At 47.3% G+C, this 72,089-nt stretch overlaps 1 protein-coding gene across 1 annotated transcript; it reads right to left on the bottom strand.

Annotated features, from left to right (window-relative positions):
* Window positions 1-39,768: 39,768 nt before the first annotated feature.
* On the bottom strand, window positions 39,769-53,533 carry COX5B (cytochrome c oxidase subunit 5B). Its single transcript, XM_073653699.1, has 4 exons — window positions 53,339-53,533; window positions 43,224-43,294; window positions 40,934-41,033; window positions 39,769-40,003 (listed from the first exon to the last, which is right to left on the bottom strand). The coding sequence occupies exons 1-4, from the start codon at window positions 53,436-53,438 to the stop codon at window positions 39,891-39,893; spliced, it is 384 nt and encodes a 127-aa protein (XP_073509800.1). The 5' UTR covers window positions 53,439-53,533; the 3' UTR covers window positions 39,769-39,890.
* Window positions 53,534-72,089: the final 18,556 nt, after the last annotated feature.

The raw sequence follows: 72,089 nt of genomic DNA, 5'->3' as shown, positions 1-72,089 counted from the left end.
CAGCCGGGTTAGTATCCCTGCGACAGTCTTCCTCCCAGGTGGCCAGGATTTTACTTCCCTTTTGGCTGCCCCGGTTAGTTGGGCCACCAGGATGCTCACTTTTTGCTCTTCTGTGAGGGGGTACACCTGGAAGAGGCTATCCAGCTTTTCTCTAAAGTCATGCAGGGTATGTGACTCCCCTGAGTACTGGGGTAGCCAAGCTGCTCCCGGGATATAGGGCATGGTGAAGGGCATAACTGCAGCAGCGGTAGCGCTGGCGGGGGTTGAGGCAGTGAAGCTCTCCTCCGTATCCGACATCTTCCTCCCCCCTAGTGGACCGTGGCCTACCTTGCAATGATCCTCTTCCGTAGGCCGCGGCTCCGCAGTGGATCGTCAGGGTTGAGGACCTTCCGTCGCGCTCCTGTGACGTCGGCGTCTGCTGGGCTCCTTCCAGGACCTTACGCAATGTCCGGACGTGAGGCGGGGCTTCAGTTCTCGCGCGCTTTCGGAGTCCACGCCCCTCTTCTTCCCGCGCGGCGTCCTCAAGCTGGCGTCCAATGGCGGGAAAACTCCACGGATGGCGGGAAGAAGGCAGAAGATGGCGCCGGATGGCGGGAAACTTCACCGATGGCGGGAAGAAGGCTGAAGATGGCGCCGGATGGCGGGAATCTTCACCACAGGTAAGTTTGAAAAGTCTCTTTTTCAGGCACGCAGTACCCGGTGGTTGCGGGCACGAAATCCTGCCGACTACGCCAAAGTTGACGCGCCCCTGGGCCTGTGTCGCGCTGCGTTGCGCATGCGGGAGCTTACCCGGAGCCGGATCTCTTGAGGGTTGTAGTCTCGTGGCGGTGATCCGGTCCGTGCCCAGGGAGTCAGACTAAGTGGCGCTGTATTAGCGGTAGATGTTAGACGACTACGCCACCCGTTGAGTACAGCTAAGGAGCTGCTGCTGCAGGGCAGACCGCTGAGGCCGGTGGTAGGATTGTGCAGCGTGATAGTATAACCCCCAACGGGAGGGGTATGGCCTCAGGGCAGCCGACGTGGATGATGGGGGTAGCAGGAACCACTCAGAGACGGTACGGTGTAGTTCAGGGTCTTTACTGGTGACAACGATAGACCCTCCCGGAGTACTGGCTAGCGATTGGGGCCTGGTCAGTCCTTGAGCAGATGGGATCTCCCCTGGCCAGGCGGAGTTGTAGGCCTCCCAAAACTAACGATACTCTTCTGGCTACCTTGCTAGAAGCGGATATAAGTAGCCCACGTCCCTGAGTGTACCGTGTGGTGCTCACCCGTATGGCTGGTGACTCGGGGCCTTCTAATGGCTTCCGCTCCACGATGGCGGTGCTGGTCCCACGCGTGTGACCGTGCCTTCAGGTTTCTGGGCCTGAGGACCTGAAATCCCCTGCCGGTCGGCTTCTGCTGCTGGGTAAGAGTTAGTCCCCACAGCCTCGGACGCCGGGTCCGGTAAGAAAGCTTCTCAGTCAGGGCGAGCTCTGCAGCTGCCATCCCCTGACTTGTAGTAGTATTGCTCCCATTGAGCTTCTGCTGTTTCTTCCTGTGACTGTTTCTTGTCTCTACTCTCCTTGACTACTAACCCTGCTTCAGCCCCGGGTTTATATAGGGGAAGTTCTTCCCCTCCCAAGACTGGGCAGGAGGTGTGGCATGCACAGGATCCCTGACCAAAGGACCTCCCACCTGCTCTCAGACATAATATCTCTATCACTGTGGCAACCAGACCCCTGGGGTGTCACAGGTTTCCATTTGTGTTTGCCTATGCAGTGAATGAAATGTTTGCCAAAAATTGGGAGGCACTCCAATGCCCCTTGGAAGAGACGTAGAGGGCCTCATGAAAAAATGTTCCCATTATTAGGAAGTGGGTCTCCCATAGTGTTGGCCTATGCAGTGAATGCAAGGGCTGCCAAAAATTGGGAGGGACTCCAATGCCCCTTAGAAGAGACGTGGAGGAGGGCCTCATAAAAAAATGTCCCCATTAGAAAGGAGCGGGTCTCCTATACTTGTAATGCCCATGCACTAAGTGTATCGGCTGACAAACATTTACCCCTGGGGAGTATACTTGAACATACTGTATAATTTTTTTTTTCATGGGCATCATAAACACCCTTTAAAAAATTATGTGGGTGTTGCATCACGGACCACGGTCACCCTGGTGATGTGGTGGAGGATGAGGAGAAGGAGGAGGATAAGAGCAAATAGCCAAAATCAGGAAGCGTATACCCATGTGTGGGTGTGAAAAGGTGCATGGGAATACACCTCCCCAAAAAAAACACTGTATTTGAGTTTATGTTACGCTGCTATCATTCGGTGGTGTTGAGAAGTCTGGTCCAATCCAGCCCTTGTTCATTTTTAGAAAAGTCAGCCTGTCAGCATTTTCAGTTGACAGGCGGATACCCTATCTGTTATAATTCCACCAGCGGCACTAAAAGCGGCAAGGTACTGTTATGATAGGCTACAAGCACTAAGGAAAGACAGGAGATCTGTCTCTACAATAGAACTAAGCTAGATCCCTACGATGTAACGGGGAACCTGATCCTGCGATCAGACCCGCTAAAGTCCTCAGCTAGTCTGAACGAAGACCTATAGATGTGAGGGAGGGATCCCTACAAGAACTAGGGACTGGGAGAAAGATGGACACCTCCTAGCAGAAATTGTAGCAGAAAAAGACAAACACACAACATAGAACATAAAGGTCAAAAAGACCTAGCTAAACTAACTGAGAAAGGTTACAAAGCACCTGGCTAGCTTGAGAGTAGAAATTACAATGAAGTCCAGCATGGCCAGAAGGGCGGAGCAGGTTTAAATAGGCAAAAAGGTCATGTGACCAGCAAAATAGAAAAAACCTAACAGGAGAGTTCTAACAGTACCCCCTCTTCTAAGAGGATCCTCCGGATCCCCTAGGACCAGGCTTATCAGGAAACCTCTTGTGAAACGCTCTGACAAGTCTGGAAGCAGAAACATCATCCGCCCTCACCCATGAGTTATCCTCGGGACCGAAACTCTTCCAAGCGAAGAGATACTGCAAACTCCCCCTATACCGTCTAGAATTAAGGATGCAGGAAATTTCATATTCCCCATCCTCCACCACCGGAGGAACAGTGGCAGTGGCGTCTCCATCAGATACATCAGCTTTTTTCAATAGAGAAACATGAAACACCGGATTAATCTTCCAGGAGGTAGGAACCTCCAACCTAACAGCAGATTTGTTAACTATCTGAAGCACCTTAAAGGGCCCTACAAACTTGGGACCCAATTTTTTAGAAGGAATCCTCAACCGTAGATTCTTAGAGGACAACCAAACCATGTCACCAACCGTAAACAAAACCTCTTGACGTTTCCTGTCAAAGTACCTCTTAGATTTTTTGTTAGCCTCCTGAAGATTACCACGCACATCCGTCCAAACTCTCTCCAAATCACCGGAAAAACTTTCCTCCTCAGGCACAGCCGATACCAATTTGGAGAATGATCCAAAAGACGGATGTCTCCCAGAACAACAAAAAAAAGGCGAACACCCAGCAGAAGAGGATGTATGGTTGTTAAGAGCAAATTCAGCAAGCGGCAGAAACTCAGACCACCCCTCTTGATTGTCTGCCACAAAACAACGCAAGAACTGCTCAACATCCTGATTCTTCCTTTCTGTCTGGCCATTAGACTCAGGATGATATCCAGATGAAAACGACAAATGAACTCTCAACCTGTCACAAAAGGCACGCCAAAAACGAGCCACGAACTGAGGTCCCCTATCAGAAACTATGTCAGTAGGAACACCATGGAGTCTGACAATTTCCTTGACAAAGGCCTTAGCGAGTGTCTTAGCGCAGGGCAGTTTGATGAAGGGAACCAAGTGACACATCTTGCTAAAACGGTCCACGACCACTCAGATGACCGTGAAACCCTCAGAGGAGGGAAGGTCAGTAATAAAGTCCATAGCCAGATGTGTCCAAGGTGCACTAGGAACCTCCAGAGGGCAAAGCAACCCCGCAGCAGGAGTATGAGAAGACTTAGATCTAGCACACACAGTACATTGACGCACCCACTTAATGACTTCCTTCTGCCATCCAGGCCACCAAAAACTGCGACCCACAAGTCTCTTGGTCTCAGAAATTCCTGGATGACCTGCCAACCGAGACTCATGACACTCAACAAACAAATCTCTCCTAAAGGTCCTAGGCACAAACAACCTCCCATGGGGAGTGTTAGATGGGGCATTCTCTTGTGCTTTAAGAATCTCATCTTCCAAAACGGAGTCCAATGCAGCAATCACAACACCTTCATGTAAAATGCTCTCCTCCTCCTCAGCACCGACCATGGGAGAAAAGCTGCGAGACAACGCATCAGCTTTAACATTCTTGGTACCCGGGATGTAAGTAACGGAAAAATTAAACCGCGAAAAAAAAAGTGCCCACCTAGCCTGACGGGCATTCAAGCGCTTGGCAGCACCGAGATAGATCAGATTTTTATGATCAGTGAAAACCTGAATGGGAAATTCAGCACCTTCCAAGAGATGACGCTAGTGTTCAAATGCGAGTTTAATAGCCAGCAATTCCCGATTACCAATATCGTAATTAAGTTCAGTCTCAGAATTTTTTTTTTAAAAAAAGGCACGGGGATGTACTCCATCCTTGTTTTCCTGAGACAACACCGCACCGACCCCCACAGAAGAAGCATCAACCTCAACCAAAAACGGCTTAGTCACATCAGGCTGCATAAGGATGGGGGCAGAGCTGAACCTCTACTTAAGAAACACAAACGCCTCAATGGCCTCAGAAGTCCACTGAACCGCATTAGCACCTTTCCTGGTGAGATCGGTCAGTGGTTTAACAATAATAGAAACATTTTTAATGAATTTTCTGTAATAATTGGCGAAACCCAAAAACCTCTGTATCGATTTCAAACCAATAGGCCTAGGCCATTCCTGCACAGCCTGAACCTTAACCGGATCCATCTCAAAACCTTTGCTGGAGATAATGTAGCCCAAAAAACTAATTCTCTGTACAGCGAACTCACATTTCTCTAGCTTAGCAAAAAGCGAATTGTCAATTAATAACTGTAATACCTCACGTACGCTCCGCCAATGAGACTCCAGATCAGGCGAATAAATCAAAATGTCATCCAAATACACAACCACATTTTTGCCGATCAAAGGTCTAAGGATGTCATTAATAAAGTTGTGAAAAAATGCTGGTGCATTGGTAAGACCAAAGGGCATAACCAGGTTCTCAAAATGACCCACAGGAGTGTTAAAAGCAGTCTTCCATTCATCACCCTCCTTCATGCGCAACAAATTGTATGCCCCCCGGAGATCAGTTTTAGAGAACCACTTGGCCCCCATTAACTGGTTAAACAAATCAGGAATCAATGGCAGTGGGTAGGGATTACGTACAGTAATTTTATTAATCTCGCGAAAGTCCAGACAAGGACGTAAACCGCCATCCTTTTTTTTAACAAAAAAAAATCCAACCGCCACAGGTGACTTAGAGGGTCTGATATGACCGGCGGCCAAGCTCGTCTGTATGTATTCCTCCAAAGCCTTTCTCTCAGGAATAGTAAGATTAAATAAACGACTTTTAGGAAGAGTCGCTCCAGGGACAAATTCAATGGTACAATCATAGTCTCTATGGGGAGGCAAAATTTGCGACTCCTCCTCAGAAAAAACTTTCCAAAAATCCTGAATAGGTACAGGTAATTCCCCTTTTCCACAGCAGCAATGCGCCCGTTACAACACTTGTCATAACACTTAGGGCTCCAGGACTTAATTTAATTAGTAGACCAATCTAGTACAGGATTGTGCAATTTTAACCAGGGTAACCCCAAAATTACTGGAGAAGGCAAATTATTTAATACTACCAAATCTACATTTTCTTGGTGAATACCATTAATAGTGAGGGGAAATTCATAAACCTTGTGAGTAACACATTTCAAGGGAGAGCCATCGACAGAAACCACGGCAATAGGGGATGACAAAGGTTTGGGTTTTAATTTAAGTTTTTCCAAGAATCCCCCATCAATCACATTCAGAGTAGAACCATAATCCACAAATACCCGAAATTCAATTAATTCATCCTGAGCAGCAGTAGTAGCAGAAATAAATACCCCCTTAGTGTTTAACCCCTTTACAGCCCATGCCGTATTAGTGCGCACATTTGGGTACCCCCCGTTCAGTGAGGGCTGCTGCGCTGAGCCCTCACTGAACCGAGCACATGTCAGCTGATTCTTACAGCTGACATGTGCCCGCAACAGCCGCGGGTGGAATCGCGATCCACCCGCGGCTGTTAACATGTTAAATGCCGCTGTCAATCTCCGACAGCGGTATTTAACTCGTGCTTCCGGGTTGCGCGTCATAAGCCCCGCCCATCGGCGACCCCGTCACGTGATCGCGGGTCACCGATGGGTGGGCATGACAACCCAGGGTCAGCAGCAGACGCCTGTGGTTGTCATGATCTGGTTGCTATGAGCGCCACCTAGTGGTCGGCGCTCATAGCACATGACCATTTCTGCTGCATGCAGGGGATCTGCTGGTCCCCTGTATGTAGCAGAGCCGATCAGACAACTGCTGCTTCTAGTCTCCTATGGAGACTATTGAAGCATGCAGTAAGTGAAAAAAAAAAGTTTTTAAAAATATAAAAAAAAATAAAAAAATATAAAAGTTTAAATCACCCCCCTTTCGCCCCATTCAAAATAAAATATATAAAAAAAACCCTTACATAGACATATTTGGTATCGCCGCGTTCAGAATCGCCCAATCTATCAAAATAAAAAAAGAATTAATCCAATCGGTAAACGGTGTAACGAGAAAAAAATTCTAAACGCCAGGATTACGTTTTTTGGTCGCTGCAAAATTGCAATAAAATGCAATAACGGGCGATCAAAACATCGGATCTACCCCAATATGTCATCAATAAAAATGTCAGCCCGGCGCGCAAAAAATAAGCCCTCACCCAGCCCCAGATCACGAAAAATGGAGACGCTAAAGGTCTCGGAAAATGGCGCTATTGTTTTTTATTTTTTTTTACCAAATTTTAAAAAAATTTTCACCACTTAAATATAAAATAACCTATACATGTTTGGTGTCTACGAACTCGTAATGACCTGGAGAATAAGAATGGCAGGTCAGTTTTAGCATTCAGTGAACATGGTAAAAAAAATGAATAAAAAACAACTGTGGTATTGCACTTTTTTTGCAATTTTACCGCACTTGGAATTTTTTTCCCGTTTTCCCGTACACGATATGGTAAAACTAGTAACGGCGTTGAAAAGTACAACTTGTCCCGCAAAAAATAAGCCCTCACACGGCCATATTGTCCAAAAAATAAAAACGCTATGACTCTGGGAACAAGGGGAGCAAAAAACGAAAAAGTAAAAACGACAAAACCCAAGGTTGCGAAAGGGTTAAACAGGCTATAAGGGCGTAACTGACCTTTTTTTTTTTTTCTTTGTTCATACGAAGTACACAGTTCTTAATGAAATGGTCAGATTTTCCGCAATAAAAGCACAAACCTTCAGAAAACCTGCGGTCTTTTTCCTGAGAGCGGGGTGACATCGCCCCAATCTCCATCGGCTCTCCAATGTCAGTACAGACCCTCTCAAGACTAGGAGCTGACATGGCAAAGGATTTACTCTCATTAACCCTTGCACGCAGTCTCCTGTCCACCCGTATAGCTAATTGCATTGCCTCCTGCAAATTTCCAGGTGTAGGATAAGCAATAAGCAGATCCTTAACCCTTTCACCTAGCCCAGCAAGAAACAAACTTTTCAGAGCTGAATCGTTCCACCCCACCTGAGCAGACCACCGACGGAAGTGAGTACAATAATTTTCCACATTACCTGATCCCTGTCTCAAAAGTCTCAATTCCGTCTCAGCTGATGAGACACGATCAGGATCATCATACAACAACCCCAAAGCAGAAAAAAAACTATCCACTGATCTAAAGCACGGATCACTAGGTTGGAGAGAAAAGGCCCATCCCTGAGGTTCTTTGCGCAAAAGTGACATTATGAACCCTATGCGCTGTGATTCATCACCAGAGGATCTGGGTCTCAAACGAAAATACAATAAACAAGCATTTTTAAAGGAAAAAAAATCTTGTTGTTCACCAAAAAATAAATCAGGCAATCATACCTTTAGCTCCACAAAATGCGCTCCAGAACAGCTACTCACGTGTTGTTGGAGCTCGGCCACCTCCAGAGAGAGTCCCTGCAGGCGTTGAGCCAAATCCTGAACCGACACCATGATGGAAACTGGAGGTCTTTCCTTAGAGATATTTTCGGGCTGGACTTACTGTTATGATAGGCTACAAGCATTAAGGAAAGACAGGAGATCTGTCCCTTCAATAGAACTAACCTAGATCCCTACGATGTAACGGGGAACCTGATCCTGCGATCAGACCCGCTAAAGTCCTCAGCTAGTCTGAACGAAGACCTATAGATGTGAGGGAGGGATCCCTACAAGAACTAGGGATTGGGAGAAAGATGGACACCTCCTAGCAGGAATTGTAGCAGAAAAAGACAAACACACAACATAGAACATAAAGGTCAAAAAGACCTAGCTAAACTGACTGAGAAAGGTTACAAAGCACCTGGCTAGCTTAAGAGTAGAAATTACAATGAAGTCCAGCATGGCCAGAAGGGCGGAGCAGGATTAAATAGGCAAAAAGGTCATGTGACCAGCAAAATAGAAAAAACCTAACAGGAGAGTTCTAACAGGTACTCCATCAGCATCTTTCCAAACTTTGCACTCCTTTTGAGAGTACCCCGTGCCTCAGGGCCTGTGCGATGGGAGGAGCTGAGAAAATTCTCCGAGAACTTTGACAGTGTTCCCCTGCCTCTGCTGGATTGGAGTTGTGTCTCTCTCGCCTGTAGTCCTTGGTTGTCCAACTAACTGTGACCTCTGCCGCCAGCGTTTTCAGATGGGAATTTTTTTAATATGTCCGCAACAAGGGCCTTCTGGTACTGCCCCATTTTTTGTAGACCTGTCCGCCTCAGGAATAAAAGATATAAAGTTCTCCTTGTAGCGTGGGTCTAGAAGTGTCACCAACTAGTAATGACTGTCACCCAAAATTTTGAGAACGCAAGGGTCATGGGAAAGGCAGCGTAACATAAACTCAGCCATGCGTGCCAGATTGCTAACAGGCAAGACTTCCGTGTCCTCACCAAGAGGACGAGTGACCATGCTCTCCTCCTCTCTGTCCTCAGGCCATCCACGCTGAACAGACGGTATGACAGTTGTGCAGGTAGTACCGTCTATAGCGCATTAAACTAGCTCCTGTTCTTCCTCCTCCTCCTCTTCCTCATTGTCACCCGATCCACGTTGGGATGAGATGAGGCTGGGCTGTATGGTTCCTTGCTCCATCTCATCGTGCTCCGTCTGCAATGCATCCTCTTTGATAGTGAGCAGAGAGCGTTTCAGAAGACAGAGAAGCGGGATGGTGACGCTAATTATGGCGTCATCGCCGCTCACCATCTTGGTGGAGTTCTCAAAGTTTTGGAGGATGATACATATGTCTGATATCCATGTCTACTCCTGAGGTCTTATGTGTGGAGTCTGAACTGAATAACGACAGCCTTGTTGATGCTGGTACTCAACAACTGCCCTCTTCTGCTCACAAATCCTTCCCAACATCTGCAGTGTACAGTTCCAATGCATGGGGACATCACACACCAGTCTGTGAGCCGGAAGATGCAAACGCTGCTGAAACACGGCAAGGGCGGCGGAAGCTGTACCTGACTTTCTAAAAAGCAGATCCGGCAGCTCCGGGTAGGATTTGAGAAACCGCTGAACCATGAGGTTAAGCACATGGGCCAGGCATGGTACGTGTGTGAGCTCGCCTTGCCTCAGAGCCGCCACCCGGTTCCGGCCATTGTCACACTCGATCATGCCTGGCTGTAGGTTCAGTGGTGTGAGCCACAGATCTGCCTGCTCTTTCAGAGCTATCCACGACTCTTCAGCATTGTGCGGTTTGTCACCTAAGCATATCAGCTTCAGCACAGCTTGTTGCCGCTTGGCCGAGTCAGTGCAGCAGTGCTTCCAGCTTGTGACTGATGTGGTCATTTCGGAGATGGAGGCTGAAGAGGAGGAGGAGGCTGAGGAGGATGAGGTGCAGGAGATGTAGACTGTGGTTGCAACCCTGATTGACATTGGGCCCACAATCCTTGGCGTCGGGAGGACGTGCTCCGCCCCAAGGTCTGACTGGGTCCCGGCTTCCACTATGTTAACCCAGTGTGCCGTCAGCGAGATGTACCGTCCCTGCTCACAAGCACTTGTCCACGTGTCCGTGGTTAAGTGGACTTTCCCGGTAACTGCACTGTGGAGGGCACGTCTAATGTTTTGGGACACGTGCTTGTGTAATGCGGGGACGGCACACCGGGAGAAATAGTGGAGTCTGGGGACCGAGTACTGAGAGATGGCCACCGCCATCAGGTTGCGGAATGCTTTCATCTCCACGAGCCTAAAAGGCAACATTTCAAGCGCAAGCAGTCGCAAAATGCGGGAATTTAGTAGTGTGGCCTGGGGCGTTGGCTGCATATTTGCGCTTGCGTTCCAAGGACTGGAGTATGGACAAATGAATGCTGCGCTGGGACAAGGACGTTGACATGCTTCCTGATGCTGATAGTGTGCAACAATAGGTGCAGGGCAGGAGGCATCTTCGCATGCACCATGGACAGGGAATTGGCTTGCATGCACAAAAGTGGAAGAAGCAGTGGTGCCACACGCAGACACTGTTCCTGGACCCTGGGGTTCGGCCCACAAAGTTGGGTGCTTTGCTGCCATGTTCCTGATCATGCTGGTGGTGGTCAGGCTGGTCGTTTTGCCACCCCTGCTGATGCTGGCCTGGCAGGTGGTGCAAATGGCCTTTTTGGGGTTATCGGCAGAGTCTTTAAAAAACAACTAGACTTGGGAAGACCTGACAGTTGTACTGGCAACTTCCTTCGTGTTGGTGTTACGGGGAACGGTTGCCTGCCTTCTGTCTGCGGCCACCACACTGCTTCTTCCTGCCTGTTGGGGTGCTCTGCCTCCCTCCCCCTGTGTGCTGCTGTCCTCGCTCTGCATATCCTCCTGCCAGGTTGGGTCAGTTACTATATCATCCACCACCTCATCTTCCACTTCCGCACCCTGGTCCTCCTCCTGACTTTCTGGCAATTGTGTCTCATCGTCATCCACCTCTTGTGACACTTTCCCACCGTCGCCTTCGTGTGACCGTGGCTGCTCAAATATTTGGGCATCACTATATGCGATCTCCTCTTGCCCTGCTTCAAATGGACCGGGCGAGAGGCCCGAATCTATAAATGGAAAAGTGAACAGCTCTTCGGAGAGTCCAAGTGTGGGATCAGTTTTCTCTGGGCACTCGGCATGGTGGGAGGAAGGAGGTTCAGGGTAAGGAATATGCGGTCCAGACTAACGGCTACTGAGACTTTACCGTTTGGAAGACAGGGTGGTGGTGGCTAAGTGACTGGAAGCATTATCTGCTATCCAACCAATAACCTTTTGACACTGCTCTGTGTTCAATAGTGGTGTTCTGCGGTCCTCTATTAATAGGGACAGGAAAGTCGAGAGAGAAGACGGCCTCGGCCTCTGCATGCACCATAACCATCATGTCCAGTTCCCCGTCCCTTGCCACATGCCTTGCCCATTTTAAATGGAGGACAATATCTTCCATGCTCACTACAAATGGCTGAATTTGGAGCGAACTTATATGTGATCCGTGTGACGGACAAACCAGAGTTTTAAATACCTGGCCTGTAGGTAACTATTTTGAACAGCAAACTGGTGTCAAAAACTTCACTGACACACTGAAACAAAATTTCAATGGAGGCCAGAAATGGCAATATTTTCAGCGCAATTATATGTGATCCCTGTGACGGACAATCCACAGTTTTAAATAGCTGGATTTTTAGTGCTGTAATATGGAAAGGACCTGGCTGTATTCTGCAGTGCCAACAAGCAAATGGCACAGAAAAACGGTGTTCTCTGGATTGCTTGTTAAGCAAATAATGAGGATTAAGATCCAAAAAAAAATTATTCCTGGCCCCTGAGACCTGGGTCTATGTCTAGAAATATCTAACATCAGCAGCAGAAGACAAAACTGGAATGGAGACTCTTGTGCTATATACACTGCCGTCTGCTATATACCCTGCCAGACTATATACACTGCCTGATATCTCTGCAGATGGATTAGTCCTCAGAAGGACTGTTTGTTGAGATGGATATGTGTAATGTACTTCTGTTCTACCTACTCTACCTAATAAACAAGCAAACCTCTCCCTAGCTCAGCAGCACCTTTCCCTACACTTTCTGATTCCGGAGTGACTGTGACGAGCACTGCGGCGCCAGGTCTGATATAGACTTGATGACACTGCGGCCAGCCAATCACTGTAATGCCACAACCAACATGGCTGCGGCATTACAGTGTGTGGCAGACAATCCCTGCATGTTAATTGGCTCTGTAAAGAGCGCCAAGCATGCAGGGAGGGGACCCGAGCTCCTGCCATCCAACCCCGGAAATACTCGGCGAGCGCTGAGCATCTCGAGCAGTGAGATGTTCAGGCGAGCACCGAGCAGTAGCGAGCATGCTCGCTCATCACTACTTGCCAGCCATTAAGCATGGGGTGGATCAATCATGCTTTGGGTTTGTGTTGCAGCCAATGGCACGGGGAACATTTCACTGCTAGAGGGAAGAATGGATTCAATGAAATTTCAACAAATTCTTGATGCAAACATAACTCCATCTGTAAAAAAGCTGAATTTGAAAAGAGGATGGTTTCTGCAAATAGATAATGATCCTAAACACACACCAAAATCCACAATAGACTACCTCAAAAGGCGCAAGCTGAAGGTTTTACAATGGCCCTCACAGTCCCCTGATCTAAACATCATTGAAAATCTGTGGCTAGACCCCAAAATAGCAGTGCATGCAATACGACCCAGGAATTTCACAGAACTTGAAGAATGGATGAAAATCCCTCATACAAGAATTGAAAGACTCTTGTCTGGCTACAAAAAGCGGTTATAAGCTGTGATACTTTCAAAAGGGGGTGCTACTAGGTACTAACCATGCAGGGTGGCCAAACTTTTCATTGGCCCATTTTCCTTTTTGTAATTTTTAAAATGTAAAAGATGAAAAAAATATATATGTGTATCTATCTACAGTGCCTACAAGTAGTATTCAACCCCCTGCAGATTTAGCTGGTTTGATAAGATGCAAATAAGTTAGAGCCTTCAAACTGCAAACGAGAGTAGGTTTTATGAACAGAAGCATAAATCTTACAAACCAAAAAGTTATGTTGCTCAGTTGAATTTTATTAAATTTTAAACATAAAAGTGTGGGTCAATTATTATACAACCCCTATGTTTAATATTTTGTGGAATAACCCTTGTTTGCAATTACAGCTTATAATCGTCTTTTATAAGACCTGATCAGGCCGGCACAGGTCTGTGGAGTTATCTTGGCCCACTCCTCCATGCAGATCTTCTCCAAGTTATCTAGGTTCTTTGGGTGTCTCATGTGGACTTTATTCTTGAGCTCCTTCCACAAGTTTTCAATTGGGTTAAGGTCAGGAGACTGACTAGGCCACTCCAACACCTTGACTTTTTCCCTCTTGAACCAGGCCTTGGTTTTCTTGGCTGTGTGCTTTGGGTCGTTGTCTTGTTGGAAGATGAAATTACGACCCATCTTAAGATCCTTGATGGAGGAGCGGAGGTTCTTGGCCAAAATCTCCAGGTAGGCCGTGCTATCCATCTTCCCATGGATGCGGACCAGATGGCCAGGCCCCTTGGCTGAGAAACAGCCCCACAGCATGATGCTGCCACCACCATGCTTGACTGTAGGGATGGTATTCTTGGGGTCGTATGCAGTACCATCCAGTCTCCAAACGTCACGTGTGTGGTTGGCACCAAAGATCTCGATCTTGGTCTCATCAGACCATAGAAACTTGAACCAGTCTGTCTCAGAGTCCTCCAAGTGATCATGAGCAAACTGTAGACGAGCCTTGACATGACGCTTTGAAAGTAAAGGCATCATACAGGCTCGTCTGGAACGGAGACCATTGCGGTGGAGTACGTTACTTATGGTATTGACTGAAACCAATGTCCCCACTGCCATGAGATCTTCCCGGAGCTCCTTCCTTGTTGTCCTTGGGTTAGCCTTGACTCTTCGGACAAGCCTGGCCTCGGCACGGGAGGACACTTTCAAAGGCTGTCCAGGCCGTGGAAGGCTAACAGTAGTTCCATAAGCCTTCCACTTACGGATGATGCTCCCAACAGTGGAGACAGGTAGGCCCAACTCCTTGGAAAGGGTTTTGTACCCCTTGCCAACCTTGTGATCCTCCACAATCTTGTCTCTGATGGCCTTGGAATGCTCCTTTGTCTTTCCCATGTTGACCATGTCTGAGTGCTGTTCACAAGTTTGGGGAGGGTCTTAAATAGTCAGAAAAGGCTGGCAAAAGAGATCTTTAATCCACACATGTGAAGCTCATTATTCTTGGTGCCTGAACTACTTCTTAATACTTTGGGGGGACCAAACAGAATTCTTGTGGTTTGAGGGGTTGAATAATAAATGACACTCTGAATTAACTTTTAACGTTTTTAAAAACAAAAAAAAAACAAAAAAAAAACAAAATTTGCTGCAGTGCATTTCCCACTTCCAGGCTGATCTACAGTACAAATGTCACAATGCCAAGTTAATTCCGCATGTGTCAACCAGCTAAATCTGCAGGGGGTTGAATACTACTTGTAGGCACTGTATCTATCTATCTATCTATCTATCTATATCTATCTATCTATATATATATATATATTTTTTTTTTTGCCTAAAATACAAAGGAAATGTGTCATCTTTAACTTTAGGCCTTTTACAGATCATTTCATCTTCAACTTGCTTAACTGTTCACAATAACAGTAATTTTGAACAGGGGTGCCCAAACTTTTATATGCCACTGTATATGGATCTATTTCTCCACTCTTAGCCAACTTAAATCCATCCTCCGAGCTGGAAACATTAAAATAGTGCCCCCTACCAGAGGATGTGCCAGGAACAGGTCTTGACTCCTAATAAAATTATTGATATTTTTGATCATAGAGGGAGATTCACCTGAAAAAATGTCATTAATACTTTTCTGGAGTGGAGTAGAGGGATATCACGGATACACTTGCTGTGCCGCTGGGAAATTAATGAACTCCAACCATGGAATTGGTATCAGCAGTTTATTGTCAACGCGTTTTAAAGCCAGACTGGCTTCTTTCTCAAGCCAAATCACACAACAAATTTCTAGGAGGATATTTCCTCACCACACGAAGCAGAAGCACCTGGATAATTTATACCAATTCCAATTCAGTAGTTGTGCCTGTCACAACTCCCCAATGTGAGCACAACTCTACCCTATATTTATTTATTTGTTGGATATCACCCTACGTGCACATTGGTCACCCCTTTAGCACTATCCCATCAATGCATTTCTGGCATATCGATTTAGTGTAAGAAGAGGCTAATTTAGTCTTACATATGGCAAACTCCTTATTCTTAGTTTTGGCTGTAGCTTTCTTTCTGTGGCCGATAGATTAATAGGAAGCTAGTAGAGATAAGATAATCAATGTACAGGACCCTGGTCGAGCAGCCAGGTCAGTATTCCGTGTCTGCTGGATGGGAGCCTTGTGAATAGTCTCTGGTGGCATCCGTGACTCCTCTTTGATTAGACAGGCTGGTCCGACTTTTCAGCATGATGCACACACTAGATGTCACGCCAGCCATGGTAATCAAAAGAGGAGCTGCAGGTGAAGCCAGCTAAGAGGCGATTCGCAGGGCTCTCGTCCAGCGATCTCAGACTACTGACCTGACTGCTGGACTGGGGTCCTACAAATTGGTTCTCTCGTCTCTAGAGCTAACAAGGCAAAGGGGTAGAGGGATCTTGATTTGCTTTTCCTTGACTTTCCATATTCTCAGTCCTGGAAGCCTCCATAGCCGAGCTTCAGAGGATTACCAAGATGTTGGCAATAGGGGTCTCAAGCAGGTTGCTGGTGATTGTGCTACTTAAATGTCGCGGTCAGTAATTGACCGTGACATTTATATAGTTACACCAGTATTCCCATTGTGAGCCGGTGGTCATGTGTTTGCATGTATGTGATTAGCACTTGCGGTCACGTGCCAACTAGACGCTTTCGTCTTCTATCAATAGAAGTATATTGGGAGAAGCTGGATGAGACTAGTTGGCATGTGATTGCAAGTATACAAATTGCATACATGTGGTAACATGACCATCCGCTCATACCGGGAATAGCGCAGAATAGGCAGTCTGCAGTCACAGAGTGTGACCGCAGATTGTTGTCTCAAGTTTGGACAACTCCTTTAAGCATGGAGTCGGGAGAGAGGTGAAGGAGTGTCTGGCCCTATATTAATTACATATGTGTGAAGGTAGAGAGAAGTAGGGAGTTTGCATTATAAACAGGAATGCTTGGGATTGGTTGGAAATGGTTAGGGGGAAATGTTATTATGGGTTGTGTATCTGATATATAAGGGACCAAATGAAGCGGGGAACATTCTAACACCCCTCCTTTGGAAAAAAAAATTATTTAGTCTTGCAATAGTGGAGCACATGAAAAAGAGGTTAGACCCTTGCCAGGTCATCACATTTACCATGACTTTACTAATTCTGTCTTATTTTTAGATAGTGTACCCTTATCCTTGACAGGCTAGAAATATGACAAAAATATCACAGTGGCTCATACTGGATGATAAAGTTGGCTTATTTTTAGATACTCTTGTCAAAATTTGCATCACCTATTGGCTGACATAATTTACATCAATTTTATGTGCCAAATTTTAGTGCACAATGTTGCACTTTAAGCCATGCTCCTTATTGCTAAACCATGCCCCTTTGTAAAGACTTTTTGGTAAATGTGTCACGCATAGGCGGATTATAATGAGGGCAATCTGGGCTACCGCCCGGGGCCCCGGGGCTCCATGGCCAGATTGCCCTCATTATAATATGCGCGGCGCCGCGGCACATACCGGCAGTCAGAGGCGGGGGGCCCCCGGACCGCTCCCCCAGCAGCGGCGCACTACCGCTGCTTCTTCTTCAGCCGGGCCAGCACTGCACCTGTTAACTTCCCTGTGTGCTGGCCTGGCCACGTCACAGCTAGGAGACACGGCCCTGTGCGTGGCCGTGTCTGCTAGTGTGACATCACACAGTGCGTGCCCTGCACTGCTACTTACCAGGAGCTGGACAACGGGAGCCGGAGGATAGTGAGTGAGTGAATGTGTGTGTGTGAGTGTGTGTGTCTGTGTGTGTGTGTGAGTGTGTGTGTGCAGATATCATTGTGTGATGTCTGTTTATATGTATTTTTGTGTTTCAAATGTGTTTATGCGTGTATGTATGTACATACATATACGTACATGTGAGGGCTATTTGACCAAGAGGGATGGGGTGCTATACCAGATGACCTGGCCTCCACAGTCACCAGACCTGAACCCAATCGAGATGGTTTGGGGTGAGCTGGACCGCAGAGTGAAGGCAAAAGGGCCAACAAGTGCTAAGCATCTCTGGGAACTCCTTCAAGATTGTTGGAAGACCATTTCCGGTGACTACCTCTTGAAGCTCATCAAGAGAATGCCAAGAGTGTGCAAAGCAGCCATCAAAGCAAAAGGTGGCCACTTTGAAGAACCTAAAATATAATACATATTCAGTTGTTTCACACTTTTTTTGTTAAGTATATAATTCCACATGTGTTAATTCATAGTTTTGATGCCTTCAGTGTGAATGTACAATTTTCAAAGTCATGAAAATACAGAAAAATCTTTCAATGAGAGGGTGTATCCAAACTTTTGGTCTGTACTGTACATGATACAACTTAAGCCCTGGTTCCCAATTTAGGTGAAGCATCTCTGTTGCCTTATTCTCTAGCCCTAGAGAATCTTCCTCACCAGTGACAGTATATCTGGATCTGAGTTTTCTTCACATCCTAACTTCTTCTGCAGTCCTGAAGGCAGAATTCACCCTTGGGTCCCCAACAACTCTTTCGAGGTTCGCAAGCCAGCTAAGGGGACTCCTCTGAAGAGATTGTTGCTTTTGATGATCCACTGTCTGGGATACTAGGCCCACGTCTACCCTAGCAGCCAGTATAGGGAGCCTGTCTATCTTCTCTCAAGTACTGTACACTACTGAATTCTTCACTTCCTGTACTCAACAATAGCACTGGGTTCCCCCTCCCTCTACTGGACTGGATCATCACAGCTAACCCCTTAACTGGACCTAACTGCAGCCCAGAGAGATCTAACTTTCGGGAGCATGCTCTTTAACCCTTTTAGTGCCAGAGGGAAGCTACTTCCTTCACCAGTACTACATACCTTTGAGTAGAATGGTGGATCTATCCACCATTCAGCCTGCGCTTGTGAGTCTGAGACGCCATGCACTGCAGGCACCTGTACATCGCGCCTGTAGTGTGGAGTCTCAGTACTTACACTGCATAGACAGCAGCAGTGCGCTGGGGTAATGGGGGGAGGTGCGTGTTTTTTTTTTAGTTGATGTCAGTATTTCTTGGGGCCATCATACTAAATGGTGGCCAATCATACTGAATGTGCGGTCCTGTGGGGGCCATTCATACTGACTGGGGCGGCTGGTAGGGACCAATCATACTGAATGAGGGTCTTATGGGGGCTATAATACTGAATGTGGTCTGATGCGAACAATTATACTGAATTGGGGTGTGGTGGGGGTAATTATACTGAGCGGGGTTCTTATGGGGGCATTAATACTGAGTGGGGGGCTGGTAGTGGAATTAATACTGAGTGAGGGGCTGGTGGGGACTAAAATACTGATTGGGAATTCTGGTGGGGGGGGGGCATTATACTGAGTGGGGAGCTGGTTGAGGCCATAATACTGTGTGAGGGGCTGGAGAGCCCCCATATTGAGTTGGAGACTGTCAGTGCCCCCATATTGAGATGGAGACTGTAAGGGCCCTCATATTGAGACAGAGACTGTTAGAGCTCCCATATTGAGTTGGAGACCTTGAGGGCCCCCATATTAAGATGGTGTCTGTGGGGGCCCTCATTTTGTGTGGAGGGCGGTGGGGGCCCTCATACTGACTAAGAAGGGGCCAAAAATAAAAAAAAAATAAACATATATATATATATATAATTTTTTTGTGGAGGGAGGGGTACCAATTAGATTAGAACTTCTGCTATGAGGCCCTGTGATTTCTATGTACTCCACTGATTGAACCCTTTCATATGTTATGCCTGTGCGTCTATAGTGATCCTATATCCCATGCACCCTGCACTGTGCTATCTGCTATCACTGGACGTCCTCTATCCCCTGCCTGTGATATAAGGTGCTTGCTTGTAGATTGATCATGTTGATTTATCACCTCCTTTCTTTATCTGGATGCACACGTGTAATATGATTTAGGGCCTGGTTTCATTGCTGCATTTAGATATTCTCAAAGGCAGGATGACGTCTTACATCTGGGATTCGTTCCCATTACATATGCCTAAGATCTGACATTACCGATCATTGGATGTCATTGTTGCCTAGGTCAATGCCATTATAGAATCAGATAATGGGGGATGGTGACATTTACCAATCGCTCTCTGTAGAATCTATCCTCTTCCTTAATCACTATATACACAACTTAGACAAAAGTATTGGGACACACGTCTTAATCACTGAGATCAGGTTTGTCATTCAGTCTCATTGGGACAAATGTATAACATCCAGCACCTGGCCATGCCGTCTTTGCTTCTACTAACATTTGTAAAGAAATGGCTCATTCTAGGGGTCTCTGCACACTGAGAGGCGCATTAATCAATCAGGTGTGTTTGACAAGTGGCACGCTCCTCCGTGCGCTTCGTCACGAATTTTAGCCCAGTCAGGGACTGGAGTAAGATTTCTGGCATAAGTAACCCAGCAACCCATTTTGGCAGAGTTGGGCAAAACTTCCGAAAAAACACCAAAAAGTTTTTATTTTTGCAACTCTGCACACGAACTATGTGCACACAACGTATTTTTTTGCAGGCTGCAGAACTTCTGTGTTTTCCTATGCGAAGCTGCTTGAGAAAAATGCTGCATGTGAACAAGCCCTAATGCTTATTGTGGGAAGAGTTTGGAGAAAGCCCTTTTCTGTTCCAACATCACTCTGCCATCAGCTTGTCATGCATGAGAACAAAGGATTGGGCATGTTGAAATTCAACATGTTTGACCCTTCTTTCCTACAACATCTGCTGTCAGTATTTGGTCAGTATTTTACCTCAGTATTTGTAAGGTAAAACCAGGAGAGAGTGAAAAATACAGAAGTGGTGACGTGTTTCTATTATACTTTTCCTCTGATTGTTCCTGTGAGGAGCTGCCCACTTACTAAAGACTATGAGACTTTTTCCTGCACGGAGCACCGATTTTCATCAATGTTATTGTTGTGTTTTGTTAGAAATTTGCTTGCTGTGTTTTTAATTATTATTATTATTATTATTTATTATTATAGCGCCATTTATTCCATGGCGCTTTACATGTGATAATTAGTGATTTGTTTGATCATCAGTTCAGCCTCAGGTATCGATGCTTCCATTCATTGACCATATCTCAGGGGTCTTGGGCCATTGTTCTCTCTGCCAATAGACCCATTGTGTAGATGGGAAGAGGAGATGCAGAGGATCCGTCACGACACAAAGTCTCACATGCAGTCTCAGGGGATGGGTTTGGCCTGAGAAAATACCTCCACTAAAGCACACTTAGCTTTGGGGGGGGGGGGGGTGAGCTCTTCTGCCCATTCAGGGGGCTGATCCCAATGAAGGAGAAAAAGAAGCCACATGTTTAGTGGAAAGTTGGTGGAATGTCGTCGAAGGGATAGGATCTAGTCTGAGGACCTGGACCATCAATGGATCAATGGCTTATGGAGTAGAGATCGTCTGCCGACCTGACTGGATAAATGTGCTACAGTTATGGGATCTGTTGTCTGGATTTGATAAACTTTCTTAAAGGACTGTTGCTACTGGATACCTTTGCTTATATCGTTTTATCTGTCATATGGAGGATTGTGGACTGTGACCACAGATTATAGTGGCTGGAGACACAAAATCTGTGGGCCAGCCAAAGTTGGGGGACAGTGAGTATCACCTGGCCCAAAGGCAGTTTAACTACCGCCCCCGGGGAGGGGATCTTGTGGACTGAGACAATTGTATTTTGGACATTTACCTGGAATTGCTGTATTACCATGGATGTAAGGAATAAAATATTGTTACATCATTAACCTGCCTAGGAGATTATTAAAACCCACAATCTGAGATCTTAACTGTTCCACTCCTGGTTTTGGCTTACAAATACTGATGTAAAATACTGACCAAATACTGAATGTGTGAACATGACCTTAGGGTAAAGTTGTGACACCCTCATACAAATTAATGAAATCAGCAGGTTTGGCCAAGGTGAATCCAATATCTATACATACATAGCTGAGTGTGCATATGTTTTGAATTTAGAATGTGGAGTAAGCTGCTACCAATCACCATATTTAATGGGAGAATAAGGCTATGTTCACACTAGGCGTTTTTTCAGCGTTTTTTATCAAATTTTCAGCAGCGGTTTACAGTACCAACAAAGTCTATGAGATTTCTGAATTCTCATGCACACACATTGTTTTTTTTTTACATCAGTATTTTGCGTTTTGCATGTTTTTTTGCACAATAGAGCATGTCACTTCTTTTAGCGTTTTTTTAAGACGTTTTGCAGCGTTTTTCACCCATTGAAAGTAATGGGCAGTGACAAAACCAATGAAAAAACGCTGCAAAAACGCAGGTATCAGGGTTTGCTGCGTTTTTTGTGCCAAAGGAAGTTGAATAGGCAATTTTTTTTTTGTCACTAAACTTTATCAGCATGCAAAAGAGACAAATGAACAGTGACAAAAACGCAGCGCAAAAACCAAGCAAAACCTGTTTTGTTTTTTTTTAGGCACAAACTTTACTGTCAAGAGAACAAGTTTTGCTGCAGAAAAAAAGCGCCTATTGTGAACATAGCCTAAAAGAGTTTGGCGTTTGCAATTTGCATTGAACATCATCTGTCAAGAGGCGGCAGATCCCCATGCACATTAGATGGCCAACAGGTCATGCCAAAAATCACCAAATACGTCTGACATTAATCTAATGTGGAAGTGAATATATTTTCTTTTTTTTTTCTCAGAGGCTGACATACACTGCGAATTTATGCTAATCTAACGTCAGCCATTGATCTCCGTTGTAATAAAAAGAGTATTTATAGGATAATACAATGGAAACTTAGAATTGCACTTTGTTTCCATCACATTTTTCAAAACTATCGCCTTTTGCCTTTTAAAAGAATATTAAGGCTGTGTGCACACTATGAGTTTTTGATGCATTTTTTTATGTATTTTTTTCTGAGTGGAAATGGACCAAAAACGCTAGGTAATCCTTGTGCCAGCTAATACAATCCTGAAGTGCTGTGCGCATGATCAGGAATTTTCCTGTCAGGATTGTCATTGCGTTTAAATCTGCAGCATGTCAGTCAAGTCCGCAGCAAAAACGCAGGTATAAAAATATTTGCGGATTTGCTGCGGATGTTTGCTGCGTATTTGACTCCGCCCCCCTGACTGATCTTGTTAAGGGCACGAAGACATTGTATTCCTGCAGGTAAGATGTATCAGCCTCTGGTTCAGGATGGTGAGCTGAAAGAAGATTGACCAGACTGGATACAATTGTACCAAACCTTCAGATTTCAGATTATGATGCTGTTTCTATTCACCAACAACAAGCAGAGATCTTAATAACTATGAGGAGGTGAAACAAGTATGTAATTCAAGTCAATGAGTCAAAAACGAGGCAAAAACGCACAAAGAATTGCCCGCGGGAGACTACTCCTCCCATCATCCTTCGGCCGCTCCCACTGACAATAGTATGAGCAGGCATGGCTGAGGGGAGAAGCAGTTTCCTCAGCCGGCGTCTGTGTGCTATGTAAAAAAAAAAAAAGAAAAAAAAAAAAGAAAGTAAAAATAGATATATAATAAAATAGAAAAACACCTTATATTCACCTGTCCGCTGTACCCCGAGTGTCCCACGGTGATCCTATCACCCGGCAATACACTGACAGGAGCACAATCGCTGCTGGGACTGAGTTCACTGGAGTTCATCAGCTGAAGATCAGCTGAGAGCTCTGGTGCCCTCACTTACGGCATTGGTGCTGTGTGAGAATTTTCCCACGCAACACTGATGCAGTAAGCATGAGTTCAGCTGATGAACTCGAGTGACCTCACTCCTACAGCACAGCGCTGTACACTGACAGGAGTGATTACACTTCTGTCAGTGTATACAGTGCTGTCCTCTACAACAGTCACATTAGTGATTGCTGATGTGGCTGCTGTAGAAGTGATCCAGATATTCGTGGGACACTGTGGATTATGACATCACGGCGGACAGGTGAGGGATATTGTTCTTTTTTATTTTTGGTTTCTTACAAGAGACAAAACCTTTGGGGATTAGGCATTAGGTGAGTATATGGTGTTTTTTAGTTTCTAAATAAATGATTAAAACCGTGTTTAATTTTATTTAAAATAAAAAACGTTATTCTAGCCGTGTCTTTATTTCAAAAACTTTACTACGGGGTTAGTAATGGGGGCGTCTTATAGACGCCCTCCATTACTAACCTGGGCTTCATGTCAGCTACCAATAAAAGGCTGACATGAACCCCAACCCTATTACCCCACTTGCCATCGCACCAGGACAAGTGGGAAGAGCGGAGGCTAAGCACCAGATTTGGTGCATCTTATCGATGCGCCAGTTCTGGGGCCGCTGAGAGCTGATATTATTAGCCTCGGAGGGGGCTTGTTATTTAATTAATGGGTATCTAAACTTGTTAATTTTCTGTATCCGTAATGTATGTGATCCTTTATATCTCCTCATTAAACATTATTTGGTTTAGATCTAAGTGTCCCTCTTTCCCCGATATTAAACGTAACCATATATTTCTAATATTCTCCGTTCTGCTGATGCTTTCACCGGTCTGATCAGCACCTCGTTTTCATCTTCTGCAAAATGGCCAACACGGCCAATGGTGCTGCCCCGGGATGGACAGCACCATTGTCATCTGCGCTGCTCCATCCCACACCAATGGAAATGGAGCAACCTAAATAAAAGCCGCCCTCCTCTTCTGTCCAATATCCTAAAGGAAGCCATAAACTAAATTAGAATACACCTTATGATCAAACTCCACTCTTCAACTAGGACCACACTGATCAGCTGTAATCGGCCTGAAGTGCTCAATTATCCTGCAGCTCCCCCACAGGGAAAAGGAAGAATGACAGAAATCAAATAACTGTCTATGTAATGCAGATGGGCAAGGTCCTCGAGAGCGAATCACATCTTTGCAGGCACTCTATGCTCTGCCCAATGATAGAGAGTCCTAAAGAAATAAGTGCCTTATCTCCTGGGAGTCGGTCACAGAGAGAAATCTCTACATCTAATCGTAGGTTCAAGAGTGTTTAAAAAGTCATTCAGAGTTTCATCCAGAAAAGTGGAACGATTTTTTTTTTCACTAGTCATCCGGGTAAAATCCGTTTATTTTTACAGTAGCAGCTATTAATCATTTATAGTCTCCTGTTTCAGAATTACAATGTATCTGTAAAAATCAGATGCTATACTGTGCCTCCGAAAGGGAGAAGATACAGATTAGATATTAGAAAATACTTTTTGACAGTGAGGGTGATCAATGAGTGGAACAGGCGGCCACGAGAGGTGGTGAGTTCTCCTTCAATGGAAGTCTTCACACAGAGGCTGGACAGACATCTGTCTGAGATGGTTTAGTGAATTCTGCATTGAGCAGGGGGTTGGACACGATGACCCTGGGGGTCCCTTTCAACTCTAACATTCTATGTTTCCGTATGGAATCCAATATTTTGCTCGCACCCATAGACTTGGATGGGTGAGTCTCATCCGATTTACGGAAGAAACTAGTGTAGGCTGTGATTTTTTTCACATGCAGACTCGCTCATCTGCACTGCCTCATTGAATAACATTGGTCCGATTGCTGTCCATTTTTTTCACAGACAGCACTCGGGCCAAAAATATGGTCTAGTGAACAAGCCCTTACTGTGCAGGGATATGGTTAATCAAATGTATGCAATGTGAGTGCCATACAGGCCGTTACTTTCATTTATGTCATCTAAGTGGAGATCATTTTTAATTACAGACAGGCCCGTATTTGCCACTAGACACCGGAGGTCCGGTGCCTAGGGCGGCGGGCTGCAAGGGGCGGCGCCTGGGTCAGAATGAAAAAAAAATGTTTTTTAAATTTCCCTCCCTCCTCCAGACTCTTTACAAAACCCGGCGTCTTTCTGGAGGTGGGAGGGGGCACGGCACATTCATTTCTATTCATGTCTTTAAGACACAAATACAAATGATCCTCTGGCACATCTGGGATCAGTGGAGTCCCAATCAGCTCCCTTACCCGGCGTGCGCATGCTGCTGATGTCAAGGAAACGCGATGACCAGACCTCATCACCCTGCAGTGCCGACATGAATGCAGAGTGCCGCAGAGGACAAGCCGCTCACAGATCAGAAGATGCAACCTGGTGAGGGAGGGGAGGGATGCTGGAGAACATGGGGGGGAATGCTGCAGAACATGGAAGTGGGGGTGAATGCTGGAGAACATGAGGAGGGGGGAATGCTGGAGAACATGAGGAAGGTGAAAACCCTGGAGAACATGGGGGGAATGCTGGAGAACATGAGGAGGGGGGGAACGCTGGAGAACATGGGGGGACTGCTGGGGAACATGGGGGGGGGGACTGCTGGGGAACATGAGGCGGGGAATGTTGGAGAACATGAGCAGGGTGAGAGCCCTGGAGAATATGGGGGGTAATGCTGGAGAACATGAGGAAGAGGGAATGCTGGAGAACATGGGGGGGGGGATGCTGGAGAACATGAGGAGGGGGGAACGCTGGAGAACATGGGGGGACTGCTGGGGAACATGGGGGGGGCTGCTGGAGAACATGAGGCGGGGAATGCTGGAGAACATGAGCAGGGTGAGAGCCCTGGAGAATATGGGGGGTAATGCTGGAGAACATGAGGAGGAGGGAATGCTGGAGAACATGGGGGGGGGGGAATGCTGGAGAACATGAGGAGGGGTGGAACACTGGAGAACATGGGTGGGACTGCTGGGGAACATGAGGGGGCGAATGCTGGAGAACATGTGGGTGAATGCTGGAGAACAAGAGCAGGAGGGGGAATGCTGGAGAACATGGGAGAGCGCTGGAGAACATGAGGAGGGATGCTGGAGAACATGAGGGGGAATGCTGTAGAACAGAAGGAGGGAAGGAATGCTGTAGAACATGAGGGGGGGGACGCTGGAGAACATGAGGGGGAATGCTGAAGAACATGAAGAGGGTGGAATGCTGGAGAACATGAGGGGTGGGGAATGCTGGAAAACATGAGGAGGGTGAGAATCCTGGAGAATATGGGGGGAATGCAGGAGAACATGAGGGGGGGGGACTGCTGGAGAACATGGGGGGCTCGGTATGGAGAATGGAGAGGACAGTGTTGGGTTTTCGTTTATGAGTGGGTGGTGTGTCATATTTCACTAGTGCAGATAGTGTGGTGGGAATTTTTTATAGGAGATAATAATGTGGAGACCGTGTACCATTAGTGAGACAGTGTGGGGTCATTTTTTGTGCAGGGAGCACAGTGAGGTACAATTTTTTATTCAGGGGCACAGCATGGGGCATATAAAGGGGCACAGCACAGGGCATATATAGGGGCACAGCATAGTGCTTGTTTAGGGCACAGTGTGGGTGTTTTTTTTATTCAGGAACATTATAATGTTGAATGTGCTGCAGAAGACAGGAGAAGATGGAAGTCTGCAGAGACGAGAGGTGGCTGTGAGAAGTCAACATGGAGTCAAGTACTTAGATCTAAGGTGCATGTACATTGGTAGGTTGCAGCCTTTAAACGACTGCTGAGCTGCTATATGAAGCCGATCAGCAGTCGCTTAACAACCTGTTTAGACAGGATGCGGCCTCACTTTCATGTGCACAGAACGATTGTTAGCATGATCGTCCTGTGCACATAGAAAAGCATTGTTCTCAGCAGCACATGTGTACACAGGACAATGTGTTGCTGAGAACAATTATATATTTAAGGAGTCTTTCATCCCCAAAATGGCAATTATTCTGCATGCACATTTATATAGGGGACATAGCCCAGGCATATACAGTTTTAACTTAACTTAATATTTTATTTTTATATGGAAATGAGGGCGCTTCTGTGCACCCTCACGTGGCCTATGCCTTGGTGCACAGTTACACCCTCCTAGTTGCATATTAAAGCCATTTCCTTGTAATAATTGACAGAGGTCCTTTGGTAAGAGTAAGTGCTGTGCATTTCTGCGCTTGAGCACAGTACCGCTCCGAGTGTCAGTGTGAACGCGCACACAATGAGTCTGCAGGCGCGTTCTGATGCCTGGTTGCTGTCTGCTTTAGGCTGCGGATTTAATGAGGAGGAAGGGCATTGAGGTGAGCAGACAGCACATCACAACGCCTTGTCCGCCTTCTCACTGAAGTCGCTCGCTAGTCGCTACTTCCAGGTGCACCGCGTGGCAGCCGCAGACAGACAGGATCCAGGCATCAGAACGCTTCCACAGCCACATTATGAGTACACCCGCACTGACACTTGGGGAGTGCTGCTGTGCTCCTCCAGTGTGGGTGCGCAAGCGCAGACAGGTGTGTTGATGTTAGCCTGTGCTTGTTTTTACCAATGGATCACTATCAAGACAAGGGACTGGCTTTAAAGGGACCCTGTCACCAGGTTTTCCCCATATAAAGTACGGCCAGCACCTATAAGCCCTCTAATACAGCATACTGCTATGCTGTCTGTATGTCCCCAATCTCCTATGCAAGGCAGAAAAAATACACTGCTCAAAAAAATAAAGCCAACACTTAAACAACAGAATATAACTCCAAGTAAATCAAACTTCTGTGAAATCAAACCGTCCACTTAGGAAGCAACACTGATTGACAATCAATTTCACATGCTGTTGTGCAAATGGAATAGACAATAGATTGAAATGATTGGCAATTATCAAGACTCCCTCAATAAAGGAGTGGTTCTGCAGGTGGGGACCACAGACCACATCTCAGTACCAATGCTTTCTGGCTGATGTTTTGGTCACTTTTGAATGTTGGTTGTGCTTTCACACTCGTGGTAGCATGAGACGGACTCTACAACCCACAGAAGTTGCTCAGGTAGTGCAGCTCATCCAGGAAGGCACATCAATGCGAGCGGTGGCAAGAAGGTTTGCTGTGTCTGTCAGCCTAGTGTCCAGAGGCTGGAGGCTCTACCAGGAAACAGGCCAGTAAACCAGGAGACGTGGAAGGGGTCGTAGGAGGGCAACAACCCAGCTGCAGGATCGCTACCTCCGCCTTTGTGCAAGGAGGAACAGGAGGAGCACTGCCAGAGCCCAGCAAAATGACCTCCAGCAGGCCACAAATGTGCATGAGTCTGCACAAACGGTTAGAAACCGACTCCATGAGAGTGGTATGAGGGTCAGACGTCCACAGATGGGGGTTGTGCTCACAGCCCAACACCGTGCAGGACGCTTGGCATTTGCCACAGAACACCAGGATTGGCAAAGTCACCGCTGGCGCCCTGTGCTCTTCACAGATGAAAGCAGGTTCACACTGAGCACATGTGACAGACGTGACAGAGTCTGGAGACGCCGTGGAGAGCGATCTGCTGCCTGCAACATCCTTCAGCATGACCAGTTTGGCAGTGGGTCAGTAATGGTGTGGGGTGGCATTTCTTTGGAGGGCCGCACAGCCCTCCATGTGCTCGCCAGAGGTAGCCTGACTGCCATTAGGTACCGAGATGAGATCCTCAGACCCCTTGTGAGACCATATGCTGGTGCGGTTGGCCCTGGGTTCCTCCTAATGCAGGACAATGTCAGACCTCATGTGGCTGGAGTGTGTCAGCAGTTCCTGCAAGATGAAGGCATTGAAGCTATGGACTGGCCCGCCCGTTCCCCAGACCTGAATCCGATTGAGCACATCTGGGATATCATGTCTCGCTCCATCCACCAACGTCACGTTGCACCACAGACTATCCAGGAGTTGGGGGATGCTTTAGTCCAGGTCTGGGAGGAGATCCCACAGACCACCTGCAACCTCATCAGGAGCATGCCCAGGCGTTGTAGGGAGGTCATACAGGCACGTGGAGACCACACACAATACTGAGCCTCATTTTGACTTGTTTTAAGGACATTACATCAAAGTTGGATCAGCCTGTAGTGTGTTTTTCCACTTTAACTTTGGGGGTGACTCCAAATCCAGGCCTCCATTGGTTAATAAATTTGATTTCCATTGATGATTTTTGTGTGATTTTGTTGTCAGCACATTCAACTTTGTACAGAACAAAGTATTCAATGAGAATATTTCATTCATTCAGATGTAGGATGTGTTATTTGAGTGTTCCCTTTATTTTTTTGAGCAGTGTATATTTTATTATACCCACAGACGGCGCAGTCAGGTCTGATGGGCGTCTCTAGTCTTGATCCAGCATCTCCTCTCTTCTTTCCATCACCCTCCTCCTTTCCTGCTTCGTGTGGATGACGCATCCTACGTCATCATGACAGTGTCCCCCATTGCGCTCCTGATCAGTCGCACCTCTCTCTGTCCTGCCGAGGACAGAGCAAAGTTCGGTAGTGCGCATGAGCCGGCTTTACCTACGTGTTATCAGTGGTTTTTTGCCTTTCCTGGCTCATGCACACTACAGTACTTTGCCCTCGGCATGGCAGAGAAGTGTGCCTGAGCAGGAGCGAGATTGGGGGACACCGTGATGATGACGTTGGACTCGTCATCCACATGAAGCAGGGAAGGAGGATGATGATTGTAACAAGAGAGGAGACGTCGGATCAAGACCAGGGATGTCCATCGGACAGGACCGCGCCATCTGGGGGTATAATGAAAGCTTTTTTTATGTGCCTTGCATAGGGTATTGGGGACATATATACAGATTTCAGAATGCTGTAACATAGGGCTTATAGGTGCTGGCCCTACTTTATATGGGGAAAACCTGGACACAGGTTTCCTTTAATTTTGAAATGTTAGGTCATAACGGTGCCCCAAGGCTTAGGCCACACCAAGGGTGCACAGAAGTGTCTTCATGGCCATATTAAATAAATGTCGATTTTTCAGAAAATATTACGCTAAACTGTATATGCCTGGTATTATTTTAGTAGGGTGTACGTCCCCTATGTACATCTTTATGCAGTCTAATTGTCATTTTGGGGTGACAGACTCCCTTTTAGTAAGCTTAAAATTTATTTCACCCAACGAATGAACGTTTTGCTCGTGCATCGGGTGATTGACAGCCTGTTTAGATAGATCGATCATGAGTTTTAGTGTTAAAGGGGTTGTCTGGTCTAAGGCCACAGCCCCACTATCAGTATTCGGTCAGTATTTTTTCTCAGGAGTGGGAGCCAAAACCAGGTGAGGAACAAGCAGAGAAAAGGTATAATAGAAACAAGTCACCAATTCTGCATTTATCACCCACTCCTGAGAAAAAATACTGACCGAATACGGATAGTGGGGCTGTGGCCTTACACTAGAAATCTGCAGTCACTCTGTGACTTTATGTGCCTGCAGACTTATGAATCCTCACTGGCACTGCTCGCTGTGAGGATTCTCCGGTGTCAGCGTTGGGAACGGCAGTCATGTGACTGAAAGTATGTGACTACCGCTCCATTCATTCTTAATGATAGTGCCGTAGATTACTGAGCGCAGCGCTCTGCTGATTTTTGGAGTTCCAATTAAAATGAATGGAGCAGTAGTGCGGATGCCTCTCCTCCATTCAACCCGGCCTTTCAGATCCCCGATTCTCAGGATCAGTGGGAACCATGGGGGCTGGACCCCCAGTGATCAGAAAATAATTCCCTATCCCATGGATGGGGAATAGCTTTCAACTTTGAGATATCTGCTTTCAGGAGTATCTAAACTTTTGGGATATTTTTTATGTTTTACACCGATTATGAACAGATCAGTGGGTCACCCAGTTCTGAGGCCCCCACCAGTCGCTAAACAAAGACCTCCTAGATGACCGCAGCTCAGAACACAGGAGAACATTCTCACAGCGCAGAGTGGATCCAGTGAGTAGAAAGTCATAGTCCTGTATCCCGAGCTGTGCACTTCTAAGAGGTCTTTTGAGCAATGCGTGGGTGGCTCAGATGCCATCTCATGATTCCCCTTCTCCATACAGAGCCAACTTCAGATGATTCCCCTTCTCCATACTGAGCCACCTTCAGACTCACAGCAATCTGCTCAGAATAAATGGACCTAAAACATATACAATATCTTCCAAGAGTTAAGTTACTCTTTAAATGTTTAATAAAGCTCCTGCCTAGGACCAAGCAGTACCGTGATTCCTGTATGGTCCGCAGTTTGATGATGGCTAGTAACAACTCTCAGCATCTCCTTACCATTGTTATGGGCATACTGGGTATTGTAGGTTAATGCGATACAATTGTATATGGGGCTAACCTGACATTACAATTTATTGCTGTACTAAGCTTGGCAATGTATTCATGTACTGATGGAGGTTCTGGTGGTGTATTAATGCACGGACAGTGGTTATGGTGATGTACTGACGGTGGTTCTGATGATGTTTTACTGCATTGACAGGCTCTGGTCGTGTATTACTGCATGGACGGTGGTTCTGGTGATGTATTACTGTATTGGTGGTTCTGGTGATTTACTGTACTGACAGTGGTTCTGGTGATGTATTACTGCACCGATAGCGATTCTGGTGATGTAATACTGTATTGCCAGAGGTTCTGTGTGCACATACTCTTAGTCTGACTGATCAATAGTGGGTGTGACCACTTAAAGTGCCTAGGGCAGCATGAATGCCAAAAGCGGCCCTGATTACAGAGCCTTGCTTACAACATGTAAGTCAAAGACAGCACGAATTCCCATTTTTGACTACTGTATGCAGCAAAAAGTGATCTATAATAAAAAGGTGTATCCTTTAAGACGGTTGCCAATATTTACACATGGTTAACAAATAAAGCTGCACTGTGTAACGCTATAGCAAGCAGACATAAAATATATGAAATTGGAATTGTATTAATGCTCTACAAAATAGGAAAAAAAATAAGATACTTAGCACATAATTTGGACAATTCATGTGTGCCCAGCAGCCAACGACAAGGTGATCTTCTTTTGCTTGGAACCTATCCTGATGTGATTCCTCTCCTGGGCCCATAGCCTATGTTTACATGGATAGGTAGTATCCTGCTGTGATTAAAACCACCACTGGCTGATGGGTGGAGTGCTCGGTCAGAGAGCCTGTATATAAATAATAAAAGACTGACTAGCACTTCCATACACAATACTGGTCTGAACAGGTGCAAGCTAAGGGTAGCCATCTCCTTACATAACTAACAACGTTGCACTCTGTAGCGCTATAGCATGCAAACATGAAATATATGAAATTGGAATTCCATTGCTGCTCTAGAAAATAGAACAAAACGAAGATACTTAGCGTATAAATTGGCCAATTCATGCATGCCCAGCAGCCAGCAACAAGGTGATCTTGGGAACCTGACCTAATGTGATTCCTCGTTTGGGCTCATCCCCAAATCCAGGTGTGAATAACTTGTTGCATCATTCCCAAGAAGACTGTACTAGCTCAAAAGGGGGCTTCTACTCAATACTGAGCAAAGGGTCTGAATACTTATGACCATGTGATATTTCAGTTTTTCTTTGTTAATAAATTTGCAAAAATTTCTACATTTCTGTTTTTTTTCAGTCAAGATGGGGTGCAGAGTGTACTTTAATGAGAAAGAAAAATGAACTTTTTAGAATTTACCAAATGGCTGCAATGAAACAGAGTGAAAAATTTAAAGGGGTCTGAATACTTTCCATACCCACTGTGTTTGTTAGTTACGGTATGTATGGAGATGGATACTCTTAGTATGCACCTGTACAGACCAGTATTCTGTTTGGAAGTGACGGTCAGTCTTTTGATATTAATTTCTACACATGACTGCTGGAAAGTGTAGTTACATTGGTGCCATAGCATTTCTAACTACTTTGCCAACTGTGCATAAGGCTGGAGCTCCATGGCTTACTATAGCCACACCTTTCAGGTTGTGCAGCCTGACCGAAAAATAGAAGGGGGAAGATGGAGTGTCTAAACACAGTTTTGTTTTTAGGCACCCACGGTACAGACCCAGAACTCTGGGAAGCACGGTTTAATGATATGTAACCCACTTGTCTTCTCTCTGGTTTCCATATCAATAATTCATTAAGTCTCTCAGTAATATCACTCCCACTGCAGGAGCTGTATGCAGAATGTGACTCCATAGCCTTCCCACACATTAGGGATTACCAGTATCCTCTGGAATGAAGTTTTTCCACCACATGCCCAATCCTTGCAATATTTAATATTAACTCCTTGGCAGATACAGGTTACAAACCTAATGTGCATATATTTCTTCTACTCAACTTTTAAGTGACACTCACCCTAGATCTGGGATCACACGGTCTTCTTCGGTAGACATGTGGCGCAGTCAGTGTGGGTTGTGCACGGAGGACTAGTCAATGGTACCTGGGGGCACAATCCTCGACTAACCGCTCCATATATCTATGGAATCAGACAGCGCGTGATAAAACATCTAGGGTGACCGCCACCTATTTCTTCTACAGAAGGGAAAAAGTTTACGGACTCTTTCTCTAGCAAGTTGAGCACCACCCTGAAGGTTGTAATAGTTGTCCCAGATATACAAGCAGTGTCTATTGTCCTCCTATGAGACTCATGTACGTTGCTGACAATTGTATTATTTTACACATAAAACTTTAGCTTCATTGCAGCCGTCTGAATGGGGTCTAATAAAATCCAGGTACAGATAGTGGGACTTTTCCAAAAACCTGGACGTGTGCTCAGTCAGAGGCCAAAAGTATGGAGCTATTGCTACTAGGGAGAATCTAATCTGTTTGACCCTACAATTGAAAGAACCAAAGGACTTATTTAGTGCCATGAGATATTTTTTTTTTATGGTGGCGCAGTGGGTAGCACTGCATCCTTGCAGCGCTGGGGTTCTGGGTTCAAATCCCACTAAGTACAACATCACCAAGGAGCTTGTATGTTCTCCCTGTGTTTGCGTGGGTTCTCCAGTTTCCTCCCACACTCCAAAGACATACGGAAAGAAATTTAGATTGTGAGCCCCAATGGGACAGTGATATCTGTAAAGTGCTGTAGAATTAATGGAACTATATAAGCAAATAAAATAAAGTCATAAAACACTGATTAAACCATATACAGTAATGAAGAAGCATACGTTTTTCAGTTGAGTCCTTTCGATTCATAATGCTTCGATTTGTTATGAATTGGATTTGTATGTTGTCGTGTTTGCGTGGGTTTCCGAGAGGTTCCTCCCACACTACAAAGACATACTGATAGGGAGTTCTCCAACAAAATTTACAAAACCATTTTTTTTTAGGGACATCACATTTGAGGGGTCTATATGACAAAAAATACCCAAAAGTGACACCATTCTTAAAAACTGCACCGCTCAAGGTGCTCAAAACCACACTCAAGAAGTTTATTAACCCTTCAGATGCTTCACAGAAACTTTTGGAATGTGGGAAAAAAAAATGAACATTTAACTTTTTTCACAAAAATTTTACTTTAGATCCAATTTTTTTATTTTCCCAAGGATACCAGGAAAAATGGACCCCAAAATTTGTTTTTCAATTTCTCCTGAGCACGCCGATACCCCATATATGAACGAAAACCACTGTTGCGGCGCATAGCAGGGCTTGGAAAGGAAGGAGCACCATTTAACTTTTTTAATGTAAAATGTGCTGGAATAATTAGCGGAAACCACGCTGCGTTTGGAGAGGCCCTGATGCGCCTAAACAGTGGAAACTCTCCATAAGTGACACCATATTTGAAACTAGACCCCTCAGGGAACTTATCTAGATGTGTGGTGAGCACCTTGAACCCCCAGATACTTCACAGAAGTTTATAACATTGAGCCGTGAAAATAAAAATTCCACGTTTTTCCCACAAAAATGTTATTTTAGCCCCCAATTTTTTCTTTTGCACACGGATAGCAGGAGAAAATGGACAAAAAAAAAAGGTTGTGCAATTGCTCCTGAGTACGCAAATACCCTATATGTGGGCGAAAACAACTTCTGAGGCACAGTGCAAAGCTCAGAAGGGAAGAAGCGCCATATTGGAATTCATATTTTGCTGGACTGGTTTGACGGTGCCATGTCACATTGGCAAAGCCCCGAAGGTGCCAGAACAGCAGAACTCCCCATAAGAGACTCCATCTCTCAATGAATTCATCTAGGGGTGCAGTGACCATGTTGACACCACATGTGGCTCACAGAATTTTACACCAGTGGGAGGTGAAGAAAGAATAATTACATTTTTCCCACCAAAGTTTTGTTTTAGCCCCAGATTTTATATTTTTACACTTGGAAATGGGTAAAAATGACACCAAAATTTGTCACAATTTCTGCTGAATGTAGAAATAACCCATATGTGGCTGTACAGTACTGCTTAGCCACATGGCGAGACTCGGGAGGGACAGAGCACTATTTGCCTCTTGGAGGCCAGATTTTCCTAGAATAGTATGCGGACTCCATATACAGAGCCCCTAAGTGCTAGAAGAGCAGAATCCCCCCTCAAGTGACCCTATTTTGAAAATTATACCCCTTTGGGAATTTATCTACAGGTGTGGTGAGGATTTGAACTACATGGGTGTTTTCCAGAAACAAGCAGCAGTGGATGTTGTGCAGTGAAAATTGCAAACTGCCATTGTAGTGACCAGTACGTTGTGCCTAGCTCGTGCTTCTGGAGACATGCACCCGTAAATTAGGCGGATTCTCATCGCTACAGAAATGCCAAACATGTGGACGCTAAATGCGGTTTAGGCACACTGGGGCTTAGAAGGAAGGGGCAGCATTTGGATTTGAGAGCGCAGAATTTGCTGGATTTCTTTTGGGGGGGGGGTAAGCGTCATTTCTCTTTTCCAGAGCCTTTGTGGTACTAGTAACGTGAAAGCCCCCTATATTTCCGTTAACAGATGACGGACCCGAGTGGGGGATTTTTTTGTGGATTTAGTTGAAGCTTTTATTGGGAACATGTTCTATAACATTTTGCATCACACATTCTCTGTGCTCGACGCTGAGCTCTTACTTTGGGGTTTCCATTTAAATCACCGAGTGACATAAGTCAGATGAAACCCCAGAGGGCTCCATTCACTACAATGGGGCAGCAGAGTTACTCTGGACTCCGTCTGGCCTCTATTCAGTGGTGTCTTTTTTTTTTTTTTTTTTTTTTTTTAGAGGTGCACAAAACTGTGGCCGATAGTACTTTTTTTGCACGCATAATAAAAAGACAGTGTCGAATCATAGGTCAGCGGGGTCCACAGTGTCTCCATCCGCCTCATTAAGGGGAATCTTCCGCTGGAGGTTCCATCTGAATCACGCATGTCAGAGATTTACATGGAAACCCCGGTGTAAGAGCTCAGTGTAGAGCGCAGGTTGAATGAGCGCCGAGCCTTTCTGCGATCTTTGGGAGGCAGAATGAACAAATCAACAGCAGGTGAAGAATTGGTTTTATTTATTTTTTACGCCGTTCCTCGTGCGGTATAATTGATTAGGCGACGTTATTTTTTGGGTTGGTGCGATTACAGCGATACAATATTAATATCGGTTTTTATGTTTGGCTGCTGTCACACACTATGACCCTAGTTTTTGCATCACCATATATTGAGAGCTATAATTTTTCCATATTTCAGTTGTTAGTCATGTGAGGCCTTGTTTTTTGCGGGACAAGTTGTTTTTATTGGTACTATTTTTGGGCACATGAAATTTTTTAATTGCTTTCTACTCCGATTTTTTGGAGGCAGAGTAAACAAAAACTAAATTCAGGAATTGTTTTTTTTTTATGCTGTTCCACGTGTGGTAAAATTGATAAGGTAGCTTTATTCTTCGGGTCAGTACGATTACAGCGGTACTGCATTTATATATTTTTTTATGTTTTGGCACTTAGACACACAAAAACAATTTTGTAAAAAAAAAATATTTTTGCATCGCTTTATTCTGAGAGCTGTAACTTTTTTTATTTTTCGGCTGATGGAGCTGTATGGCGGCTTGTTTCTCCAGGACAAGATGATGCTTTCAGCGGTACTATTTTTATATGCAATCGTCTTTTTGGTTTTATTCCACTTTGTTTGGCGGTATGATAAAGCAGTTTTTTTCTTTTTTACCGTGTTCACTAAAGAGGTTAACTAGTAGGACAGTCTTATAGGTTAGGTCGCTCTAGATGCAGCGATACGAAATGTGTGTACATTTGTGTTTTTTTTTTTTGATAATATTTATGGGTACAATATATTTTTATTATTTTGAGATTCTTTAAAAAAAAATATTTTTCCAACTTTTTTACTTTGTCCCTCTATAGGAATTTCACTTTCTGCAGTCTGATCGCTGTTCTGAGGTATAGCAATGCAGGATCACTGCTATACCTCATAACTCAGTGCTGCAGACACAAGTTAGTTAGATTATGCACTGCGCATGATCTATCTACCTTGCTAGTGCATGGTGGCACAGATGTCATCATGACATCGGGTCACCACGGCAACGATCGTGCCCCCGATGACATTGCGAGGTCTCCGATCCAAGAGCAGAGGGGCTTGTATCCCTCTGCCTGCTCGCTAAATGATGCAATCACGGCATTTCGGGGGTTCAAGTGCCGGGAGCTGTCAGAATAATAATAATTATTTTTATAGCGCCAACATATTCCGCAGCACTTTACAAATTTTAGGGGGGACTTATACAGACAATACAGAATAAGCATATCTCATATCGAAAGGAGTGAGGGCCCTGCTCGCAAGCTTACAGTCTATGAGGAAATGGGGGAGACACAAAAGGTAGAATGTACATATTGTATAAATCAGCTGACAGCCGGTAGCGATCGCGCGCACACAGCCTCTGTGCCCGCAAAATCGCCTGGACGTATCCATATGTCCAAGGTTGGTAAGTACATACTGACCCATACGTATGGATACGTCTAACGTCGTTAAGGGGTTTAAAGGTGTTATCCGGGACTATTTGTTTTAACAATATGCTAAGAACGGACAGGCAGGTAGTTAATGACTGTCTACCTGTAGTGCCTGGTGCCAATCTACACCGCCACGGAGCAGTCACAGATCGCTCTTGCTGGCGATTCAGTGGATCCGCTGATGTCATCAGAGTAGCGGCTTCACTTCCAGTCTACTCTGTTGACGGGGTGTTACTGCCAACATCATACTGATAGGCAGAGGAGATCCAGCTGTCAAACTGCGGGAAGTCGGCTGTCAATCAGCGTGATGTCACAAGTCATTCCTCAACAACAGAGGAGCCCAGAAGAAGAGCTGCTCTCTTGATGTGGAGCAGATGAATCACTGGCAGGTGCAATCGGTGACCCCTTTGAGCCGGGTAGAACAGGCAGGTAATTGCCTGTGTTAGCAACTACCTGCCTGGGTTTTGTTTTTTTCACTATGGGCCTAAAAACTAAGTCCTCGACACCCTCTTTATAGCCTCCTACATCAGCAGCAAGTTTTCCAACACTGCTTCATACAACCTAGCTTCATCCTGCTTTGCAACCACATATGGAGGACATCTAACATGACACAGAAGAATGTGTTTTTATTAAGGACTAGCAGCCTGACTTCCGAAACAAATACATTTCAGAAGCTAGAAGTGTGCTCTACATAATAAAAACTAACTCAAATTACCCATTTCTATTTACTTTCAGCCTTTTTACATGATAAGCAAACAAAGTTGTCATAATAAATTAGTAAATGGCATTACAGAAAACAAAAATAAAATTTAGAAGATTACAGAGACGTTTGCCAATTCAAAAAGTGAGTTGCCCAGGGCAGATGGCGTGGAAATCTCTCTGTATGCCTTATCACCTTCAGCTGATCCTGTTAAAATCTCTGCCTCAAGAACATTTCTATTCAATGATGTTACAACTGATCGTGCACCATTGCAGAGTCCTCGTTTTGTATTCAAATTTCTCAACAACATAATAATGCTGCCCATCTTAAGTCTAAGGCAATGACTTGGCATGCCTGATAGGGTTAAGCCAATTTAAAATTCAATAGGAAAATGTTCCCCTTCATCGTCGTCATCTTCAACAACAGTCATCACTTCGTCAGCTGATGTTTTTCTCACCTCAACATTAAGCTCTTTATGTAGTAAGATGTGTCTCAGGTACATGGCTGCCAATTAGAGAAAATATTCTTTAGATTCATATCCAAATGAGGTGCCAAAAGCACTGAGGGTGGGGCCTCAAGTACCTGGCCGTAAATCAAATCCTTTGTCTCACTGATCTTATATAATAAAAATACCTAAGATTTTGAATACCTAAAAGGAGCAAAGCTGTGTGCGTCATCAAGTAGTAAATTGACCTCAGGGGGGTATTCCTGACTCATCGACATTGTACAGAATAAGGGGCAGAGATACGCTAAACACAATTCCTGGATCTGCTGCTGATTTCATGTTGCAAAGTGTTAAATCCGCAATGAAACTCTGCCTAGAGAGAGATCGGAGTTCTTAAATCTCATCTACTCAGCTGATACTGTATTATATGCAGGATTTTCTACATGTGGATGCACCCATACGATATCATCCCCACACATGTAATCCTAGAACATACCGCCATGGGGATGACTAACGATTGTTACACCAGGTCTAGTGCACAACTGTCCTAGGAGCGTGCGACAGAAATAAACAGGGGACACAAGAAGTACAGGCTGTGTGCATGTATTTTTACAGTACTGGTCCCGGGCCATAGAGGAGTAACATACAATGTAAACTGGAATTCAGGTAAAACACAAACTAGTAACAAGAGGTGAGGCCGCTGTGTCCACTAGTGGTGGTGCTCACGAGCTACAAGCTTGTAATGAGAGCCACAAGATGGGCAGCGCTGAGCCTCTCCCTTGTGCAGCCAGAACCAGATGACAGCGGTGTTGTCCTCCTCACCTGCGGGTGGAAATGACAGGCGTTAGGAAGAGAGCGGACGGCTGTACTGAACACAACCGCATAACACAATGGCAGAACAGTGACCAAGAACCAGGTCCATCCACAGATGTGACCATACAGCAATGGAAGGACATTGTAACAGTGCCCCCCAAGGTTAGTGCCCCTGCTAGGTCAAAGTCTATTCTGACTGTCCCCTATGTTCCATCAGGGCAAGATAACCTCAAAAGGGATGTCCCCAGCTACAAGCCCCCTTTACTAACTGAGAGAAGAACCTATAACTGAGCAAAAAGATTCACAGGAGCCTCGTCCAGCGACCACTTCAGTAGTCATTGACCAGACCCCTGTGACCCTCCTCAAACCTGCATCTCTGGTGCTTCTTCTGGTTAGGAAGCCCAGGACATGTGGCCATCGTGCCAGGCAAGGGGGATATCGATGGGCTCTGGTCAGTGGTCACGGACTACTGATGAGGCTGCTGCACCAGGGTCCTGAAAACCTTTTTGATAATTTCCAGAAGCCACCTTTATTTTTTTTAAATTGTAATCATGATTCCATATCATGGGGGACATGATATGGAATATTATGACCTATTTATATCCATCTCATAGAGGTCATATATTTAACATGGCCCAAAAGGAATCCCAAGGGAAGCCACGTTTATTAAGACACCCCGCAATGCTTCGGTCACATTGTGAATAACTATCCTGTATTAACTTAAATCGGCTTACCTATGGGGTACATACTAAGAAGCAGGTAAGATACAGTATGCCTTCCCAGAGGCAGTAAGTGTACTGTACCAGGACTAGATACAGAAAACAATAATTGTAGCATGTCGTCTCCTGCTCCCTATACAATGAGCTCTCCACTTCTGCATCTTTCTTATCTTATATCTAATCCATAAAGATATAAATATTACAGAAATCTAAGACTTACAGATGCAGCCCACCAGCCTCTGGTTGTGCACAGAGGGGACTATGTTAGGATCCTCCTTGGTCCCTTTGTAATGCTTGGGCTTCAGCACGTTGTATGGATCCTGGAAGAAGAACAGAACACTATAGTGAATCACCGGCCCATAAGCCCATCACAGCGTTAAGGAAAAGACCCCGCGTCTCACCATGAAGGGTTATAATAGCAGAACCCCAGTCCAGATATTGTAGAGTTCATACTTCTGCGATGGCTACTCTACCTACCAATGAGCCAACCACTCACATTAACGTGAAAGGGATCTGGATCATTTGTAAAACTTAGGTGCAAAATATGTGAAGAATACGGTGCAATATGTTATAGGACAGTAAATATTGGAAACGGGAACCACAGGTGACACGTAGTCCATATGGACTTCAGGGTCTGATGGCTTCAGACAAGAGTTACTGGGCATCTTGGCTAATGTGCTGCAGGACATTAAAGCGGTTATTCAGTCAGAGGGCGCGGTGACGTCTTTCCACCGCGCTCTCTCCTGAGACGTCACAGCGCAGAGCAGGATGTGGCCTGCGACGCTGGCAGCAAGTGAGAAGTGAGGGGAGTATTTGATTTTTTTATTGTATGGAGGCATGGGGCATTATAAGGGAGGTGGGGTGTGTGACATCCTGCATGGGGCATTATAAGGGGGGGGGGGGGTTACATCTTGCATGGGGCATTATAAGGGAGGGGGTGGGGTGACATCCTGCATGGGGCATTATAAGGGGGAGGGTGACATCCTGCATGGGGCACTAAAAGGGGGGGGTGTGACATCTTGCATGGGGCATTATAAGGGGGTGTGACACCCTGCATGGGGCATTATAAGGGGGAGGGTGACATCCTGCATGGGGCACTAAAAGGGGGGGGGGGTGACATCCTGCATGGGGCATTAAAAGGGGGGGTGACATCCTGCATGGGGCATTAAAAGGGGGGGTGACATCCTGCATGGGGCATTAAAAGGGGGGGTGACATCCTGCATGGGGCATTAAAAGGGGGGGTGACATCCTGCATGGGGCATTAAAAGGGGGGGGGGGTGACATCCTGCATGGGGCATTAAAAGGGGGGGGGGTGACATCCTGCATGGGGCATTAAAAGGGGGGGGGGTGACATCCTGCATGGGGCATTAAAAGGGGGGGGGGTTACATTCTGCATGGAGCATTATTAGGGGGGGGGGTGACATAATGCATGGGGCATTATAAAGGGGGTGACATCCTGCATGGGGCGTTATGTGGGGGCCAGTATTCTGTATGGAGCGTTATATGGGGGCCAGCATTCTGTATGGAGCGTTATATGGGGGCCAGCATTCTGTATGGAGCGTTATATGGGGGCCAGCATTCTGTATGGAGCGTTATATGGGGGCCAGCATTCTGTATGGAGCGTTATATGGGGGCCAGCATTCTGTATGGAGCGTTATATGGGGGCCAGCATTCTGTATGGAGCGTTATATGGGGGCCAGCATTCTGTATGGAGCGTTATATGGGGGCCAGCATTCTGTATGGAGCGTTATATGGGGGCCAGCATTCTGTATGGAGCGTTATATGGGGGCCAGCATTCTGTATGGAGCGTTATATGGGGGCCAGCATTCTGTATGGAGCGTTATATGGGGGCCAGCATTCTGTATGGAGCGTTATATGGGGGCCAGCATTCTGTATGGAGCGTTATATGGGGGCCAGCATTCTGTATGGAGCGTTATATGGGGGCCAGCATTCTGTATGGAGCGTTATATGGGGGCCAGCATTCTGTATGGAGCGTTATATGGGGGCCAGCATTCTGTATGGAGCGTTATATGGGGGCCAGCATTCTGTATGGAGCATTTTATGGGGGCCAGTATTCTGTGTGGAGCGATTCGCCGGTTTCTGAGCTATTGTAGAATTTACAATAGATATCGCTCATGTAATGTAAGAAGTGAAATCTTTGCATTGTACTATATATATATATTTCTCCGCCGTATCTCTGCATCATGATTCGTGGTTTGTGTTAAAGGGGCCCACTGAGACTCTTTCGCCCGGGGCCCAGAAAAACCTGGAGCCGGCCGTGTCTACAGGACTGTAAGTGTGGATTATGTCACCTCCATACTACAGGGCAGGGGTCTGCATACAGTCCTTACAGTACAACCTCCTCAAATATTCTCTATCTGCATTTATCTAAAAAAAATATTTAGATTTGAGAGTCCTCTGTGGTTGATACCTTTTAATGGCCAACTGAAAAGATGGTAACAAGTTGCAAGCTTTCAAGACTACATTTATAGTCCCCTCTTATTACTTACATCACCGTGCTTCAGTGCCGTCATGATTTCTCTCTCCAGCCCGGTGGCTTGTTCTTCATCGGTGGGAATACCTGCAGACACAGAGAACCAACGTTGTGACGTGAGAGGACAATGGCTGTAAGACCTGAACAGCTGGGCTCCCGGGGCAAAATATTACTAAGCTCCTATATCTGAAGGATGGACCCATTGCTTCTAGTGAGAATCGCCCCTTAATAAAAGCCCCATACAGCGGAGAGCGGTCACTGTTGCTCTGCGGCATGAAGCTTGGGGAGCCATGTGCCGCTAGTCAGACTGTGCATCAGGCCTTACACAGAAAAGGAACAAGACATGCGGCTGCGCTCACAACCACATCAGTCTCGCCTGCAGGTTCAGTAAGATCTGCCGCTTTTCTTCCCATAAAAATGACAAAACACAAAATGCAAAACCAGGACACGGAAGTGACCGTAACCTTCCCCCAATAACCTAGTACTTATAGGAGGGACATTACTACTACAAGGAATAATTTAACCCCTTGGAGACAAGGGCATTTATCTTTTTTGACTTTTGCCTTTTCCTCCCCTGCAGACTTGTAGTTTAAAGGCCCAGTCACACTTAGCGACGCTGCAACGATCCCGACAACGATACGACCTGTCAGGGATCGTTGCTGCGTCGCTATGTGGTCGCTGGTGAGCTGTCAAACAGGCAGGCTCACCAACGATCAGGGGAGCAGCGACATCGTGGAAAGAATCTTTCCACGATGTCCTGCTCCGGTTACCAGCCTGCTGAAGCAGGAGCAGGCTGGTAACCATGATAAACATCGGGTTACTAGGGGCACACGCGCACCTAGTAACCCGTTGTTTATCATGGTTACCACTCTGCTACGGTGAGCGGGAGGTTACCGCTCACTTTAGCAGGCTCGTAACCATGATAAACATCGTGTTACTAGGGGCACACGCGCACCTAGTCACCCGTTGTTTATCATGGTTACCACTCTGCTACGGTGAGCGGGAGGTTACCGCTCACTTTAGCAGGCTCGTAACCATGATAAACAATGGGTTACTAAGTGCGCGTGTGCCCCTAGTAACCCGATGTTTATCATGGTTACCAGCCTGATCGCTGCTCCCGCTGGTCACACACAGTGATGTGTGCTGACCAGCGGGAGAGCAACGACCACAAAATGGTCCAGGACACTTTGCAGCGATCTCACAGCAGGGGCCTGATCACTGCAAAGTGTCACACATAGCGACATCGCTGGTGAGGTCGCTGTTGCGTCACCAAAACCGTGACACAGCAGCTATGTGAGATGGGGGCTTAAGATCAGACAACCTCTTGAAGGTAGAGATAAGCAGATCAATTTGCAGAGTTCAGATCCAGGTCAGTGTTACCTGGCTGCAAGGTGGGAGACACGCAAATCTCTTACTTTCAATGTGGTATTTGATTTGTCAGGGCTGCCACAATTTTGAGGAGTATTTTTTAGCCAATGAGTACATAATTTGCAGTAATTCAAATCTATAGTACATTAATGGATATATATCAGACCCAGGCAAAGTGCAGCACGCAGGCCCCATCCGCCCCTCTGGCTGTTCCTGTCTGGCTTGTGAACCAAGGCAGCCAAAGGGCTGAAAACAGTGGCCCACGGGATGCACCATGCAACTGCCCTCCCCGGCGTCCAAAGTTACCAACCACCTAGAAATTCCAGGACAGTCCGTAAAAATATAGCAATTTTTAGCCTGGTCCGTAAAAAAATTCAAAAGCTTGAAGAAACTAATATAATTTTGACTTTAATTATCCTCATTTTACAGCGAAAGCATCTATTGTCTTCATATCAGAATTATGGGCTGTAGACATATATCACTTACAGTCATTATGATTTATTATGATTTTCCAATGTGTCCATAAAATTTTTTTTTGCCTGTCCATGACTTTTTTGATAAGCTGTCCAGATAGAAATAAAAAGTCAAGTTGGTAACCCTACCGTCATTACAATATATAGTGGGGGTGGAATGTACTGTGGGAGAATCATACTGTGTGTGTGTGTGTGGGGGGGGATGTACTGTGGGGAAATCATACTGTGTGTGTGTGTGTGGGGGGGAAGAAATGTACTGTGGAGACATCATACTGTGTGTAGGGGGGGGGAGAAATGTACTGTGGAGACATCATACTGTGTGTAGGGGGGGGGAGAAATGTACTGTGGAGACATCATACTGTGTGTAGGGGGGGGGGGAGAAATGTACTGTGGAGACATTATACTGTGTGTAGGGGGGGGGAGAAATGTACTGTGGAGACATCATACTGTGTGTAGGGGGGGGGAAAGAAATGTACTGTGGAGACATCATACTGTGTGTGGGGGGGGGGGGGAGAAATGTACTGTGGAGACATCATACTGTGTGTGTGTGGGGGGGAAGAAATGTACTGTGGAGACATCATACTGTGTGTAGGGGGGGAGAAATGTACTGTGGAGACATCATACTGTTTGTAGGGGGGGGGGGAGAAATGTACTGTGGAGACATCATACTGTGTGTAGGGGGGGGGAAATGTACTGTGGAGACATCATACTGTGTGTGTGTGGGGGGGAAGAAATGTACTGTGGAGACATACTGTGTGTAGGGGGGGGAAAGAAATGTACTGTGGGGACATCATACTGTGTGTGTGGGGGGGGAAGAAATGTACTGTGGAGACATCATACTGTGTGTAGGGGGGGGAAAGAAATGTACTGTGGAGACATCATACTGTGTGTGTGTGTGGGGGGGAAGAAATGTACTGTGGAGACATCATACTGTGTGTGTGTGGGGGGGGAAGAAATGTACTGTGGGGACATCATACTGTGTGTGTGTGGGGGGGAAGAAATGTACTGTGGAGACATCATACCGTGTGTGTGGGGGGGAAGAAATGTACTGTGGAGACATCATACCGTGTGTGTGTGGGGGGGGGGGAAAGAAATGTACTGTGGGGACATCATACTGTGTGTGGGTGGGGGGGAAGAAATGTACTGTGGGGACATCATACTGTGTGTGGGGGGGGGGAGAAATGTACTGTGGGGACATCATACTGTGTGTGTGGGGGGGGAGAAATGTACTGTGGAGACATCATACTGTGAGTGTGTGGGGGGGGAGAAATGTACTGTGGAGAAATCATACTGTGTGTGTGTGTGTGGGGGGGGGGAAAGAAATGTACTGTGGGGACATCCTATTGTGTGTGTGGGGGGGGGGGAAATGTACTGTGGTACTGTGGGGACATCATACTGTGTGTGTGGGGGGGGGGGAGAAATGTACTGTGGGGACATCCTATTGTGTGTGTGTGTGGGGGGGAAATGTACTGTGGTACTGTGGGGACATTATACTGTGTGGGGGGGAATGTACTGTGGGGACATCATACTGTGTGTGGGGGGAGAAATGTACTGTGGGGACATCATACTGTGTGGTGTGTGTGTGGGGGGAGAAATGTACTGTGGTACTGTGGGGACATTATACTGTGTGGGGGGGAATGTACTGTGGGGACATCATACTGTGTGTGGGGGGGGAGAAATGTACTGTGGAGACATCATACTGTGAGTGTGTGGGGGGGGAGAAATGTACTGTGGAGAAATCATACTGTGTGTGTGTGTGTGGGGGGGGGGAAAGAAATGTACTGTGGGGACATCCTATTGTGTGTGTGGGGGGGGGGGAAATGTACTGTGGTACTGTGGGGACATCATACTGTGTGTGTGGGGGGGGGGGAGAAATGTACTGTGGGGACATCCTATTGTGTGTGTGTGTGGGGGGGAAATGTACTGTGGTACTGTGGGGACATTATACTGTGTGGGGGGGAATGTACTGTGGGGACATCATACTGTGTGTGGGGGGAGAAATGTACTGTGGGGACATCATACTGTGTGGTGTGTGTGTGGGGGGAGAAATGTACTGTGGTACTGTGGGGACATTATACTGTGTGGGGGGGAATGTACTGTGGGGACATCATACTGTGTGTGGGGGGGGAGAAATGTACTGTGGGGACATCATACTGTGTGTGTGTGTGTGGGAATGTACTGTGGGGACATCATACTGTGTGTGTGTGGGGGGGGGGGGATGTACTGTGAGGACATCATACTGTGTGTGTGTGTGGGGGGGAATGTACTGTGAGGACATCATACTGTGTGTGTGTGGGGGGGGGGAATGTACTGTGAGGACATCATACTGTGTGTGTGGGGGGGGGAATGTACTGTGAGGACATCATACTGTGTGTGTGTGGGGGGGGGAATGTACTGTGAGGACATCATACTGTGTGCGTGTGGGGGGGGGGATGTACTGTGGGGACATCATAGTGTGTGCGTGTGGGGGGGGGAATGTACTGTGGGGATATCATACTGTGTGTGTGTGGGGGGGGGGAAATGTACTGTGGGGATATACTGTGTGTGTAGGGGGGGAAGAAATGTACTGTGGGGACATCATACTGTGTGTGTGTGTGTGTGGGGGGGATGTACTGTGGGGACATCATACTGTGTGTGTGTGTGGGGGGGGAATGTACTGTGGGGACATCATAGTGTGTGTGTGTGTGGGGGGGGGGAATGTACTGTGGGGATATCATACTGTGTGTGTGGGGGGGGGGGGAATGTACTGTGGGGATATCATACTGTGTGTGTGGGGGGGGGGGATGTACTGTGGGATATCATACTGTGTGTGTGGGGGGGGAATGTACTGTGGGGATATCATACTGGGTGTGTGTGTGGGGGGGAAGAAATGTACTGTGGGGACATCATACTGTGTGTGTGGGGGGGGGAAGAAATGTACTGTGGGGACATCATACTGTGTGTTGGGGGGGAGAAATGTACTGTGGGGACATCATACTGTGTGTGTGGGGGGGGGGAAGAAATGTACTGTGGGGACATCATACTGTGTGTGTGGGGGGGGGAAGAAATGTACTGTGGGGACATCATACTGTGTGTGTGTGGGGGGGAATGTACTGTGGGTACATCATACTGTGTGTGTGGGGGGGGGAAGAAATGTACTGTGGGGACATACTGTGTGTGGGGGGGGAAGAAATGTACTGTGGAGACATCATACTGTGTGTGTGTGGGGGGGGGGGGAGAAATGTACTGTGGAGACATCATACTGTGTGTGTGTGTGGGGGGGAAGAAATGTACTGTGGAGACATCATACTGTGTGTGGGGGGGAAGAAATGTACTGTGGAGACATCATACTGTGTGTGGGGGGGAAGAAATGTACTGTGGAGACATCATACTGTGTGTGGGGGGGGAGAAATGTACTGTGGAGACATCATACTGTGTGTGTGTGTGGGGGGGAGAAATGTACTGTGGGGACATCATACTGTGTGTGTGTGGGGGGGGAATGTACTGTGGGGACATCCTATTGTGTGTGTGTGGGGGGAAGAAATGTACTGTGGTACTGTGGGGACATTATATTGTGTGGGGGGGAATGTACTGTGGGGACAGAGAAATGTACTGTGGGGACATCATACTGTGTGGTGTGTGTGGGGGGAGAAATGTACTGTGGGGACATTATACTGTATGGGGGGGGAATGTACTGTGGGGACATCATACTGTGTGTGGGGGGGGGAAATGTACTGTGGGGACATCATACTGTGTGTGGGGGGGGGGGGAAATGTACTGTGGAGACATCATACTGTGTGTGTGTGTGGGGGGGGGAATGTACTGTGGGGACATCATACTGTGTGTGGGGGGGGGGAAGAAATGTACTGTGGGGACATCCTATTGTGTGTGTGGGGGGGGAAGAAATGTACTGTGGTGACATTATACTGTGTGGGGGGGAATGTACTGTGGGGACATCATACTGTGTGTGGGGGGAGAAATGTACTGTGGGGACATCATACTGTGTGGTGTGTGTGTGTGGGGGGGGGAGAAATGTACTGTGGTACTATTATACTGTGTGGGGGGGAATGTACTGTGGGGACATCATACTGTGTGTGTGGGGGGGGGGAATGTACTGTGGGGACATCATACTGTGTATGTGTGGGGGGGGGATGTACTGTGGGGACATCATACTGTGTATGTGTGGGGGGGGATGTACTGTGGGGACATCATACTGTGTGTGTGTGTGTGTGTGTGTGTGTGTGTGTAGGGGGGGGATGTCCTGTGGGGACATTACTGTTTATCAAGGTTCTATGGCCGAATAACAGGAGCACATGATATATAAACCTTACAAAAAGAAGTAAATTATATGGTGTTGATTAGCTGATACAAGTTACATGTAGCAGCGAGTCAGTGGAATTAATTCTGCTCAGTACTGAGGGATACAAATAATATACTGTAAAATAATAAATATTAATATTGAGCAGAATTAAATTTCAGCCTATTGATTTTGCCTCCACAACAGTCACGGTCTCAAGTAGCCCCCTCGGGAAAATTAATTGGCCACACATCAGATTGTCTGAGCATGCTGACATTAGTCTTATGTGCATAGTGTAACCTGTGTGCACAGAAATCATGAACCTCAGTGCAGTTGATCTAGTCCTCTCTGTAGTGAGGTGGCTAGAATGGAGCTGCTGTACAGAGGACGTCCATACAGACAATACTGTGCACATTAATCATGAGACTCCATACAGCAACTCCGATCTAGTCATCTCTGTAGCGAGACAGCTATTTGCTCTACAGAGGATGTCCTTATAGACAGCACTGTGTGCTAAGAAATCAAGAGCCTCCATACAGCAACTCCGATCTAGTCATCTCTGTAGCGAGGTGGCAAGAATGGAGTTTCATTATTTCTGGGCCAACAGTTACACAAGGTTAGATCCCTGATACATGAACACTGGCATTTTACCTGCCCACCTTAATGGAGGGCTAACTGGAGAAAACTCGGCCACTTTGTGAATTTTTTGCAATTAATAAAACTTGCATTTTACTGCGCTTCTCATAATATAAAAAATTTCACTTAGTGCCGATTGTTCAGTTTTGATAGAATTCGACCTTTCCCATATGTGCACAAGTCTCGGGCAGCGGCACCATTTTGGAGTGGGCGGAGCTTTGCACGGAGCCGACAGAATCATCATAATTTACCTGACAGAAGTGACAAATGAGGACGTCGCCCTCTGACCCCAGACATTGCCCTCACAATTTACGTCTCTTCTCTCGGCTGCGCTCCATTACGCCTCCGCGCAGTCGCTGCTCCCGCCCTCGCTCCCCTCCGCGCAGTCGCTGCTCCCGCCCTCGCTCCCCTCCGCGCAGTCGCTGCTCCCGCCCTCGCTCCCCTCCGCGCAGTCGCTGCTCCCGCCCTCGCTCCCCTCCGCGCAGTCGCTGCTCCCGCCCTCGCTCCCCTCCGCGCAGTCGCTGCTCCCGCCCTCGCTCCCCTCCGCGCAGTCGCTGCTCCCGCCCTCGCTCCCCTCCGCGCAGTCGCTGCTCCCGCCCTCGCTCCCCTCCGCGCAGTCGCTGCTCCCGCCCTCGCTCCCCTCCGCGCAGTCGCTGCTCCCGCCCTCGCGCCCCTCCGCGCAGTCGCTGCTCCCGCCCTCGCGCCCCTCCGCGCAGTCGCTGCTCCCGCCCTCGCGCCCCTCCGCGCAGTCGCTGCTCCCGCCCTCGCTCCCCTCCGCGCAGTCGCTGCTCCCGCCCTCGCTCCCCTCCGCGCAGTCGCTGCTCCCGCCCTCGCTGCTCCCGCCCTCGCGCCCCTCCGCGCAGTCGCTGCTCCCGCCCTCGCTGCTCCCGCCCTCGCGCCCCTCCGCGCAGTCGCTGCTCCCGCCCTCGCGCCCCTCCGCGCAGTCGCTGCTCCCGCCCTCGCGCCCCTCCGCGCAGTCGCTGCTCCCGCCCTCGCTCCCCTCCGCGCAGTCGCTGCTCCCGCCCTCGCTCCCCTCCGCGCAGTCGCTGCTCCCGCCCTCGCTCCCCTCCGCGCAGTCGCTGCTCCCGCCCTCGCTCCCCTCCGCGCAGTCGCTGCTCCCGCCCTCGCTCCCCTCCGCGCAGTCGCTGCTCCCGCCCTCGCTCCCCTCCGCGCAGTCGCTGCTCCCGCCCTCGCTCCCCTCCGCGCAGTCGCTGCTCCCGCCCTCGCGCCCCTCCGCGCAGTCGCTGCTCCCGCCCTCGCGCCCCTCCGCGCAGTCGCTGCTCCCGCCCCTCCGCGCAGTCGCTGCTCTCGCCCCTCCGCGCAGTCGCTGCTCCCGCCCTCGCGCCCCTCCGCGGTCGCTGCTCCCGCCCTCGCGCCCCTCCGCGCAGTCGCTGCTCCCGCCCTCGCTCCCCTCCGCGCAGTCGCTGCTCCCGCCCTCGCTCCCCTCCGCGCAGTCGCTGCTCCCGCCCTCGCTCCCCTCCGCGCAGTCGCTGCTCCCGCCCTCGCTCCCCTCCGCGCAGTCGCTGCTCCCGCCCTCGCTCCCCTCCGCGCAGTCGCTGCTCCCGCCCTCGCTCCCCTCCGCGCAGTCGCTGCTCCCGCCCTCGCTCCCCTCCGCGCAGTCGCTGCTCCCGCCCTCGCTCCCCTCCGCGCAGTCGCTGCTCCCGCCCTCGCTCCCCTCCGCGCAGTCGCTGCTCCTGCCCTCCTTCCCCTCCGCGCAGTCGCTGCTCCTGCCCTCCTTCCCCTCCGCGCAGTCGCTGCTCCTGCCCTCGCTCCCCTCCGCGCAGTCGCTGCTCCTGCCCTCCTTCCCCTCCGCGCAGTCGCTGCTCCTACCCTCCTTCCCCTCCGCGCAGTCGCTGCTCCCGCCCTCGCTCCCCTCCGCGCAGTCGCTGCTCCCGCCCTCGCTCCCCTCCGCGCAGTCGCTGCTCCCGCCCTCGCTCCCCTCCGCGCAGTCGCTGCTCCCGCCCTCGCTCCCCTCCGCGCAGTCGCTGCTCCCGCCCTCGCTCCCCTCCGCGCAGTCGCTGCTCCCGCCCTCGCTCCCCTCCGCGCAGTCGCTGCTCCCGCCCTCGCTCCCCTCCGCGCAGTCGCTGCTCCCGCCCTCGCTCCCCTCCGCGCAGTCGCTGCTCCCGCCCTCGCTCCCCTCCGCGCAGTCGCTGCTCCCGCCCTCGCTCCCCTCCGCGCAGTCGCTGCTCCCGCCCTCGCGCCCCTCCGCGCAGTCGCTGCTCTCGCCCTCGCGCCCCTCCGCGCAGTCGCTGCTCCCGCCCTCGCGCCCCTCCGCGCAGTCGCTGCTCCCGCCCTCGCGCCCCTCCGCGCAGTCGCTGCTCCCGCCCTCGCTCCCCTCCGCGCAGTCGCTGCTCCCGCCCTCGCTCCCCTCCGCGCAGTCGCTGCTCCCGCCCTCCTTCCCCTCCGCGCAGTCGCTGCTCCCGCCCTCGCTCCCCTCCGTGCAGTCGCTGCTCCTGCCCTCGCTCCCCTCCGTGCAGTCGCTGCTCCTGCCCTCGCTCCCCTCCGCGCAGTCGCTGCTCCTGCCCTCCTTCCCCTCCGCGCAGTCGCTGCTCCTGCCCTCCTTCCCCTCCGCGCAGTCGCTGCTCCTGCCCTCGCTCCCCTCCGCGCAGTCGCTGCTCCTGCCCTCCTTCCCCTCCGCGCAGTCGCTGCTCCTGCCCTCCTTCCCCTCCGCGCAGTCGCTGCTCCTGCCCTCGCTCCCCTCCGTGCAGTCGCTGCTCCTGCCCTCCTTCCCCTCCGCGCAGTCGCTGCTCCTGCCCTCGCTCCCCTCCGTGCAGTCGCTGCTCCTGCCCTCGCTCCCCTCCGCGCAGTCGCTGCTCCCGCCCTCGCTCCCCTCCGCGCAGTCGCTGCTCCCGCCCTCGCTCCCCTCCGCGCAGTCGCTGCTCCCGCCCTCGCTCCCCTCCGCGCAGTCGCTGCTCCTGCCCTCGCTCCCCTCCGCGCAGTCGCTGCTCCTGCCCTCGCTCCCCTCCGCGCAGTCGCTGCTCCCGCCCTCGCTCCCCTCCGCGCAGTCGCTGCTCCTGCCCTCCTTCCCCTCCGCGCAGTCGCTGCTCCTGCCCTCGCTCCCCTCCGTGCAGTCGCTGCTCCTGCCCTCCTTCCCCTCCGCGCAGTCGCTGCTCCTGCCCTCGCTCCCCTCCGTGCAGTCGCTGCTCCTGCCCTCACTCCCCTCCGTGCAGTCGCTGCTCCTGCCCTCGCTCCCCTCCGCGCAGTCGCTGCTCCTGCCCTCACTCCCCTCCGTGCAGTCGCTGCTCCTGCCCTCACTCCCCTCCGTGCAGTCGCTGCTCTGCGGCCCGGTCTGCAGTGAGGCGCCCAGGCTGTACTTTGCGCAGAGCTCCCGGAGTCGCCGCCATTCTGGGGCCCTTTGTTACATACAGACGCGCTCACCTCCTCCAGCAGCCATGTGCCGGGCCGGGGCGGCCGCCCGCACTGCGCTGCTCCCGGTGAAGGCGCGGACTGCGCCGCGGAACAGTAACCTTGAAGCCATGATGAAGTCTGCAATCGGCAGCCGCACACAGAGGACGAGCCCAGGAAGCCGCGCGTCACGTCCGGTGTGATCCCAGCAGCGACCGCCAGGGGAGTGTATCACGTGATGAGCTGAACGACGCCAATACAGACCTCTAGGGGGAGTGTGTTACGTGATAAGCTGAACTACGTCAATACAGACCGCTAGGGGGGCGAAGGCCACGGTATTATGAGCGTGATGAAAGAGTGTGTCACGTGATGATATGAGCGATGCTAGTACAGACCGCTAGGGGGAGCGTGTCACGTGATGATGTTAGCGTTCCCAATATGAGACATCCAGTACAGACCATTAGGGGGCGAAGGCCACGTGAAGAGCTGTAACGCTAGTTATACAGTGTATGCGGTTGTGCAGACAGTGCGGCTGACACATGGGGTGAAGGAATGTCAGTGTACAGACAACTGGTCCCCTCTTTGCTTTTCTTTTTTCCTCTTTTCTAGAGCTATAGCTGTTGTATTTCTGCTCTATAGAGTGGTCCCACTTTATCATTTTGGGGTCTATGCAACTTCTGATCTTTTTTTATCCCTTTTATAAGCCGTAGTTAGATCAGCGATTCTCCCATTTCTGTATTTTGTTTTGGCATTTACCGTACACACGATATCTTACTAGATCGAGCAGCTGCGCACAGGGAGACACTGAAGATGTTATTTTTTATGTCTTCGGTTTTATTAATGTCCCGGGGGAGATCTGACCTTTCATATTCGTATTTTTTCAACATTTTTTATTAGTCCTAGTGTATTTCACCTGCGATCTCTTGTACAATACACCACAATACTGTAATATTTCAGTATAAGGTAAAATTACTGTGCTCAGCTTCATCGGTGCACAAACATGGCAGACGGGGCCATCAGTCGCCATCGGCCTCCGTTTTCTACCTGTTAGATGCCTCTGTCACAATCGACAAGAACATCTAGGGGGTTTAACTTCTATTATCGTAATTCTGATCTCAGCAGACTCAGGTGCCGGCTGTACGACACAGTCATCACCCACGCTGCATGAAGATGGCTCAGAGTTTGAGCCCACCCTATACATAGGAGCTAAGGGACTTTTGGGTTCTCTTAGGCCGGGTTCACACGCCTGACATTCACAGTGTCTGAGGATGGACTGCAATGTCCCGACCAGACGAGAATCTCCTGATCCGAACTAAACAGCCACATTGGCATATTCGGTCTGGATATCACAGGTTGTACTTGGTCCTACATGTGATGCCATCACGTGCAGCTGAAAAAAACATATTATCTGACCTGCCAAGCAGCAGCCTGTTCTGTATGGATCTCTGTCTTCCTAAAGACAGCCATACACATTAGATGACTGTGGGATGAAAGATCGTTCAGCCGACAGCCGACTCTCCCATACACAGGAGGTCTCGTTTGGCCGAACGCTCCTTTGTTCTCTATGAGAAAGCTGCCGACTAACTCATCGACCGGCGACTTATCTCAGGGAGAACAATGCGATTGGCGGTCCGAAATCAGACATGCGTGATCAACATCTTTCACAACCATTTTTTCGCCGGGAGCCCATTCACCATAAACTGTCGGCCGAACCAGTCGATATTGATGCACTCGGCCCACATAAGTCTACTGTTTATGGCCAGCTTTAGGCTACATTCATACATCTATGTGACACGTCCTAGTACCATCTTTTTTTTTCTCAGACAACACACTGACCCACTGCGTTACATTGATCCATACACACATCTGTGTGTTACCATCCGAGATCAACCAACCGATATATTCTCAGGTATCATCCTAGTTCCATTAATTCTCTCCTCATCCCTTTTTCTCGCTGAAGCCTGTAGATTGCCTGAACTTTTTTATCCATTGACTCTTAACGATGTATTTGTTAAAAACGGATGAAACTCACATAGAAAACGGAAAGGCAAAGTCTGTCTTCCTAGTTTCATCTGTGTCTCATGGATCCACATAGACTTTAATGGCCAAGACTGATCCTCAGAACAGATAAGAATAGGACCTGCTCTCGGTGTTCTGTACCGGAGACACAGATCTCCTTTTAAAACTGGTCAATGAAACTTTATGGACCAGTACGCTGTTCGAGAAAAAAATGATGACACTAAGATGTGTCACACAGATGTGTGAATTTAGCCTAAGTCTCAATCTCAGGTTCAGAGAAGAGCTACCAGGATGGTGAGTGGACTGCAAACTATGTCCTACGAGGAACGGTTAAAGGATCTGGGAATGTTTAGCTTGGAAAAAAGAAGGCTAAGAGGAGACTTAATAGGTGTCTACAAATATCTGAAGGGATGTCACAGTCTAGAGCAATCATCCTTATTCCCATTTGCACATAGAAACACAAGAAGCAATGGGATGAAACTGAAAGGGAGGAGATACAGATTAGATATTAGAAAAAACTTTTTGACAGTGAGGGTGATCAATGAGTGGAACAGGCAGCTTCTTCAATGGAAGTCTTCACACAGAACTGGAAAGACATCTGTCTGAGATGGTTTAGTGAATCCTGCATTGAGCAGGGGGTTGGACACCATGACTCTGGAGGTTTCCTCCAACACTAACATTCTAGGATTCAATCTGCCCCTCAGAATGGATTTCTGCCCATTTCGGCAATGTGGGCTACCCATTGTCCCAAACATACTTCCCCACCTACTGCCCTAACATTACAAAAGTTCCTCCTCGTAGTATCACATAAAACTCTTCGACGAGTGCAATGTTGTAATTTCTTGTACACTGTGGCCCTCGCGGGCAGGGTCCTCTCCTCTCCTGTACCGGTCGCCGTCACGTTTCTGTTCAAGATTATTGTAAGTGTTTTTGCTATGTATATGTGGCGCCCCTGAGGGTTCGACCGGCACCGGGATGCTGCACTTCTCTAATGGAGTATGGTGTTCCTCCTCTGAGGTAAGAACAGTGCGATGGTCAGGAGCCTTCCTTCACATCCAACACCACACTTCTCCCACCAGAGGGGGCTAGAATGCACTAGGTGCTGCCCTGGTTACAGGGAGACTGGGGAACCAAGAGCTAGGGGAACCATTTAGTGGCTAAGGGTGGAGGACTCACATTTTAGTGACACTTAATAATTCATATTTAATAAAAAGCCATTTTGGTTCTTGGTTCTTTTGACTGTCTTTGTATTGTGATCTACCTCCCTGAGCGTGGATCCTGTGTGGACCTGCAGCGGATGGAGACACAGTCCTCGTACCTTGGCCTTGGGTCGAGGGGCAGGTTGTAGACAACGAATGTCTCAACCCGGTCAAGGACCATGACCAAGAAGGCCCGGAGCTTAGGAGTGAAGCTCCATCGCAAATGGATCCCTGGGAGGATGCAGACGGAGCGGTATACGCCACCTGTCCTCGCCAACCTGATCTATTCAGAGGGATTCTGGCTGCAAGAGGGGTACCGGCCCCCGACACCCGACCTTGCTACTCCATGTCCTGGTCGGGGAAGCCCGGTAGGCCCTGAGGATCCCACCGGGTATCGGAAGGAGCGGAGCTGCCACTCGTGCCCTTGTTCTGAGAGGAGTTCAGAGGGAGACCCGGCCTATTTACACACACAGACAGGAAAGCACTCGGTCTGTAATTTAGGATCACCCTGGTGCGGGGTCCTGGTTGAACACTGGACTTACTCGGAGGTTGTCAGACCCCCTTTGTCTCTGGTGGCCGCAGAACTCCGCGAGGAGCAGGGAGTCGCCTTCCTTCTGCCATCTCTTGTGTGAGTAAAGCCTTGGAAGTTCACCCCTATGGCCTCCGGACTTTTTATTCTGCGCTACACCGCACGACACAGACTTTCTAGACTACTACCCCTGTCATTCCTGTCCCTCTGCCCTGAGGCCTTGCTCCGCCTGTGGGGAGTAGTAACAACGACGGCTGCCATAACACCAGGCCTCGGCGGACTGCAGCAGCGCTGGTGGCCTTCACCAGGTGCCACAGGTGGCGTAGTCGAAATCAGCCACTCAAACCGGATAAGCCCGTACCATCCTTCTTTTAATGTGATGGCCCTGGGCACGGAGCGGGTCCGGGCCACGGCTGCACCCCATCTCTCCATCACAGTACTCCGAGTCCCCCATCTCCCAGGGTAAAGAAAAGGGCTTTCGAGTAGAGGCGTCACATATACACCTTTTTCACATGTAAAGTGCCATGGAATAAATGGCGCTATAATAATAATTTCGGGAATATGACAGCTGTGATATTGTTACCTCTGACATCTCTGCCTCGCTGCCCCTAGTGGTAGAGAACGTGTTCGTGGTTCTGTGACCTTAAATGCCTCCAAAAGCCGGTGAATTATTCATGCTAGAGAAGGCATAATATCATCCATTTACTGATGAGCTTGCCGCCCCGAGCCTGTTTGCACCCAAAGCATCTCCTTTTTCTTCCCAACCCTAAAAACAGCCCGTGGTAATAATTTACTCCAGTACCAGTGCCGCTCATCACCATAAACATCAGCATGTCCTAGTTTCTTCAATCTCCTCCATGCAATACAGAACGCAGGTACAGCCCTGCGGTGGATGTGAGCCGCGTAATGTATATAGTAATCACAGCTGTTGTGTCAAATACAGCAATTATGGAAGTGGTTAGATGGGGTAATCCTAAAAGCTTACCAAATTACAGTTATATGTGACCTGCAAGCGCGAATATACCCACCCACCCGCCACTTTATTAGGAACAACTGGCTAACAATGGATGGCACGCTGTTCAGACTTCAGGCATGAACTTAAAGGGGTTGTCTCATCTTATTAAATGGGTAAGATTACAAAGTGCAGTTTACCTCTTACTAGAAGTGTCTCCGTTCTCAAGAACTAAATGGTTTTTAAACCTATAATGTACCTCTCATTGTGAAGGTTTCCTAATCACAGAGCCTGTGCTTGGTAGGTGCTTGCTGTACAGCTTGCAAACACCAACGTGAAGGTGTCTGTATCCCTGGATCTGGCCGGCTTTAGGGCCCTGTGCGCTTCACTGATGTTGCAGAGGCTAAACTGTCTCTACTAGCACCACCACAGATTGGGCAGTTTAGGCCAGCAGTCCAGCCATGCTACCGACCCAACTGTCAATCATCATAAGTTCACTGCCCCTTAAAGGGGTTTTCCCACAAACAAACATTCATTTTAATCAATAGATCTTGGAATAATAATAATTTCCCCAATTGGATGTGTTTAATAAAATGTTCCTGTGCTGAGATAATCTTATAAATGTGCCCCCGCTGTGTACTGTGTAATGGCTGTGTCTGACCGTGCAGGAACATGGTCTGATCATACCACATCTCCTGGGCAGGGGAGGGAGCAAAAGAGTATACAGACAGGACAGCATGGGATCACAGCTGATTCATTCTGTGAGGTAAAACATTTCAAATAATTATTTGCATGTTGTAATGTCTAAAATAAGTAAGTATTTAGGGGGCGCTGATGGACTCACAACCCTTCCCTGCTGCTGATACGGGCAGTGAACCAGAAAGGCTGCAAGGGTTTAATCAATCAATAAATAGAGTATCTGCGCTGGTCCTGGTGAGCTAGAGGTACTAAAAGGAGGGACTGTGAGCGAGTAGATTAAATAAATAGTTTTATTAGGTGGTTAAAAAAGTTCAAAAATAGTTATTAGAAGCACAAGTAAATGAGGCACAGATAAATAAATAAAATTGTCAGTGGGGATGACCGACCAATTAATTCTAAAAACACATATTTATATGGATATTTCTTGGAACGTGCCACAGGAAGTTAATGAGTCGATGGCTTGATAGTGGGTGAGGTACCTCCGGGCGCCCGCCACCACTGGAGCCTCCGGCCGGGACTTCGTGTGCAGCGTGACCCCCACACTACAGAGCGCTCATGCTCTCACCAACAGGTCAGTAAGGAACAGATCTCTGGAACGACATCCGATCAATGCCAGCAAACACAGCTACCAGAAGGTACGTGCCCTGCACCACCAACTGCCGTTTGCACTGCACGGCCTCTACTGCACTGTATACCACCGCTTACTACCAGCCCTCCACGGTAGTGTACAGCGCTGGTATCCATCTCGGTCTGGCACCCACTGACAGAATGATTGGAGCAGAAAGAAAAGGTCCTTTCTTGCTCACTCTGTGCATCGGAGATAAGTACCTTTTTGCCAACCCAAGAATACCAAGATGGTGCTCTACATGTGAGAAACTCCTCTCACCAATGCAGGGTAATTTACCATTTCAATACCCCGTTAATATGCTGAATCAGTATATCCCCTCCTAGTTACATTCTTTTAAACCAACCCAGGTACAGAGGAAAGCCGGCAGTTACGCAATTCTCTTGGAGTCCACTCCACCAGTACCCCCACTCTACCCATAAATCAAGGTAAAACCTTGACCTACCACTACTAATCCCCCAATTCCAAGTACAATCCTCTTCACCTTGCCCTCTGTCTTCACAGACTTCTAACCTACAGCATTCCTACGGACCTGAAACCTCAACCACAATACCCTTCTATATCAAAGAAGGTATTATTCTATATCAATTTCACTGTCTATATAATTAAGCCAAAAGGAATTAGGACCTGTATTAATTGCCATTCCTTTCCCTTCCAGGTGACCCTCACCCACTATCAAGCCATCGACCCATTAACTTCCTGTGGCACGTTCCAAGAAATATCCATATAAATATGTGTTTTTAGAATTAATTGGTCGGTCATCCCCACTGACAATTTTATTTATTTATCTGTGCCTCATTTACTTGTGCTTCTAATAACTATTTTTGAACTTTTTTAACCACCTAATAAAATTATTTATTTATTTAATCTACTCGCTCACAGTCCCTCCTTTTAGTACCTCTAGCTCACCAGGACCAGCGCAGATACTCTATTTATTGATTGATTAAACCCTTGCAGCCTTTCTGGTTCACTGCCCGTATCAGCAGCAGGTCAGGGTTGTGAGTCCATCAGCGCCCCCTAAATACTTACTGATTTTAGACATTACAACATGCAAATAATTCTTTGAAATGTTTTACCTCACAGAATGAATCAGCTGTGATCCCCTGCTGTCCTGTCTGTATACTCTTTTCCATCCTCCTCTGCCCAGGAGCTGTGGTATGATCAGACCATGTTCCTGTACGGTCAGACACAGCCATTACACAGTACACAGCAGGGGCACATATATAAGATTATCTCAGCACAGGAACATTTTATTTAAACACATCCAATTGTGGAAGTTATTATTATTCCAATATCTATTGATTAAAATGAACTTTTCTTCGTGGGAAAACCCCTTTAAGAAGCTAGGAGTCAGGTCAGTGAAGTGGTGCGCATCTGAAAATAGGAACGTGTGAAAAGCCCTTTAAAGTAGCTCTCAAACAATTGTTTTGCACTTAATGATATCTCACCAGCCACATGTTAGCTGTATAACTTGCATCCGTACATTTTGACCATTTCAATCAGGAACAGTTTGTCATGTGCTCTCCAGTCTGGTCACTAGTCTACTACAGGCTTTCTTGTGTAGTCACGGGGCTGTCCACTACAATACTTTATTTTACTAATGAGGGCATGGTGGTCTTCAAAGAAAAAAACATGTTCACTGCTGTTCTTCGGCAGCACTGGCTGTGTTCCCCATCTCTCTCCTCACATCCTGGTCTGGTGGGATGTCACAAGGCCCCCTTATGCCATGAGGCAAGATGAGCATCTTGTTTCACTCCGCGGGTATCTTGCCACCCACCGAGAGTAGGGCTGGTGCAGCCGTGAGCCACATCGGCCTGCAAAACTTTTATCAGTATGGATGTCCTTAGAACACTGTTAATAGTTGCAGCAGAATGGAGGGCCATTGGCTCTCTGCTCCCCTGCTTACTCTGGCAAGCCACATGTTGTTTCTGCCCTGCAGCCACGTAAGGGATGTTGGACGGCATCATGAGGTTACTGCATTATTAAGCCTGAGCCGGCTCACTGCGAGACAAGCTGCCAGAGAAGATGGAGGTTGCAGTAGATGGGGAGCTTGGGTTATGTAAATATTACGTTTTCTCTTTTTTTTCCTTCAAGCCCCAATAGTTGAGGAGGAGGGATGTGGTGGAATCATACATTATACTGTGCATGGAGGGCTATGGGGGCCATCATACTGTGTATAAGGAGCCATGGGCCATCATACTATATACGGTGCTGTGGAGTCATCATACTGTCCATGGGGAACTGCGGGAGCCATCAAATTGTGTATAGGGTGTTAAGTGGGCTATCATGCTGTGAATAGACAGCTGTGAAGATATCATACTGTATATAGGGAGCTAATTCCTATAATAGTGTGGGTGGGGTCTGTCGTGCTGTGCAGGGCATCATACTGTGTGTGAGGGGTATGGGAGCTATTATACTGTGTGAGTGGGAGCATCATACAGTATATTTTAAGGCCACTATGTTTGGGTTTCAGGAGGGCAGAGAAGTGGGAAGTTTGGGGAGACCAACTGTGGATGTCCAAAGTCATTGTGGCATCAGGACCAGATGGATTCAAAATAGATGAGAATAACTCCAATCAGAGAAGCTGTCACCTATAAGGTACATGGGTGTAAATGTTTGTTTGTGATACTGCCTGTGTCTAATCCGTACTGTGGTTCCAGTATGGTCCGCAGTCTGATGATGACTGTTAACATCAACTCCCAATATCTCCGCACCATTGCTCAGGACAGACTGGCCTGACATCGGAATTGATCGCTGTACTAAGCTTGATGCTGTATTTATGTACTGATTTTGGTGCTAGTAATGTGTTCATGATATGGTGGTGTGTATTGATGATGGTTCTGATGCTGTATTCATGTACATATGATGGTTCTGATGCCGTATTCATCTGCTAATGATTGTTGGGATGATGCACTCATGTACTTATAACGGCTCTGGTGATGTATTCATGTGTTGATGGTGGTTCTTTGTGCTGTTTTCCTGTACTGGTGGTAGTTCTGCTGCCATATTTATCTGCTAATGATTGTTGGGATGATGCACTCATGTACTGATAACGGCTCTGGTGAAGTATTCATGTACTGATAGTGGTTCTTGGTGCTGTATTCCTGTAATGGTGGTTCTAGTGCTGTATTCCTGTACTAATGGTGGTTCTGGATTTTTTTCATAGGAGACAGTGATTTGTTCTATATTCTGCAATACTGTGGTATTGTGCAGTTTATAATATGCAGTAAGTGATCAGACGATCGTAGGTTTAAGTCTCCTACAAACTAAATAATAATGAATGAATATTGTAAAAGAAAAAAAAAAAAAAAAACAATGACGGAATTGCATTTCTTAAGTGCAGGTTTAAATTGCAATGAGGGGAGGAGTGTCATTTCAATTTTCGCATTAGGCAACAGAAAACATCAAGGTTGCAACGGTCATGTGACGTCATCACTCGAAGAAAAGCAAAGAGACTAGCAGGAGGCATGTCTGGATGCTGTGGAGGAATGACAGGTGTTAAGTAAGGGAATATGCATCGTTGAATATATAATTTCTGCTTTTGTGTAAGAGGGCAATAATATAGACTAGCTAAGTTTCTACAATGATTGACTGCAGAGTTATCCAACTCTCCTAAATCACACCGACTGTGTATATTTTCTGTGAGACTGATTATATAAAAGTGCTGTGTGCAGAATCTCTGGTTTATCCTATGAGCTGTACCTTCAGCCTGTCTTCTGATTGCAGGAGCTGACAGGTAGAAACCTATTACAACTTATTACAAGCAGGAGGCAAAGGTAGTGTGAGTGGGGGGACAGCAGTTCTCTGTCACTGATCTATCCTTACTGCCATTCGACAGTATAAATGCAGTGTGAAGAAAACTCTCTGACATTGTGCTTCAAACAATAGGGTGAGTCCCCTGAACTTCAATCCAGGAGTGCAGTCTTTCTAAAAAAGAGATTTCTGTCAGCTATTATTCTCCAAGTGCAGAAGAGAACAAGACTGATGGGACTCACCTCTTAAAGAGGACATTTCACTAGTTTTAGCATGTTAAACTTGCCACATCATGGAACGGTGGCCGTAGAGCTAAATAAAACATACATATTTTTTAAAATTCTCATCTCAGTTGTGGCGATACTGGCCTGTAAAGTTTAAATTATAATTTATGCCAAGACCAAGGGGGTTTTAACAAAAATTCATCTCTAGGGGTGTGTACTTTTCCCCCTACATGATGTTGACCAATCATAAGCAGTAGGTGTCATATTAACAAAGATATGGGAGGAGGGGGAGAACAGGCCTTCAGAAAAGCTTAGAAGGGGCTTCCTCCTCTCAGACGTAATGACAGACAGCTCTGCTCTCCTCACTAATTTCACCGAGAAAGAGCTATGTGTCAATACAAACATTTCCAGCTTTCATCTCACCATAGTGAGTGTGAGGGGAGGCGAAGTAGAGCACTGCTGTGTATCATTATAAACACCTCTTGCAGCTTTCATTTCAGGACACTGTGAGCTCTGCTTTACCCCCTCCCATCACCCTGACTGCAGTGGGATGAAAGCTGGAGGTATTTGTAGTGACACATAGTTCTACTCTACTCCCTGTCCTCCCCGCACTGCCGTGAAATGTAAATCCTACTTATGACCTGGTATTCTTCCCTGTCCATTTACTCCCTCACATTTTACCTCTCTCTCACTTTCCTCCCCCTCCCCTTTTTTAATGATATTTTTCTTGAAAACTTTAAATGTCAAGTGAAGGACCCTGATGGGTTTTATTCCTTCATAACATAATTTCTTATTGTTATCTTATCTACTCTTTATAAGACTTCTTGTGATTTCCGAATCTAAAAAGGCCCTTCGAGGCCAATATGTTTTGCCTATAACATTATACCGAGTTTTGACTGATTCATATGTTATATCTTTTAAAATGTGTTTCATAAAACAGATTGAACATAAAATGTAACATGAAGCTGTTTGTAATGACACATAGCTCTATTCTTCACAGTAGATGCCAGCAATGAGATCCCTGAGGAGAGAAGGGCTGTGTGTCATTACATCATACAGAAGAAAGCCTGTTTTAAGCTGACACTTCCTGCTTATGATTGGTCAATGTCATACAGGGGAAAAAGTGCACGCCCCCAGAGATGAATCTCTGCTAACGTCCCTTTGGTCATAGCATAAATTAGAATCTAAACTTTAGAAACTAATATCTGAGAGACGAGAAATGTCCTCAGCTCTGCGGCCACTATTCCAAGATGCTTAGACTGGTGAAATGTCCTCTTTAAAGTGTTGTCCATATGCCCTTTTCAGAAAGCTGCATCAAACATTGTCCCTAAAACCGGTAATGCGCCATAGCTTTATGACAGTGATGTTTTTGGCTACAATGTCTCCAAGTTGTGGTAAAATCACCTGGCCGGAATTCATCAAATTGTCGCAAATCGCTTGCAACTAGTCTATGGAGTGATGGAATCAGTAGACTGTGACTGTGAATCAGTAGATGAGTGTTCATAAACCATCATTCTGGTTAGCATCCTAGGGGTTTATTTTGGGGGGAAGAAATTATTACCTGTTACATATTTTTTAAATCAACACTGCCAGTTTATATGTGCAAAGAATATGGAGAATAAATATTGGAATAAATGGTAGTGATTCTGCAGCCACTCTTACCTGTATTGGAATCCAGGCGAGTTGCATTATTTTTTGGTGAAATGTTCCTTGGTGAATGTGCAGATCTTTCCAAACTATGTGCGCATTGTGTTTTCAGAAAATGTTAAATTGCATCTTCATTTTTAAATGAACCACTAGGGGTCACTGTAATCTAACCCTGCTGCTAACTATTGCGCTCCTGAACTTGGATAGATTTCCAAACTTTCATGCAGATTTGTTGAAGAAAGTTTCAGCACAAAATCACCAAGATGTCTGAGATAGAATGTGTAAATACTTTTGTGCCCAAAAATGACAAAAGTATTCTCGGAGTGATAGGCTGTGTGCCCACGTAGCGTTTTTCAAGCGTATATGCTGCGGAATTTCCGCAGCGTAAACGCTTGAAAAATGCATGTATATCCGCACCCCATGGTCCCCAATGGCATTCCGCAATGTCAATGCCCATGCTGCGGATTTTTCCGCAGCGTATATGCTGCGGTCAAAAATCCGCAGCATGTTCATTAATTTTGCGGAAGCGCAGCGGAATCAATGTGCGGATGGTACCCAAGTCTGGATGAGAGGAGACTCTCATCCAGACCTGGGTACCAAAGAACCTGTAAAAAAAAGAATAAAATAAAGTTTATACTTATCTTCTGATGTTTTCCCTCCGTCGCGCTGTTGTCTGAAGGACCTGCCACGTCATCGAGTCATGTGACCCACCACATGACTCAATGACGTCACCGCAGGTCCTGCACACAACAGCGTGAGCCGCTCAAGACTCCGGACGGGGCAGAGAATGCATCAGAAGGTGAGTATAAAGTTTATTTTTTTAATTTTTACCATTCTGAACAAGTTGTCAAGCACTTTTCCAAGTGATGCTTGGAGAAGTGCTTGATAACCCGCATGCGGAAATGCATGCAAAGACGCCTCACAAACGCTTCTACCTGGCGGGAAAACCGCATGTAATATCCGCATGCGATTTTCCCGCCAGGGAGAAGCGTAAAAAATATGCTTCAGGTCCGCAACGTGGGCACATAGCCATACACTCTGAGAATACTTTTGTCATTTTTGGGCATAAAAGTATTTACATAGATTTTTCTGGCTAACACGGTACCACAATATAACTTTGTATTGTACATCTGAGATAGTAAGAACACATTTCCCCAAACTGTAAGGATATGCCACACTGGACTGAAATACTGCAGATTTCCTGCCATAGATTTGCAAGCGGAAAACCTGCGGCATAACCCACACAAACACGAGGAGAAAATACAAATGCCTTCCAGATGGTGGATTTGAACCCAGGACCTCAGTACTGCAATGCTAACCACTGAGCCACCGTGCTGCCTGTGTATGGATACAACCCAAATAAATCAGTTGTCAAAAAATCTTAGTTATAGGGATTGGGGGTGTCTGGGACAGAAGAATTGATGACCTATCTATAAGTTAGGGCATTAATATGAGATTGGTGGGGGTCCGGCACCCAACATCCTCATCAATCATCTGAAATCTGCAGCAGCTGGATATAAGCGATATACAGAGCAGAACACAGCAGCCCTGTACATTGCTTAGTGGATACTGCACTTAAAGGGAAATAATCATCAGAAAATGACCTATTGTTTAAATCAGATGTTACTCCCTATATCCGATCACTCACTCGCTCTTGTCACCTGCACTTTAAAAACATCTCCAGAATCCAATCTTTTCTCACTTTTGAAACTGCTAAAACTCTTACTGTTGCTCTTATTCACTCTCGTCTGGACTACTGCAACTCTCTTCTGATCGGTCTCCCTCTTACCAAAATTTCCCCTCTCCAATCTGTCCTGAATGCGGCAGCCAGGGTCGTATTTCTGTCGAGCCGCTTCACCGATGCCTCCACCTTGTGCCAGTCATTACACTGGTTACCCATTCGCTACAGGGTCCAATATAAACTCATTGTTCTCACCCACAAAGCTCTCCACAGTTCTGCACCACCTTATAACTCCTCTCTCATCTCAGTCTATCGTCCTACACGTGCCCTCCGTTCCACAAATGACCTAAGACTAACATCCCCCATAATCCGAACCTCGCACCTCCGTCTCCAAGACTTCTCTCGTGCTGCGCCAGTTCTCTGGAATGCTCTACCCCAGACGATCCGATTGATGCCTAGCCCCCACATCTTCAAGCGCGCTTTAAAAACCCATCTCTTTAAACAAGCCTACCATCTCAAATACCCAGTAAACTAACTTTCCCCTGTTCCCTCCTAAATACTATTCAGAATCTGCTCCCTACTGTTCATCTGTCTCTACACCCTCCATGCACACGATAACTGCACTCGGTAATTGAGTATTGCACTTGAACATACAGGCTCATGACCGGATCATACAGCTTTATATGATAATCCCTATTTATTATAATTGCCAGACCTGAAATAACAAGCACTTTCCACCTATTGTGTCCCCCCATTTCCTTGTAGAATGTAAGCTTGCGAGCAGGGACCTCACTCCTAATGTAACTGTTTAAACTGTCTCACCTTGTATTGAATTTATTGTTTGTACATGTCCCCGCTTAATTGTAAAGTGCTGCGGAATATGTTGGCGCTATATAAATAAAAATTATTATTATTATTATTAGATGTTTGTGTTAAAATAATTGTTTTAAAATATTTGGCAATTTTTTTTTACATGTCAAAGTCTATATTAAAAATAAAAAAAAAGAAATCCTGCAATTTTCACACTGCCCAATGTGGCCTTTTTAGACTATTCCTATTGTTTCAGGAAACAACATATGTACATAGCAATAATGGTAAGATCCCAACCCTATCCTTTGTATTGTAGTGCCCAATGAGTGTGTACAATGGGCGTAGCTGTAAACCAGGTCTGCACAATATACGGGCCGTGGGGCCCCATGTGACCTACCAAAGTTTTTTTTTTGCTGTCTGCATAGAAGTGGGAGTCACTGCTGGCTTCTACTTATATTCAAATGTATTCACGTCTTTCAGACACAAATGCATTTGAACACTTGAGCGTCGTGACTGTGGCAGAGGAGCAACTGTCAACCCCTGCCCCGATGTACAGCGGTGTTATGATGTCACCAAGATGCTGATTTCATCACAGTGCTGCTGTTACCAAAGTGCCGCAGAGGCAGTAGAGACGGTGGGCAACAGTAAGTGCTCAGTGGAGGAGCCGAAAATTAAATGTTCTAATATTTTATGTGAAGGGGCAGGTTGGTGTTCAAGCGAGGGCACATTATGGGGCAATGGGGGAAGTTGTGAAAGGGGGTACAGTATAGCGAGGGCATTGGTGTTAGGGGAATTTATAAAGAGAGGCTGTGTGAGGGAATATTATGAAAAGGTTCAGTGTAAGGGAACATTATAGAGAGGGGCATTGTGGGGGGATATTATAGACAGGGGTAGTGTGTGGGGGATATTTTGTTCAGGAAGCACAGTGAGGGGCAATTATTTATTCAGCAGCACAGCATGGGAGATACCGTATTTTAAGACGTACCGGTTTATAAGACGCACCGGTTTATAAGACGCACCCCAAATTTTTCGGAGGAAAATAGGAAAAAAAGGTTTTTAATAAACTGATGCGTATTAAAATCAGGTTACCTGGGGGGGGGTGGCGTTGGTAGAGTGGGGCCCCAGGGTTGCTGCTGGCTGAGGCCGGAGATGCTGCGAGGTCCTGGAGATGATGCGGGGTCCTGGAGATGCGTGGGTGCTGGAGATGCGGACGGGGTGCCGGAGATGCTGCGGGGTGCTGGAGATGTGGACGGGGTCCCAGAGATGCTGCATGGTGCCGGAGATGCGGACGGGGTGCCGGAGATGCTGCGGTGTGCCGGAGATGCGGATGTGGCGCCCCTGAGGGTTCAGGGGTACTGCACCTCAGTAAGAGGTGTGGTATCTCCTCTTCCAGGTAAGGATGGAGCATTTCTCGGGACCCTACTTTACCACTCAACACTACACCACTCCTGTCCTGTAGGGGGCCTAAATGCACCAGGGTGCTGCCCCGGCCCAGGATAGAGGAGATGGGGGGAACCAAAGATAGGGGGAACCATGTAGTGGGTGAGGGTGGAGGACACACTTTTAGGATGCACTTATAGATTCATATATATCCAACGGGCATCTAAAGTTCAAGGTCTTTGATTGAGGGTCTTCTGTCAGGGTCCAGCAAGAGGCTGTAGCTGGCGGAAGGTTCGCGGTCCTCGTACTCTGGCCTTGAGACGAGGAGCGGGTCAGAGTTAACCACTGTCTCTGCCCGGTCAGGGTCTCGTTCTAAGAAGGCCTTGGAGGGGAGCAGAGGAGATAGGCTCCACAGGCAAAAGGATCCCAGGGGGATACGGACGGAGCGGAGTCGCCACCTGTATTCTTCACTCTAGCCTAGTCGGAGGGATTCCTGCTGCAAGAGGGGTGACCGGCCCCCGATATCTGACTGTGTACTTCACGTCACTGTTAGAAAAGCCCAGAGGCTTAGTGGATCCCAGGGGGATACGGACGGAGCGGAGTCGCCACCTGTATCTCTCACACTGCGTTTATCCAGTGGGACCTGGCCTTACACCACGTTCATACCACACACAGTCAGGAGAAGACTTAGTGGGAGAACTTACCAAGGAGAGGAACACACACCAGAGGGGTCTCGACAGGTGCTCCTGATCTATCTGGAAAGTGCTGGACCCCCTTCCCGATGGCCGCAGTACGCCATGTGTAGCAGAGAGAAGCTTTGCGGCTAAAGTTCATCTAAAGTGAGTAAAGAACCGGATGACTTCACATACCGCCTCAGCCTGTTATTTCCTGCGCGGCACTGCACCCACCATCCCTTCTCACACTGCCCTGAGGCCTGCTCCGCCTGTGGGGAGCCGTCCCATCTTAGCTGCCCATAACACCAGCCTCAGTGAACTGTTGGAGCGCTGGTGGCCTCCACCAGAAACCACAGGTGGCGTAGTGGAGCAAACCACTCATCCTAAAAGAAGCCCATTATTTTTATGTGACAGCCCTGGGCACGGAACGGGTCTAGGCCACGACTGCATCCCCTCAACATCAGCAAGGCCCGGCTCCGGGTACCCCATTTCCCAGGGAGGGCGAGGCGTCACACGGATGGAGTCCCGGAGATGCGGACGGGGTGTTCGGAGGTGGCTGCGGCCCCAGGCTGTTTGCTGTCTCAACGCAGAGATGTCAATCTGAGCATGCGCCACCTCTAGCGGCCAATTTCTCGGAGTACATTGCATAGGACAGTATGGACACCTCCAGCGCAGAACTTGGCAGACAGCATGGGGCCCGCAGCCGCCTCCAAACACCACGTCCTGACCCTGCAGCATCTCTGGCACCCTGTCCACCTCTCCGGCACCCCGCAGCTTCTCCTGGACTCGCTCCACCGCAGCCGGTAAGGTGATTTCGCTTTCTAAGACGCAAGCCTATTTTCCCCCCAAATCTGGGGGAAAAAAGTGCATCTTATAAAGTGAAAAATACAGTATTTTTAATTATGGCGCAGTATAATGATACTTTTATTTTTAAGGGCAACTTGTTGGGAAATGCCGCTGAAGACAGAGAAGCGTGAAGTCTGGAGAGAAGAGCTCTGGGCATGAAATCTTAATATGGCACCTATACTACATGGAGACAAAAGGGATGGGAATGACTTCAATTGGAGATGTTATTTATAAAATACCTGGATGTAAATGTTTGTGATATGGACTACATATCATCAGTACTGTGGCTCCTGTATGGTCCGCAGTCTAATGATGGCTGGTAACAACTTCCAGTATCTTCTTAACACTGTTAAGTACATACTGGGAGTTGTAGGTTCATGCGACACAATTGTATATGTGGCTGAAAGGACATTACAATTGCATGCTGTACTAAGCTTGGTGCTGTATTCATGTACTGATGATGGTTTTGGTGATGGATCCATGTACTGACAGTGATTCTGGTGCTGCATTCATGTACTGATGGTGGTTCTGGCTCTGCATTAATGTAGTGACTGTGGTTCTCGTGCTGATTCATGTACTGATGGTGGTTCTGAGGTTTAATTTATGTACCAGTGGTGGTTTTGATCCTGCATTCATGTACTGATGGTAGTTCTGGGGCTGCATTTATGTATTAATGGTGGTTCTGGTGCAACATTCATGTACTGATGGTGGTTCTGATTCTGAATTCATGTATTGATGGTAGTTCTGGCAATGAATTCATGTTCTGAAGGTGATTCTGGTGCTGCTTTCATGTGCTGAGAGTAGTACTGGCATTGCATTCATGTACTGATGGTGGTTCTGGTGCTGCATTCATGTACTGATGATGGTTTTGATGCTGCATTCTTGTACACATGTAGCAATCCATAACGTGCTTTAAGGCTATGTTAAAAACTTAAAGATCATCAAGACTTAGAGTTTTGAAATTGTCAGGAGGATTAGGCGAGTTTCCGCTCAGTTTTTGCTCCAAAAACTCAGTGTAAATTAGAGTGTGTTCATACTGACCTTTTTCAACCAGAAACCGAGCAGAAAGTCTCCAGATCCTCCTCAAATACTCAAAACTTGGTTCTGATGACGTATTAATGTACTAATGGTGATTGTGGTGATGTATTTATGTAAGTAAGTACCCCTTTAAATTTTCTTGCGGCTCTTGGGATTGGTTCATTATGGCAATGTGTCCCTTGGACCAAAAAATGTTGTGCACCCCTGCTATATGATTTTAAAAAATCCCCTGTGGCCAGTATGAAAATTGCAGGATTACTATTTTTTTTTAAATTAAGGATCATAATATGAAAAAAAATTGTCAAAATTTAGTAAAAACTAAATGTAATTCAAAGTTCTGATTTAAACAGTAGTTCATTTTCTGATAATACACTCCCTGTAATTTCCTCTTCACTATATATAGGAGATAAAAAACAGTACTCAGTTCTGGAAAAAAAACACTATAATATGCCCAATTGGGTCTGTCACCAAACTTGTTCTGAAAAACAAATGTTCAGAGTTACCAGGTGATATAAAAACAGGTGATGGATTAGTGAGGATTAAAAATGGTCAAAATTGGTGCAAATTTATGCTGATAAAATGGTCAGCAGATTAGTACAAAACAAGTAGTTGGTATTTTACAATATCTCATTCACATGATGTAGAAATTTGATGTGCAGAATTTTATCTGCAGTGCGGATTGTACATTCTGCGTCATGTGAATTCTGT

This window comes from Phyllobates terribilis, unplaced genomic scaffold (assembly GCF_046119375.1).
Source record: "Phyllobates terribilis strain yellow unplaced genomic scaffold, ASM4611937v1 Scaffold_11__3_contigs__length_659146591, whole genome shotgun sequence".
Lineage (NCBI taxonomy): Eukaryota > Metazoa > Chordata > Amphibia > Anura > Dendrobatidae > Phyllobates > Phyllobates terribilis.
This window is presented reverse-complemented; position numbering and strand designations above follow the sequence as displayed.

Bases quoted from the DNA above. Each gene is read 5' to 3' on its own strand.
- COX5B (XM_073653699.1), bottom strand. From the start codon at position 53,438: ATGGCTTCAAGGTTACTGTTCCGCGGCGCAGTCCGCGCCTTCACCGGG. The intron at 43,295-53,338 runs GTGAGCGCGTCT...CTGTGTCTGCAG, and splicing joins GCACATGGCTGCTGGAGGAG to GTATTCCCACCGATGAAGAA. The intron at 40,004-40,933 runs GTAAGTCTTAGA...TTCCACCCGCAG, and splicing joins GAGGCTGGTGGGCTGCATCT to GTGAGGAGGACAACACCGCT.